Source organism: Fusarium phalaenopsidis, assembly GCF_050370095.1.
Source record: "Fusarium phalaenopsidis strain FUZ10S chromosome Unknown contig_32268, whole genome shotgun sequence".
Taxonomy (NCBI): Eukaryota; Fungi; Ascomycota; class Sordariomycetes; order Hypocreales; family Nectriaceae; genus Fusarium; species Fusarium phalaenopsidis.
This window is the reverse complement of record NW_028145422.1, coordinates 1-53,242: the sequence shown is the minus strand read 5'-3', so window position 1 is coordinate 53,242 and position 53,242 is coordinate 1. Positions and strand designations below refer to the sequence as shown.

General features: G+C 29.1%; 15 non-coding genes across 15 annotated transcripts; all 15 read right to left on the bottom strand.

Annotated features, from left to right (window-relative positions):
• Nucleotides 1-7,336: 7,336 nt before the first annotated feature.
• On the bottom strand, nt 7,337-7,407 carry LRP88_00015. Its single transcript has one exon. It is a non-coding gene; the product is annotated as a tRNA-Arg (tRNA).
• Nucleotides 7,408-19,358: 11,951 nt separating this feature from the next.
• LRP88_00014 lies at nt 19,359-19,430 on the bottom strand. The gene has a single exon. It is a non-coding gene; the product is annotated as a tRNA-His (tRNA).
• Nucleotides 19,431-33,201: 13,771 nt separating this feature from the next.
• LRP88_00013 lies at nt 33,202-33,274 on the bottom strand. The gene has a single exon. It is a non-coding gene; the product is annotated as a tRNA-Lys (tRNA).
• A 1,135-nt stretch (nt 33,275-34,409) lies between these two features.
• LRP88_00012 lies at nt 34,410-34,482 on the bottom strand. The gene has a single exon. It is a non-coding gene; the product is annotated as a tRNA-Met (tRNA).
• A 160-nt stretch (nt 34,483-34,642) lies between these two features.
• On the bottom strand, nt 34,643-34,715 carry LRP88_00011. Its single transcript has one exon. It is a non-coding gene; the product is annotated as a tRNA-Phe (tRNA).
• Nucleotides 34,716-35,647: 932 nt separating this feature from the next.
• Nucleotides 35,648-35,719, bottom strand: LRP88_00010. The gene has a single exon. It is a non-coding gene; the product is annotated as a tRNA-Ala (tRNA).
• Nucleotides 35,720-43,045: 7,326 nt separating this feature from the next.
• Nucleotides 43,046-43,116, bottom strand: LRP88_00009. The gene has a single exon. It is a non-coding gene; the product is annotated as a tRNA-Gly (tRNA).
• Nucleotides 43,117-43,281: 165 nt separating this feature from the next.
• Nucleotides 43,282-43,352, bottom strand: LRP88_00008. Its single transcript has one exon. It is a non-coding gene; the product is annotated as a tRNA-Met (tRNA).
• Nucleotide 43,353: 1 nt separating this feature from the next.
• Nucleotides 43,354-43,425, bottom strand: LRP88_00007. Its single transcript has one exon. It is a non-coding gene; the product is annotated as a tRNA-Glu (tRNA).
• Nucleotides 43,426-43,438: 13 nt separating this feature from the next.
• On the bottom strand, nt 43,439-43,509 carry LRP88_00006. Its single transcript has one exon. It is a non-coding gene; the product is annotated as a tRNA-Thr (tRNA).
• A 5,317-nt stretch (nt 43,510-48,826) lies between these two features.
• LRP88_00005 lies at nt 48,827-48,898 on the bottom strand. The gene has a single exon. It is a non-coding gene; the product is annotated as a tRNA-OTHER (tRNA).
• LRP88_00004 lies at nt 48,899-48,988 on the bottom strand. The gene has a single exon. It is a non-coding gene; the product is annotated as a tRNA-OTHER (tRNA).
• An 86-nt stretch (nt 48,989-49,074) lies between these two features.
• On the bottom strand, nt 49,075-49,146 carry LRP88_00003. The gene has a single exon. It is a non-coding gene; the product is annotated as a tRNA-Val (tRNA).
• A 3,223-nt stretch (nt 49,147-52,369) lies between these two features.
• On the bottom strand, nt 52,370-52,440 carry LRP88_00002. Its single transcript has one exon. It is a non-coding gene; the product is annotated as a tRNA-Asn (tRNA).
• A 144-nt stretch (nt 52,441-52,584) lies between these two features.
• On the bottom strand, nt 52,585-52,658 carry LRP88_00001. The gene has a single exon. It is a non-coding gene; the product is annotated as a tRNA-Asp (tRNA).
• Nucleotides 52,659-53,242: the final 584 nt, after the last annotated feature.

The window sequence follows — 53,242 nt, the reverse complement described above, 5'->3', positions numbered from 1 at the left end:
TTAATTTCATGGAAACCACAGTTTCACAACATTAACTGGAAACAGCCGTGCAACTCCTGTAATATAATTATTCAAATTGTGGTAAGGTTTTTCGTGGATCATCGAATTAAACAACATACTTCACTACTGGTGTCAGAAACGGTCTAGTGATTTCAGTTCCTGCGTTGCCACATTACTCTTGAGGTGGAATGCTTACACTTTCATTTATAGACCAAATAACGTTTAATGTCTAGTCCATCATCTACATTAATCTGACCTATGGCATTCATCATTTACTGCAAAGACTACTTGGGTATCTAATCCTGTTTGTTCTCTGTGCCTTCGTCCTTCAACGTCAGTTTTTACATAGAGGGCTGCCTTCGCCTTTACAGAGTCCCTTTGGTATCACGGAATTTCATCTCTCCTCCTCAAGTACTGCCCTCTTACATAAAACTCTAGTCAAGTACTAACATTTTAGAAGCTATATTGACCGTCTGGGTACCCTTTAAACCTAATTAAGATGAATAACACTAGTCTCTTACGTATTACCGCGACTGCTGGCACGCAATTAGTCAAGACACGATATATATACTGTCATTATCAATATATAAACAAAGCTTCATTCAACCCTAATACAATCTTATAGAAATGGGGGTAGCACCAGCCCATCCTATGAGACTTGCCACTTCTCCAAGTTGCCAGTTCAGCCGTTAGGCCATTGACCAAGATTCCTCACTGCTGTACTAACTTGCATTGGGGTTTTTTCAGACCCAATGTGGTCGATCAACCTTTCAGATTCGACTACGAGAGTTTAAGGCTAGTTAAGTCATCACCTTAACTACTACCTATCTCGAAGATATTTATTATCCTCTTAAAGCAGAAACTATTCGTTTCCTTTATTTATTATGAAGGATTTACCTCCACTTTAAGGCCGGCGAAGAATATCATTATACTCACCTGTACACCACTTTTTAATTTATGCAAAGCACAATTAAAACGTACGATTAGCATGTGTCAAGCACTTGGACAGCATTCAATCAGAGCCATCACCAAACTCAACTTTTATCTTTTTTTTGATATAGAACTATTCTTATATCACTAATGGATCTAAATTGTTTAATCCACGTGTGGACTAAGGAAATACTATAAGCTACTTATTGTTGAGATTACTAAAACAGATACTTTTCTATAAAATGCGCAGAGCTCGCGGTATTTTCACATAAATTATATAAATAATTTTGTACTATTTTCTTGATTTATATCATATAACTTTTATTAATTTCCTAATAAATAATAGGATTAATTGTTATTGTTTTTGTAACTTTCCTCAAATTCATCACTTAGTATTATTAATTTTTATTTGTTAACTAAAGCTATATAATTTACAGCTTTATATTGCATGCTGCCGAAGGATGCATAACAACATCATTTTTTTTTTTTATTTTTTTTATTATTAGCTTATAAAAATCTTAATGTAAGTCTAATCCGTCTTTTATGTAAGAACTAGATAACACTACAAACACTTGAGCTTGAATGAAGGCTATAGCCAATTCAAGACCTGAGAATGCTATAATAAATAATAAAGGTATTAATCCTAAAATAAAGAAGATAAACCCTGAGTTCATAATATTATAAACAAATCCACTTAATATGCTTAATAGCATATGACCTGCTGTTATGTTTGCAGCTAATCTTAAACCTAAAGATACGTTTCTTGCAAGGTATGAGATAAACTCTATAGTAACTAATAAAGGTAAAAGAGCTAAAGGACAACCTGCAGGTACTAATAAAGAAAAGAATTTTAGACCATGTTTTTGGAATCCTAATATAGTTGCACCTAATACTATTGTGAAACTAAGAGCAAATGTTAATGCGAAATGACTTGTAGAAGCAAAGCTATAAGGAACCATTCCTATTAAATTATTTATTAAAATAAATATAAATAAAGTATATATAAACGGGAAATAAATTTGACCGTTTTTAGGGTTTATTTGATTTGTAACTATATTATGTATAGTAACATATAAAGATTCTTGAGCTATTGATCAGTTATTACTAACTAATTTATTATAGTTAGTTGAAATTATACTTAAAACTAATATAATTAAAGCTCCTATTGTTAAGTATAATCCTATGTTAGTTAAAGATAAATGTAAGTTACCACCTAAAACTTCTAAATTTAATATGTCTCTTATTTCAAATTGATCTAAAGGACTTCTTATTTCTGTGAATAAATTTTGTTTTTCTATAGAAAACATCTAGTAGTATTATTACTACTATAATATATAAATCTTTAAAAAGCTAAATATTTGCAAAATAAGATATATTACAAGCTAAGCAGCAAGGATATATTTATTTTACTAATCGATAGATTTATTTTTTTTAGTATTTTTATAAAGATATAGATATGTACCAGCTTGCTCTTGTAAGAAAGCTATAGCACATATTTTATTAATATATATTATATTTTATTAATAAACATACGTGATAAGAATAAACGTACTATTCTTGGTAATATGTATTTAGATAATACGTATAAAATAAACACTATTATTGCAAAAGCAAATATTATTTCATTCATATAATAAAAAGGTACTAATTGTGGCATATTTATTTTTGTCTTGGTTATTATAATACGTGCACACAGCGTCACTCGTAGGTAAGTAAAAAGTATATAAACTATATATTATATACTATATATTAAACTATTCATAGAATAATCTAATACGTTTAAAATTAAAGAAGGGTATATACCTAATATAACTGTAAATAATACTAATATGAATAATAATATAAATTCTCTTTTATTTACATCATATATACTTTCTTCCAAGAATCTACTAAAAGAACCCCCAAAAGATATTCTATTAAACATGTATATAGTGTATGCTGCAGAGAATACTACAGAAGAACAAGCGAAAACACCTAATACAGGTAATCTTTCTACTATACTATAAAGTGACATAAATTCACCTATGAAATTTAAAGTTAGTGGAGCACCACAATTACCTAAAGCTAATATAAAGAATAATATAGCAAATATAGGCATTAGCTGAGTAACTCCTCTATAAAAATATATAAGTCTAGTACCAGTTCTATCATATAATACTCCACCTGCACATATAAATAAACCACTTGACACAAATCCATGGGCTAATCCTAATATTACACTTCCTTCTAATCCTTGTATAGTATTACTAAATATTCCTATTAAATAAACTGATGCGTGACAGACTGAACTATATGCTATTAGTTCTTTTACATCTGTTGTTCTTAGTGTACTAAAACTGGCATAAATTATTGTAATTACAGCTATAGTAAATATAACAAAAGTATAATCTAAAGAAGCTTTTGGTAATATAGGTAATATTAATCTAAAAATACCATATAAACTTAATTTTAATACAATTCCAGCTAATACAATACTTCCCCCTAAAGGAGATTCAACGTGAGCTTTTAATAATCAATTGTTTAAAAATATTGTAGGAGTTTTTACAGCAAAAGCTATAAATATTCCTATAAATAAGAATATCTGAGTTTTATATTCAAAATTTAATTTAAATAGGGTATCAAAATCTGTACTACCCATTATAGAAGATGTACTTAAGATTGACAATAGTAAGAATAAAGAACCTCATAATGTATATAAGAATAAATAGTAACTAGCACTTACTTTATTATCTGATCCAAATAGACCTATTAATATAAATAAAGGGGGTAATATACTTTCAAAAAATATATAGAATAACATTATATCTAATGACATAAAAACTACTAATAATAATGTTTCTAATAATAACATAATTATTAGATAAGATTTTACATTTTCTTTTATAGAATCTCAATTAGATAATAATGCTATAGGCATTATTATTGTAGTTAATAATATAAAATATATTGATATACCATCTACACCCAAGTATATATCAAATAATTGTACGTTATAGTGTTCTTGTACATATTGAAATTGATTAGTACTGTTATTAAATAAAATAAATATAACCAGTGATATAACTAAATTTATTATACTACTAGTTAGCGCAATGGTTTTAGCATATAACTCTGAATTTTTTTTATATGACCCTATACTAGCTACAATTATTGTACCTAATACAGGTATTGTAATTAAAGAGGATAATAACATTTATTATTATAACATCTTGAGAGATCCTTCAAATAATTAACTATGTCCGCCTATGTACATGTGTTTCATGGCCTTTATCTAGCTTGCGCTCATGAACAGCTACAAGATAAAGGAGTGCTATGCAATAAAGCTATCGTATAAGGCTAAAAATTCATAGCTTTAGCTTTATTTCATAGCTTTAGCTTTATTTCATAGCAGCACTTTAAAGCTAAGAATTTCTATTAACTTAATAACATAAGTCTAGTTATTAGTAATAGCTTTAGCTTTATGAATGCGCATGCTAGCATGCACTAATATTTTCTACGTAGTCTATTACATAGCTTTAGCTAAAGCCATGGAAATTCCTAACTCCTAAGTAATGCTTGCACCAGCTAAAGCTATTAAATAGATGCTGTAGCTTCATAGCTTGCTGATCCTGATCCGAAGGATATGGGTATAAAAAAAGCTAAAGAAGAAGCTAAAGAAATATGCACTAATAAATTTGTTTTTTTGTAATAATAACATCATATGTACAAAAAATGGAATCCTTTAAATAATTAACTATATCCGCCTATATACATGTGTTTTATGGCCTTAATTCAGATAAGGCAGATTTATATATTTTTGCTGCTATTTAGCTTTTCATAAACAAGCTAAAGCTAAGCCTTGTTTATCTCTAGCTTTAGCTTTATGAATGCGCAAGCTAGCAAGCACCACTACTGTTATTTCATAAAACTATGTAGGACACGTAGATAATCAAGTAATGAATCATACGTGTCCTATATAGCAGCAATAACCACGGATATATGCGCAAGCTATACATTTTTATTAGCTTTAGCTTTATTTCATAGCAGTAGCTCCGCGACTAAAACATGTTTACATTTACTACAGTCATTCCGAATATGAATAATAGACAAGGAATTAATACTATAAATGCAAATAAAATAGGTAATAATACAGTTCAACAAAAAGACATTAATTGGTCAAAACGTATTCTAGGGAATGAAGCTCTAACTCATATAAATATAAATATCATTATTGAGCTTTTTATACCTAAAGTAATACTATGTAAAAACCCATCTACAGAAGAACTAGTTAAAATTTCTCTTAGTTTAAAATATTCTAAAGATGTAATTCATTTTATATCAAAAATATAAGCATATATATAATTTAATGAATCAAATCAATATATAATATCAAATTCTAATAAATAACCACCTAAAAATAAAATACTAGTAAATATACACATTAATACAATACTAGCATATTCAGCTAAGAAGAAAAAGACAAATATTACTGCAGCGTGCTCTGTCATAAATCCACTTACCAGTTCAGATTCAGCCTCTGCTAAATCGAATGGAGCTCTATTAGTCTCGGCTACAGAACCAATAAAAAATATTATTAATATACATAACAGAGGTAAAGCTAATCATACTATTTTTTGGAATTGAACATTTATATTTAAATTTAAGCTATTTGTTATCATTATTATTATTAATAACACAGAACTTAACACTAATTCATAACTAATTAATTGAGCTGTACTTCTTAAAGATCCTAAGAAAGCGTACTTACTATTAGCACTTCATCCTGCAAGTAAAATACCATAAGTAGCTAAAGATGAAACAGCTAGCATATACAATATACCTAATTCCATATCTCCTAATGATAAACCAGGACCATAAGGAATAACCGCATAACCTAATAAAGCAAATATTAATGTCACTATCGGTCCTAAAAAAAATAGTATTAAATTAGCTTGTGTTGGAGCTACATATTCTTTTAATATTAATTTTAAAGCATCTGCAAATGCCTGCAATAGACCGTAATATCCTACTGCATTAGGACCTAGTCTTCTTTGCATACTTGCCATAGTTTTTCTTTCCGCTACAGTAACATAAGCTACCACTAATAAAGCAGGTAGCATTAATATTATATTTTCAATAATTGAAATAATAGTAGCTGAATATTTCATTTTTTAATTTGTAATTTTATTTCTTTTTTAATAAGAGCTTTAGCTTTATGAATGCGCAAGCTAGCAAGCCTTGTTTTATTAAGTTTAATCTTATAATATTAATAATACTAAATAATAAATAAGATATGTGCATACTCCATAGCACAGACTAATGTTTATAAGAAGCATTTAACCTCTTAAATTCATTAACTTTATCTAGTATTTGCGAAGTATAATTAACATTATCTTTACTTAATTTAGCTTCTATAGCTAATCCTTTCTGTAATAAATCATTTATTTCTTGACATCGTGTTGTTATTAAACGATCAATAATACTTATTCTTCTACTAATTCTTTCAGCATCAGTATCGGGCATAGTACCTGGAACATCTAATGACATGTTACTACCCGCATCTGTTATAACGTTTATATTATTAGTCAATATAATATTATTAAATTGACTTATAAAGTCAGAAAGTTGAGGTAATAATTCATTAACCTTTAACGTTATTTCTGTAAGCTCTACTATTGTACTTTTTAAAGGAAGGCCTACAAAGACATGAGGTTTAGGTATATCTATATCTTTATAAAAAAATAAAAGATTAATGGCAAAATTTTTCATACTTTTTGTTTTGATTATTATAATACGTGCACACAGCGTCACTCGTAGGTAAGTAAAAAGTATATAAACTATATATTATATACTATATATTAAACTATTCATAAAATAATCTAATACGTTTAAAATTAAATAAGATATATCTTTATTAATTAATAATAATTAATAAAATATTTAGTGCATGCTTAGCTAAAACAGTACGAAATACGAAGTACGAAGTACGAAATACGAAGTACGAAGTACGAAGTACACACAGCACTCTTTTTTATAAACATCTATTATATAATAGTAAGCCTATCTTAATAAATAATAGATATCTGCTTACATCTGCTGCTTTAGCTAGCTTCTTGCACTAAGAATAGAAATTTATCGTTAACTAAAGCTAAATATATAGCTTTATTGCATAGCAGTGCTAGGCAAGCTATTTATTATATTTAATAGTGTAAACAAACACTAATAAATAGCTTTATGAAGGCTGCGTAAGCTAAAGCTCGTGCTATTTCATAAAGCTAGAAAATTGTATTAAATATTATGATCTAGAAGCAAAAATAGCCAATAAAAATTTTTCTTTATTGATTTAATAGACTACTTATTATCTTAATAGTAGTAATAGTAGTAATAGGTAGGTATAAAACTAGTAAAAAATACTAATTTTATACCCTATCTCATCTTAGAGTCGAACCAAGATCTTAATATTAGAAGTATTCTGCTCTGCCATTGAGCTAATGAGACTTGTATAAATTTAAATTTTATACTATATAAGCAATACTAGTTGGTAGCTAATGTTAAAACATTAGCTATAGGTTTAGCTTAAGCTTTAGTTATAGCTTTAGCTTGCTTAGCAAGCTAAAGCTATAATTTAATAAAATATTTACTACATAATTATAAATAATAAGTTTATATACTAATTTTACTTTGTAAAGGTAGACTTACAAAAGCGTGAGGTTTAGGTGGGCTTGATAATCCTCATTCTAAGCTAGTGTAACATCTATTTAAATTAGCTTGTAATACGTCAGTGTAGAATCCTGGAGTTAATCAAGGATTTCTAGAAGCCACTTTTCCTTCTACTAATTGTGAATATACAATATATAAGAATAATCAAGCAGCTATTACACTAACTATAGATCCTATACTACTAATTAAATTTCAACCTGCAAAAGCATCAGGATAATCACTAATTCTTCTAGGCATTCCTTGTAATCCTAAGAAATGTTGAGGGAAGAATGTAAGATTAACCCCAATGAATAAAAGTCAGAATTGAACTTTAGCTAAGTTTAAGTTATAATTTAAACCTAATATTTTAGGTATTCAGAAGTATCATCCTGCAAACATTGCAAATACAGCACCCATACTTAACACGTAGTGGAAATGAGCAACTACGTAATAAGTGTCATGGAATGCAATATCAAGTGAAGCATTAGCTAATACAACTCCACTTAACCCTCCTATTGTAAACATAAAGACAAAACCTAGAGAGAATAACATAGAGGGTGTCATTTTAATAGATCCTCCATAGCAAGTAGCTAATCATGAGAATATTTTAATTCCAGTAGGAACAGCAATAATTAAAGTGGCGGCTGTAAAGTAGGCTCTAGTATCTACATCTAATCCTACAGTATACATGTGATGACTTCAAACTATAAATCCTAATATTCCTATAGACATCATAGCATACACCATACCTATATAACCAAATATTGGTTTATTTGAATTAGTAGATATAGTTGTACTTATTATACCAAAAGCTGGTACAATTAATATATAAACCTCAGGGTGTCCGAAGAATCAGAAAAGATGTTGGAATAATATAGGGTCACCACCACCAGCTACTTCAAAGAATGATGTATTAAAATTTCTATCAGTTAATACCATAGTTATACCACCAGCTAATACAGGTAATGATAATAAAAGTAATACTGCTGTTATAACTACTGCTCATCCAAATAAAGCTAATTTATGTAATCTTATTCCAGGAGTTCTCATATTAACAATAGTAGTTATAAAATTAATAGCTCCTAATAAACTACTTACACCTGATAAATGTAAAGCAAAAATAGCAAGATCTACACTTGGCCCACTATGGCTTTGTAATCCAGCCAAAGGAGGATAAAGTGTTCAACCTGTACCCACTCCACCTTCAATACAAGCAGAAAACACTAGTAATAATAGGCTAGGAGGTAATAATCAGAAACTTATATTATTTAATCTAGGGAATGCCATATCTGGACCACCTACCATTAAAGGCATTAAGAAATTACCAAATCCTCCTATTAAAGCAGGCATAACCATAAAGAATATCATCAAGATGGCGTGGGCGGTAATAATACTATTATATAATTGATTGTTTAAGATATATTGAACACCCGGTCCACTAAGTTCTAATCTAATTAATACAGAAAAAGCTGTACCTAATAATCCTGAGAAAAGAGCGAATATTAAATATAATGTACCTATATCTTTAGCATTAGTAGAATTAAATCATCTTTCAATACCCATAGACATTTGAGATTTTAATGCTAAACTGGGTTTATAGGAAGAACTCTCCTTATCTAAAGACAAAATTAGGCAATTATTAAAGTACTTTAATGAACATAATTTTTCACTTAAAAGTTATTAACTAATATTTTTAATTAATAATTTCATACAATATACCAATTATTAATGCTCCCCCCTATGCTTGATATCTATGTAATAAATTCTAGCTATCCTTTTTTTACTTTACAAAATACATTAGCTTTATTGCATAGCACTACGAAGTAATACATAGCTTTAGCTTTATTTCATATCCTACGGATCAGAAGCCACAGGAGCAGCAGAAGTATAAATAAAGATGTCAGCAAGGATATATGGATACATTAATTTAATATTTAGTGAAAGATAGCAAGTATTAGCCGCCTATGTATACTATATAATACCAGTATATATGTATAAATATATATTTATTTCTTTTATCTTATAATAAATCTATAGCTTATGCTCTTATACAGAGCAAATAAATTAATGTAATAACTGTTCTACAATCATATTATATTTTAATTATATAGCTTTATTTCATAGCACATAATTAATAAAATAAGTGGATAGTAATCAATATTCAATTCAATTCAATTCATTGATGATTACTAAAAGTACTACTATATAATATTTAAAATACAAATATTAATGCTCCCTCCTATGCTTGATATCTATGTAATAAATTCTAGCTATCCTTTTTTACTTTACAAAATACATTAGCTTTATTGCATAGATGTCAGCAAGGATATATGGATACATTAATTTAATATTTATTTATTTTATTATTTTAATTCATTTATATATAATAACAGCCAATAGCTATTTAGTGAGATTATTATAGTAAAAATATAAAGCACTATAATAAATATATTCATCTATATTTATAGTAACTTATTTGTATTATAAATATTAGTTTATCTATCATTGATAAGCGACTAAAACAGTAACTATATTTCATAGCACAAAATTACCATTAAAGAATACTATAGATAATAAACAAGATTAAGGAGGAATTGAACCCCATACAAATGATCTGCAATCACCGTGTAAAACCGTTTACAATCTTAATCTTTACCTGTTTACTAAACGCTTAGTAAATAGGTAATATAATTTAATTAAATGCTTTAGCTTTATTACATAGCAAGCTTATCCTACTTATAGCTTTATTACATAGCACTGCGAAGTATGTATTCACATTGCTATTTCATAAAGCTATATAAGTAAGCATGGCTAGTAAAATCGGCATACCTGTACTCGTGGCTTAACCAGCTAAATATCCACAAATTTATATACTTTTTGTGTTATTTTGTAATTCTAAATCTACAAGAGTATTTTCTAATATACTAACTGCAGGTAATATGAATAAGAAATGAGAAAAATATAAAGCAGTACTTAATTGTCCTATTTCTATAAACGGACTTTCCACATGTTTAGCTCCTAATTGCATTAACATCAAGAAATTTATTAAGAATATATAGAACACTATCTTGCTTAAAGGTCTAAATTGTAAACCTTTAGTTAAACCTAAATCTGTTTTAGGTAATATTAAAATAATTAATATAGCAGCTAACATGGCGATAACTCCTAATAATTTGTTAGGTATAGATCTTAAAATAGCATAGAAAGGTAATAAATATCATTCTGGTACTATAGCTGGAGGAGTTTGCATAGGATTAGCCATTATATAGTTATCACTATCACCTAATACATTAGGCATAAAGAATACAAACATACCTAAAACAAATATAAAGATAAATATAGTAATTAAATCTTTAAATAAGAAATAAGGAGCCATAGGCATTCTATCATAATATACTGGAACACCTAAAGGGTTACTTGATCCAGCTGTATCGTGTAATGCTATCATGTGCATTAATACTAATGCAGCTAATATAAAAGGTAACACAAAATGTAAAGCAAAGAATCTGTTTAGAGTTGCATTATTAACAGAGAAACCTCCTCATATGAATTCAACAATATCTTGTCCAATTCATGGTACAGCACTAATTAAATTAGTAATAACTGTAGCACCTCATAATGACATTTGTCCGTAAGGTAAAACATAACCCAGGAATCCTGTAACTATCATAACTATAAGTATGATTGTACCTATAACTCATGTTAATGTTCTTGGTGCTCTATAAGATGCGTAGTATATACCTCTTCCAATATGTAAGTACACTAAAAAAAAGAAAGCTGATGCTGTATTACTATGTAAGTAACGCACTAATCATCCGTTGTTTACATCACGCATAATATGTTCTACAGAGTTAAATGCTTCTAACACTGAAGGGTTATAATGCATAGCTAAAGTAACACCTGTTACAATTTGTATAACTAAACAAACTAATAATAAAGATCCAAAATTTCATAAGTAACTTATATTACTAGGTTGTGAAGCGTCTATTAAATAACCATTGGCTAATTTTAATAAAGGATGATTTTTTAATATTCTCATGGTATTTATTAATTATTTATATATTTTATATAAATATATTTATTCCTTTATAATAATATAAATTATAGATATTAAAAATAAATATATTTATTTATAATGCTTTAGCTTTATTACATATATATCAAACATACAATCTTTAGCTTGCGTATTGATTCTGTAACTGCAAGATATGTGAATTTAGGCAATAACATCACATTATGCTAGCCTTAAACTGTATAATTTACAGGACTATTGTATATTATATTTAGAGTTTTCATTGATTTCTCTCATACTTAGAATCGAACTAAGACTTAAATATTCTCTAGCTCGCTTGCTTTATGAAATAGCAAGCAAAAGCTAAAGCGCTACCTTTAGCTAATGAGATTAGGGAGGATCGAATCTCCCCCTAAAACGTTTACATAGACCTAAACAGATCTGTATCTACTCCCTGTGCAACGTACGGTACACGGTATTGCATTAGTAGATAAAGTAAGATATATGTGCCACATTTCTTTCATTAGCCCCACCATTCATTCATGCTATGAAATAAAGCTATGAATACCCTAACACTGCTCCTCGGTTACCCCCAAGCAAGCTATCCCGTGCTAACTATTCGAAAGTGACATACTAGAAAATTTTCTAGTACTGTAATATTTACTTACCACCATAAATCCTGTGTATGTCAGCTTGCTTTAACTAAAGCTAAAACAAAGCACAGGAAAATAGTATAAATATTAAAATATAAAATATTAAAATATAAAATATGTGAATGCATATATATTTCTTTTCTACATCTGCGCAAACTATATATTACTTCGTAGTGCTATGCAATAAAGCCAGGAGTGCTATGAAATAAAGCTGTAGCTTGCTATTTCATATCCTTATCCATATTCATATTCATATTCGGTGAATTAGAATCAAAGTCCGGATCCTGATTCGCAAGCTATGAAACAGTGCTTTAGTTTTATTATATAAATATCAAGCACAGCTAGCATAAATTTATTATTTTTAAATTGTTGCTGACTTAGCTTGCTTATTTGTTATTTGTATAAAATTTTTTCATGTCCTCTTAGTCTTATAATTAATATTATAATACATGATATTGTAATGGAATTTACAACATCAGAAACTACTGGTACAAAAGTAAACACTGACAAGTAAAAGCAAATACCTATTAAAATATAAAGAGCGTAATTAGTAACAACTCCGTTACTTAAATTAGAAATTATTTTACTAGACTTAGTTAAAATAACACCAAACCCGTAAGGACCTATTGACTCAATACTACCTTTATCTAAGACTTTAGTTGTTTGACCTCCTATTTCTAAAACTGAATTTACAATATACTTATTATAGAAAAATTCGACTAAGAAACGTTGATTGAAGAAACCATAAATATAATAACCTAAGTTAGATAATTTAAAGTTAGATATTATATTTGGCATAAACTCAGAATATACTATAGCTAATGCCGAGAAAGATACAGTAAGTATAAAAGGGATCAGTTTAAATATAGTAGGTACACCAAACTCTGTATCTATCATTATTTCATGAACAGGGTGAATAAATATACTATTATCCACAAAGAACCCTGAACCTAAACCTATGAATATATCTCTAGTAATATACCCAAAATAAATAGAAAATATGGCTAATACCACTAAAGGTAAACTGATGAATATATCACTTTCATGAGCATTTCTATAGTAATTCACAGGTCCATTAGGATTAGTTAAGAAAGTTAAATATATAACTTTCACTGAATATAATGTAGTAAATATAGCACCTATTACTGCTATAACATATACATCTATACTACTAAAATGATATTGACCATAAGCAGATTCTAATATAAAATCTTTACTATAAAATCCTGTCATAAAAGGGAAAGCTACTAAACTAAGGCTAGCTATTAATATTACAGAATAAGTTAAAGGTAGGAATGATATTAATCCACCATATTTTCTTAAATCTTGATTATCTACTACAGCATGTATAACTGCACCAGCACCTAAGAATAACAATCCTTTATAAAAAGCGTGGTTTATTAAATGAAATATCGCCACATTGTATGAAGATAAACCTATAGCTATAACCATCATACCTAATTGACTCATAGTAGAGTATGCTATAATTTTTTTTATATCTTGTTGGAATAAACCAATAAGAGAACTAAATACTGTTGTAACTGCACCTAGTCATAAACATATTAATAATACAGTTGAACTGTATTCAATTAAAGGAGATGAACGTATTAATAAATACACTCCGGCTGTAACCATTGTAGCCGCGTGTATTAGAGCAGATACTGGTGTAGGACCCTCCATGGCCATAGGTAATCAAATATGAAGACCTACTTGAGAACTTTTCGCCATAGCACCTATCAATAGGCATATACCTATAATTGTAATAATATTTTCATTAATATAAGGAGCTAATGAAAACACTGTGCTATAATCTAAATTACCTAAAGATCATAGTATGATAAACATACCTATCATTAAGAAAGCATCCCCTACTCTATTAGTTAAAAAGGCTGAAAGAGAGCTTTGATTAGCAGCTATTCTAGTGAATCAGAAACTAACTAATAAATATGAACAAACTCCCACACCTTCTCATCCTACGAACATTAATAAATAATTATTACCTGTTACTAATATTATCATCATAAAAGTGAATAAACTTAAATAACTAAAGAATCTTTGATTGTGAGGATCATGGCTCATATATCCTATTGAATAAAAATGAACTAAAGAACTAATTATTAATACAGGTATTAACATTGATACTGTTAAACTATCAAATTGGAAGTTTCATACCATATTAAATGATTCATTATCTAATCATTTAAATAAATTTATTGAAACAGGATTATTATTAAATCCTACTTCAAAGAAGCTAGTGATAGCCAATAGTGTAGTTGTCATTATACTTAAACAACCTAAAATACGGCTACCTGTTACACCAACTTTTCTACCAAAAAAACCGGATACTATTGAACTCAATAAAGGTAATATAATTATACTTAAATACATTATTTATATTCTATTGCAATACTTCCTCTTAGTCTATAAAAAGCTACTAAAATAGCTAAACCAATAGCAGATTCTGCTCCAGCAACTACTATAATGTATATAGCGTATGTTTGTCCTATAATATCATCGATATTAACAGAACTTACCAATATTAAGAATGTAATAGATAATAGCATTATTTCTATAGAAATAAGCATTAATATTATATTTTTTCTATTAAATACAAATCCTAAGATTCCTATTAAAAAAAGTACTAAAGTTAAATTCATATTTTATCTAAAACTACTAATTGTTCGGCAACCGTAAACATTATATATAATGTTTATGTATATAATTTAACAAATTATGTGTAGCTTGAGTTGCACATTATAGCCAACCGTTAATAAAACAAATTACCAGTAACTATACTAGAGATATTGTAGATTTGAACTACAATTGTGATGGCCGTAACATCAAGTTTTACCTTTAAACTAATATCCCTTTTATTAAAAATAAGACACTAAAACAATGTATAGCTTGCTTATGAAATAGCAAGCTAAGAATTTTTATATTATACTGCATACAGTCAATGAACAAATTTATCTATATTTACAGATTCTATCACTATAGGCATTGAACTATGTAGAATTCCACATATTTCTGAACATTGTCCATAGAATACTCCTTCTCTATTTATGAAAACTGAAACTTGGTTTAGTCTACCTGGATAAGCATCACATTTTATTCCTAAAGAAGGACAAGCAAAAGAATGAATAACATCACCAGATGTTATTACAAATCTTATATGTGTTAATTCAGGAACTATTACTCTATTATCAACTTCTAACATTCTTAATCCACCATCTTCTAAATCAGAATCTGGAACAATATAAGAATCAAATTCTATAAATTCATCATTTGAATCTATGAAATCAGGATACTGGTAACTTCAATATCATTGATGACCTTCAGCTAAAATAGTCATAGAAGGATCGTTTACTTCATCCATTAAATATAATAATTTAAAAGAAGGAAATGCTATTAATATTAATATAACCGCAGGAGTTATAGTTCATATTAATTCAATTAAAGTACCGTGGTTTAGGTATTTATGTGATATTTGTGTTTTAGTTGATGCAAAATTTTTTATTATAGAAAATAATATTCATCCTACACTAAATAAAATTAATACTAAATAGTACATAATATTATCATGAAGTTCCACTAATCCTTCCATTTGTGGAGTAGCACTATCTTGGAAATATATACCTCAAGGCATAGGTGCATCAAAATTAATAAATATATTAAATAAATTTTTCATAAAATATAAATGTTTAAAATAAAATTTCTAATTATCTAGGTATGCGTTATATCTTTATTATATAACAAGCCTGTATAATAGAATTGCCGCCAGTTAAATTTGTGGCTTTAGCTTTATTTCATATCCTGCGGATTAGCAAGCTCTATTTCATAAAGCACCCAACCAAATTTTTATTAGCTTGCTAGCTTACGCATTCATAAAGCAAGCTATGCTATAAAAATTCAGATCAGTGAACATGAGTAAATTTAATTAAAGGATTAGCTTTATTTCATAGCAGTACTTCTGCGTAGCCAGACACACACCATAAATTAAAAGATAATAATAGCTAAATTTATAGCTAATAAAGGATTTATATAAAAATAACCTTTTAATTGATTTACTAATTAAATTCTAGGAATACGTAAGCTACATTTTTGTCTATTAATAGCTTATGCATATATTTAAGGAATCTGTGTATAAAGATTATACCACATATAATAATAATAGTGCCATCATTAAGGCAAATAAAGCTGTAGCTTCAGAGAAAGCAAAACCTAATATAGAGTATGAGAATAATTGATTTTTTAATGAAGGATTTCTAGCTACTCCTACAATTAAACATCCAAAGACTATACCTATTCCTACTCCAGCTCCGGCTAGACCTATAGTTGCCAATCCTGCTCCGATAAGTTTTGAAGATTCTAACATTTCTTAAATATATATAAACGGTTTATAAATTAACAAAGGATCATTTAACAAAGGGTATTTATTGTTTTGGTACTGTGCTTGTACTACATAGCTTTATTGCATAGCAGTAGTAAAATGACTACGGAGTAGTACTACGAAGTAGTACTACTACGAAGTAGTACAGGTACAAGTATAAAAACTTGGTTAGAAATTAAAATTTCACAAAATAAACATTTATGTGCTATAGCTTTATTTAATGGCAAGCTTATCCTACTTCTAGCTTTATTACATAGCACTACGAAGTAGTGATAACTTGCTATTACTACGAAGTACGAAGTATGTATGCGCAAGCGCTATTTTATAAAGCGCTATTTCATAAAGCTACACGCAGTAAGTATGACTAATAAAATCAGCATACCTACACATACTTACTATTTATGTTCAATAAACATATTGATAAATTTTTTTGATTTATAAAAATAATTATTTGATTGTCTACTATCTATTTTCAATGCATTTTTTCCTAATTCAAATACAAATCCTGCCGTGATTATACCTATAAATATAAGCACCACTATTAATCCATAAATTCCATTTTCATATACGCTAATACCATATGGATATATCACTAATATTTCTAAATCTAATAATAGATAAACTAATGCAAATATGAAGAATTTTACTCCAAATTGAGTTCTATTTTGACCCAGGAAACTATGAAAACCACACTCGAAAATACTATATTTTTCTTGGTACGGATTATGAGGAGCAAGTATGAAATTAAGAAGTAAAAAAACTATTGTTAAAATAGTTACAAAAACAAAAAGAAAAGTTACACTACTCATTTAATTGTTAAATAAAATTTGTACCAATATGGTACCCATGCTTAGTCATTCTTTGTTCATAAATAAAAATAATAAGATAACAAGTGTAATTACCGAAATTACAAGAGAAATAGGACTTGATATAGCTATATTTTTATAATTAAAGTTTAATTTTTTAATGATTTTTTTATTATTATCTAAAACATTTCCTTTCAATTCTAGATTTTCTAATAACGGATTTATTTTATATTCGGGTAAACTAAAGAACATTTCTTTTATTATACCTAAATAATATACTCCCCCTATAACACTGGTTAATATCGCAATTAAAGATAAGAAGATAAGACCTTTATCCAAGGCTGCACTTAACACCATCTGTTTTCCAAAGAATCCAATTAAAGGAGGAACCCCTACGAATGAAAAGATAGTAATAGCTAAACTTATAGCTAATAAAGGATTTATATAAAAATAACCTTTTAATTGAGTTACTAACTGAATAGGAGAATTATTTTTGTCCATTAATTCTTCATGTTCTTTGTTTTCACTTATATAACAATATAATGAAAATCCTATAGCTATTAATATAACAAATGCATTTAAATTACTTATTGAATATTGTGTTAAATAGAATATAAACGCTTGAGTTGATTCAACACTAGATATACCTAATGCTAGAAGTATAAATCCAACGTGAGATATAGTACTGTAAGCAAATAATCTTTTAATTCTAAATTGAGTTAAACCTACTACAGTTCCTATTACTAATGAGAATAATGAACTTATTAATAAAATAAATGTTCAACTCATTTCTGAAAAACTGCTGTTAGTATAATACACTAATTGTAATAATAATATAAATATAGAAATTTTGGCAATTATAGCTACGAATGTAGTTACTATTGTAGGTATAGCGTCATATACGTCAGGTGATCAAAAATGAAATGGTGCTGCACTTACTTTAAATAAGAATCCTATTGTAAATATAACTAAAGAAAGATTAATATAATAAGGTGTATATCATAAATTTGTAGAAACATCACTTATACTAGTTATGATATATAAACCATCTAAATTAGTAGTACCTGAATTAGCATATAATAAACTAGTTCCTAATAGAATAAAACTTGAACTTAATCCTCCTAATAAAAAGTATATTAAACCACCTGTGGTAGATAACTCTGAATTTCTATATATAGTACTTAATATATAAAGCCCATAACTTTGTAATTCAATAGAAAGGAAAATAGATACTAAATCATTAGTAGACATTAACAATATAGCACCTGTAATCACAAATAATATAATTAAAGGATATTCAATAATTTTAAAATGTTCTCCCATTTTATTTATTATTTTTGTATTGTAATAAACAAATTTATATAACAATAAATCTTTTAAAGAAGAATATTCTGGTACTCATACCTTTCTAGGATAAAAACTAGTTAATTGTAATATTAATATACTAACTAAGTAGATAAAAATATGAAATATTTGTGTAATATTTGTCATGACTAGTAAACCACCATGTAAACCTATACCTTTAGTTATAACAGTTAAGGTAGATAGATCATGTAAAATACAATAAATTAATATTAAAATCGCTATTCTATTAAATAGAATTGATAAATCTCGTCTTATATTGACGGCGTTTGATAGTAAAACTAGTATTATGGATAAAATAATCATATGAAATTTTTTAAAAGGTATATAAGCTCGAACATTTGTACGTACGGAACAATGTACGTTCGGCATTATAGGTCTTTATCCATCTAGCTTTAGTGCTATCAAATAAAACTATGAATTCTCTGCTATTTAATAAAGCTACTCTAAAGTTTATTTTCTATCCATATTTTATATATAAAAACTATTTAAATAAATAGCTTTATTAAATAGCTATTTATTTAAAGGGTAAATACTAGGAATCGAACCTAGAGCCTATTAAACCACAATTAATCGTTCTACCATTGAACTACATCTACCTTATACTTTTTTATCCTGCGGTGATTCGAACACCGACTGTAAATACCAAAAATTTATGATCTACCCATTAATCAACAGGATATTAATGCCTACTATTTCATATAGCTAAAGCTATTAAATTTTATTATTCTTGCTTGCTATTTCATATTTCATACAGCTGTATGAAATAGTTATCTATTTTTTTTCATAAAGGACCTCCCTATTAAAATAAGGAGTGCTTGCTAGCTTGCACATTCATAAAGCTAAAGCTACTCAAAATAATATATAGGCTTCTATGAAATAAATCTAAAGCTCGCTATTTATTTGGCATATTTATTATAAAAAACCAATAGTTGTTATAGATTAATATACAGGTAACACGACTTGAACGTGTATGATATTTCTATCCGCCGTACCTATTTGCTGGCGAAGCTACTAAATTTAAGTTATTAATTCTTTAACTATGTGGTACTCCTTACCTTTATAAATTTTATTTTTATTTATAGATTCTGTTATATATGCATGATGCATACCTACAAATTTCGCAGCTTTTCGTATAGAAGAAAAATAATGAATTTCATTATTTTTTAAATTTATAACTTTTACTTTATAAGTTTCTTTATCTACTAGAGGTTTAAGACATTTTTTACTTAATTTATCTTCACGAATTAATTTCATAGGCAAAAGGTCGTCTTCAATACTGGCGAAGCTACAAAAAGTATCAGATATTCTTAATAATTTAACTATTAAATAATTATTTTTATATAGCTTACCGTTTTTTATGTAATAATGTAAATAGCCCCTGTTAGTACCTAAACTTTTAGCTGCGTCTTGTATACAATCATATTTTACTAAAGACTTATTTTTCTTATCCAGTACAATAGTGGTATGTCCTTGACTTTTTACTCGTCCTAGTTGATATTTTTTTAATTGCTCGGGCGTGTATGTACGATTTTTAAATTTTAATATAGTAGTCGGTGAATGCTTAAACCCTAAACCTGATTTGGCTACTTTTAAAATATTATATTCAGGTTTAAGCTCATCTATATAATACTGTTCTCATTTAATTAATTCATTAACATCACAATATCTTAGAATGTTGAAACTAAAATTATTAAGACCGTATTTTAAAATAGCCCTGGAGATATATCTTGATTTGTATAATTCAAGATATGAAAAAGATAAATAATTATACAATCTTCTCGTTAAATTTTGAGCACTACCTACATATATTTTACCGTTAGATAAATTATTTCAACAATATATACCTGACTTATTTCTAAGTTCTTTATAGATTATCATTTTCTCTGAAGAGATATTGAAAAAAGATTTTTTTGGTATTAGATTAATTAAATTTGTATTATTATTTTTTTTCATTTAAAATTATATGTTAAAAAAAAGAGACAATATTTCTCTAAAATTACAGATGGTATGACTTGAACATACATGGTATAATACCGCTTCGTTCTGAGCGAAGTCTGTCTTCCATTCCAGCACATCTGTTTATTAATAAAAATTCGTGCTATTTCATAAAGCTATTAAAATATTATATCCTTGAGGAAGGTAAATATCTATCTTTAGTTAATTCATTAAATGAATTATTGAAGTAAAATTTCTTATAATTCATTTTACAAAGGATTAATAGATAGCAAGATAATCTGAAATCTATCGGGCTAATTATATGTGCCTTCTGACTACTACCTCTGACTAGTTTAACCTCAGTATCTTGAATTAAAGTAAATAATTCTTTTATATCTGAATAGTTACCATCTTTAAGGATATATAAAGTATTCTTATTAATAGTCCAGAAGTCAATCTGACTAGAACTTCCTAGGATATTTTCAATGAAAATTTCGAGTCCTACTTTAATATATTTAATCCGAGACCGGTGCTCTAGTTCGAATATACTGCATTCAACCGTGTTTCTTACATCTATCTCTATTATGTATAATTCATCTAATTCCATAGAATTCATTATGTTAGATATATACAATAAATCATTATCAATCGTAGTTTTCACTACAGCCATTTTTGTGGCTAAATGTGTTATATGTTTATCCTTAGAGTTATTATTCATAGTAATAACAAAAAGTAAATCTGAACTGTTTACTTGGATATTATAATTTCCTCAGGTTTGTTAAATTTTTCATCATAATTTAAGTACTTAAAATAAAAAGGGCCATTTGCCCTAACGTTTTATAAACCCGGCATAGATTCTATACCGAGTGGGAGAGAAAACTAAGGATTTACACCTAGATCCATTAACGCGCGTTAATTGTAATAATTGTTATACTATTTTCCCTTGCGAATGTACGTGGCCAATAATAAAGGTTAAAGATTATAACTAAAAATGAAGGTAGAAGATCTTCAAAACCAAGACAGGTTTATATAGAAGAATACATTAAGTTATTAATCGGAGGTAATCAGCCTCTTGTCCCTTTATAGTTCGTGTAATATGCCGATTGTAGTCAACTCCTGAAGTGACCGTAGTCATTGGATATTCTGCATATCCAAAGTTATCAGGACCCCATAGATCTCACCGCCCGCTGACACCCTTGCTCATATTACATATAGGCCAGAAAAGTAAGTATACTTTTCTTTTTTCTGTTTTGTTTTATACCCCTTTAGTCAAAGGTTGTTCTCTATAAAAGGGGATAAGTATTCCCATCTCTTATCAGATTCCTGTTACGTTGAACAGTATAAAACAGATATATACATAGACTCTAAGTCATACTTGATTTTTCTCCCTCTTTAAATTATCAAATTTCATCTGTAGCTCCGTTTATAATCGACTAGAAAAGAAGTTATGGCTTATAAGTGGTTATTCAAAAAGAAATAGATTCTACCATCTATAGGTTTATTAGCTGATAAAGATAGTAGTATGGGTACCTACTAATTTTTATCAAAAACCCCTAATTGTTTTCGTCACTTTAAGCGTTATAACTTCCCAGTAGTCGATTTAAGCTTCCTTACGGAATCAGTCTGATACTTTAAATCCCTTGAAAATAAAGTATTCCTCTTACTAGTGATACTAAAAATAAAATTAAGCTCTACTGTAAAAATAACCAATTTCTACAAAAAGATTATGACTAGTAATCAATTTTTATAGACCTAAACTTGCCTCCAGATATGGAAAAGAAAAAGTAGTAGCTCCTGCCTGACCCGAAGGGTATGGATGGAGCGCATTACTTAAAGCTTATTCTAATAGAGAAAGGTAAAGGTTGCAATTTTTATAATTTAGTATGGATCACAGGTAAAAAGGCGATAATAAAGTCAATACAAGTAGATAAAACCTACAAGTTTCTCTGTAAAAACTTTTTCCAAGTTTACAACTGACTATTTTTTAGAGAAAAGATATTGAGTATAAATATCGTAAATAGTTTACGTTGAAAACAAGGCTAGAAAAAGGGTTATTTTCTTCTAGCTGAGAAGAAAGTATATCTTATTTGTTTATATGCAAATAGATAGTCTTCACGTCAAAGTTCTTAATAAAATTCTTAATAAAATTCAAAGGCTCTTGATATTACAGGATACACCTGTACATATTTGCACATGAATATAAGAGTTAGCTACCAAAGAATCCTTTTTATCGGTTCTTGTTGGTATACCTTCTAGTACAATACAAATATTTACATGATTTCTTTCTTAAAGAATTGAAAACCTTTAGTTAATGTATATAAGTATTGAAATATATTATATTTACAATATTTCATATTTATATACCTAGAGGAAAATTTGTAGACTACCCCGGCAATCACCTATTGGTAAACCTCTGAATAGTAGCTTTAGCTTGCTAATCCATAGCTTGCGCAACCGAAGGATATGGATATGCACAGCTTAGCTTTGCTTAAAATCTTAGTTGTATAAAAGTTGTGCAAGAGCTAAGCATTAAGTTATGTTGCTTGCTGATCCTATGGATCATAGAGCGATAGGATTAATTATTAAATAATAAGGAACTAATAAGGGTTTACTCAGTATAAAATATTATCTGATATTCTATACTGAGTATTGGTAGCAGGTTAATATTAAAAGATAACAGGAAAACTATACTAGGATTTGTTTCCTGGCGCACTGTATAAAATAATTAATACCCTAGGATTAATTTTACTAGCGAAGCACAGTTAACTATTTAATGCAATAGCTCCGAATAGCCAATAGTTGACTAAGTTTGCATGTTACGTATTTCACTAGTACGCCTAATAAGTGACTAGTACATAAATAAAAAAAATTATTTTTATTTAGTTATTTGATGTGCCACTACGGAGTAGTGTTGTAGTTTTCTCTTCTATAAATTCCTGTAAAGATAGATTATGTTTATTTAGCATATAAATAGAATTGTTGCGAGTATTAATATTAATTAATAAGCCTTGTTTAGTTTCTTGTATTGCGTTCAATTTATTATTTATATCTTTTAATTTATAATTAAGATCTTCATCAGGAGCATTATAGCTTGTGCCTGCTTGCATAAAAGAATTGTAAGCATTTGTGAATATAGAAGTTAATGAAGTATCTTTATCTTTAGTCTTAGCTTGTTGATCTGAAGGATAAGTGTTAGAAGTGTCGATTTCATTTAGTTCATTGATTAATTCAGCTTTCTCGGAAGTTAAAAGTGAGGATTTTTCATTTAAGTTATTAACTCTCTCTTCTAGAGTCTCTAAACCAGACTCGAGATGAAGAATGTGTTTATTATTGATAGCAATTATCTTTTTAGCTTTAATTAAGTCCCCTTCTTCAATGTTGAGTGAAGAGTTACCTACAGCTGTATGAAGTGTATTAAAATCTGTACTCAGTTTAAGTTTATTATCAGTAGAACTAGCGATATGTTCAGGATTATTGTCAGTGTTAATGCTAAAAGGTGAATCTATCTCAGGGTGTGTATATCTAAATGATGATAAATTATAAGGATCATCTGGTGTAGGTGGTGTTATTTTAGTAGGCTTAGCTTCAGGGATTGTAATATCAAAATTAGTGCGCTGATTCGGAGAATAAGCTACAGTATTTTCTGCGCTAGCTGCTATATAATCTTCAAATAATGCAGGAGATGTTATTTTAGTTGGCTTTACTTCAGGAACTATTAAATCATTATCAAAGCTAAGGCTTTCTGTATCGTGAGCTCTGTTAACTATATCACTAGCTTTAATTTGCATATCTACAGGATATATATCTGTATAAACATGTGGTGGTGTAGCCGCTATAACACGGATATTCGGTACTTGTATGTCAGAGCTTGCGCCGTAATCAGATATAATACTAGGGCTATACGGACTTGAAGGTTCATAGCTTACTGATCCTTCGGATAAGTGAAGCTTGCTGTTATTAATGTTAGTATGCAAACTATTAGAAAGATCTGTATTACTAATTTGTTCCGGGGTTACAGGTTCCGGTATTACAGGTTCTGCGCTAGCTATAAATTTGTTAGCTTGCACATTGTTGGCTGTATCATAAGTCTTTTTATTGTTAGTATCTTCTGTATTGTCTATATCTTCGCTTACAAAAAGCTTAACTTGTGTATTAGCTACAGCTTTATCATCGACTTGTGTACGAAGCGTGGTGACTTTATCAGTTGTAGAAATATCTTCATAATAAAAATATTTAGAGTAGGTTGAGCTGATAGAATCACGGTTAAGATTGTAGCTTATAGAGGGAGTGTTAGTTTTTTGTGTAACGGAGCTACTGTTTTGTGTCAGTGTTATGTTTTCTGTGGTGCTCAAGCTATCCGTGACTTCACCAGTGGTGCGGAAGCTATCCGTTACAGCTAAGTCAACCTTAGAGATAACATTATTAGCTTTAGCTGTGGCTTCTACGATTCCAGGGCTAGCTTTAGCTTGTGCAGTAACTATGTTAATAGTATCTCTAGATAGGTTAGCTCCTGGCTGATCCGTAGGATATGCTACAGAAGATACCATTGTATTTTCTACATTAATTGTGTTGTAGTTTGCTGATTCAGAGGATATGTGTTTAAGTATAGCATTTTCTAGGTAACTTACATTTACAGTCTTATTGATATAACGTTTATAGATGCTCACATCTGTATTATTTAATGTTGTATCTGGCGAAGCTACAGTGGACTGAACAATTGTATAAGTTTCTCTAGGTTTAGATAAATCTTCAAATAAAGAAGGGAAATAGTTAAGATTATTAAAGTCTAGCATAGAAAATCATCAAGAAGATTTTCTTTTAGTTTTATAGCACTCCGTAGTGTGCATATCTTTTGTATTTTGATTATCTTCATTAAAAATTACAGAATGAGAGTAGTTATTTGTTATCTTTTTAGCTTGCTGATTCATAGCTTGCGAATCCTGACCTGAAGGATAAGTGTATGTGGTATCCATTATAACTTTAGTTTTAGTTGTATCGGATAGCTTGCGCACCTCTGCTGATCCTGATTCGGATGATATGGATGTGTTAGCAGAGATATTGTTACTAGAAGGTCATCTTGTGCGCAAGCTAGGTATATCTTCAAAATTGCCAGATGATACTCCTTCTATACGTCTATAAAAATCCGTAATGTCAGCATAGCCGTTCTCGGTTTGCGGTGCTACAGTTACAAAATCAGGGTAAGTATCTATATTTAAATATTCATCTATGTCTTTAGTTTGTGTATTGGTGTAGATCTCAGATTTTCATTCTTTTATATATACATCAAATAGCTCAGGATTATCTTTAATAGCTAATATAAGTAGTATGAAGTAAGGTAGTAATATAAAAAAATAAGCAATTTCTTCATAAATTCATAAATATTTATTGGGTAAACTCTGTAACTTTAGCTTGCGCAGCACAGAAACTTTATTTTTAGTTAGCGTAATTGTAGCAGGATAATTGTATTTAAGGGTAGCTTGCGCATTAGTATGGTGTTTATACACAAAAGAAGAGTCATTGAAATCAGGAAAGGTTTTTTTAACGTAGTTTATAAAGTCTAAACTTTCGCTGGTTAAAGGAACTTTCTTGAATTCACCTCTATATCTTAATTTGGATAAATAACCTTTAGTAAATAATTTATCTCCTTTATAGCCTTCTAGGTATTTTATAATATTACTGTAGCTCTTAAGTTTAGTACGGTCTAGATTTAACTTATTATGAAGTAGAGCTATTATAAAGTTAACATAAATATTACCTAATTCTTTGCTGTATGTTTTGTGTCTTTTGGTGCTATAACTTTTATGGGTAGTTATAGCTTGCATATCCTTTGGATATGCATTAAATAAAGATTTAGCATTCCGGCGGCTGATTCTAGGAATCAGCAAGCTATGTAGAAATAGTGTTTTGTATAAATTCATCATAGTTTATTATTTAAATAGTTTGTCCCTACTAGCTGCCAGGGTTAGCTCAGGATCTGAAATTTATGCATCTCAACATAAACCACATTTAGGTAGGGCTATCAACTCTTTCGAGCTTCGTTGGCTACTCTAAGGGGGTAATACCATGAATCGTAGCTTTATTTAATTAGCTATATAGCATAGAACCTAAAAAGCACTAATAATATATAATGTAATGCTCAACGGACTATGAGATTAGCTATATTTAGAAAAAAAAAATAATAGCTTAGTGGTACTATTGTGTCTTATCCTCTAAAGCTAAATTTTTAGGTATTGGATCTATACAGTAAAGTTAACTATATAGCCACTAATGATTAGCATACATATGCTTTAGTGTATTACTTTTTAATAATAGCTTTCTTTTGATTATATTTGGGTTTATAAATGTCAATGTATTTTTGTTCATAATTTAATAGGTTTAATTCTTGGTCCTTCTGTGTAGTGAGATATAGAAGAATAATACCGAGTGAGAAGTTTTCTATTCCATGTTTAAATACAGCTTTGTGTATAGCTCTGTCTGTATTCCCTTTACTGAAGGAATGGTAATACTGTGCCATTCTGTCAGTAAGGTTGTTAGAACTACCTATATAATATTTATTATTAATATTATTAATCAATATATATACCCCTGCGTAAGGTTTTAATCTTTTGTATATATCATTTTTATTGGTAGATAGGCTCTCAAAATATAGTCAAAGAGGGATGGATATTTTGTGGTTAATTCTATAATCACAGGCCTTTCAGCATTTATCTTCACCATTATTAGCTGGGAAAATAAACCGTGAAGGCTTTGGAAATTGGTAGTCTTTAAGATGAGGAAAATACTCTTTATGTAGTAGAGGTTTTATGTGTTCATTTTTAAGGTAACGTTGTTTTCTTTTAGAGTGATCATCTGAAGAAAACCTAGATACACTAAAAGGGAAAGAAGTAAACTTGGAATTTAAATAATAATTTTTCAAAGTCGAATAGTATGGGTAATTTTTCATGTAAATGGGTAAAAGTATATGCAGTTTAGTATACATAATTAAATTAGAAGCTGAAGGTATTGCACCTTCCGTAGATTGTTAGTAAACAGTGTCCCATCTCTGTAAACTCACAATCTCGTTTCTAAAAAGCTTCCTTATATTTATTTGAAAAAGGACTTGAACCTTCATGGCATACAAGTGCCAGCAAAACCTCATTTCACCCTGTCTACCAATTCCAGCATTCAAATTTTTGGGTGGTTAAAGCGCTTATAGCTAGCTGTAGCTTCACACCGAAGGATATGAGCTTTGTTCCACCCCAACTTATCTATTTATTTATCTATAGTATTATAAATTAACTTTCTTATATATTTTTTATATTTGATGTAATATTTTCATTAATCGACTTTAAGTCATTTAATACCTCAGACAAGGTCTCAATATACAATACAACTTTTTTATTATGTATAGCCATCTGATACAAGTATTTATCACTCACGTTTATACTTACCTGCTTAGTAGCTTGCTGATCCATAGCTTGCGTAACCGAAGGATATGGATATTCATTTAAATAAAAATGTGAGTTATTACCTATGTAATTACTATTTTTCAGTTCATTAGGTATAGCTTGCTGTAACTTCGTACCGGTAGGATATTCAAAACTACCCGGGTAACTATGATTAAATAAGTTTAAGAATTTTGAAAAAATAGAATTATTTAATATTTTATCTTCTTTATCTTTATTATGCTCAATTAATTCAAGGGGGGAAATCTAGCTCATCTAAATAATTTACAGTTTCTGAGCTCACACCTACAATATTTAATGAGCTAAGAACTCAAAGTATTAATAAAGTTATGGATAGTAGATAAAAAATAAAAAATATAGCCTTAAATAAATTATCAGTTTTTAAATATTTCATAGGTAAATAAATTAATGTGTACAGTATTTTATAATATAATAGTATAGTTAAATTAGTTTTCATTTTAATTTTATTTTTTTTTTTTTATTTATATTAAAGAGCCAACCTTATGCTCTGCTTCATCAATAAAATCTATTTCTAGAATTAAGAATTTTGTTTTATCCTCGATAGATTTTTTAAATATAACATCGAACCCTATACCTAAATCCGTATAAGGGTATAAATACGTCAATGATTTGTATACACAAGAATTATGCATTTTTAGCATTAATATTGCATAATCAGAGTTACATGCTTCATACTCTTCTTTTACGTAAAAATTTAAAAATTCGTACATTCAGGACGAAAATTGATAATGATCTTTAAAGTCGTCTAAGTTAAAATAGAAAGTGTTACAGTTTACCGGATACGCTTTTTGTTTTGACATTTTATTTTATAATATATTAATATAAAAAGAAGCTAATAACTTTTCATTATTCTTCTGTGTACTTATATAGATAGTTATAGTATAAAAGTATAACTACTCCCCATGTCTACGATTTTTAATTCATATTAGGGTTTCCTTAATTACTATTATTTCATGCTTTATTTCATGTTTTTTTTCGTAGTATTTATCCCTAATTTGATCTATTAACTTTGTATTAGTATCTCATTGTGATTTGAACTCTCTATAAGATATGAATTTAGTATCAAATTGCTCAAAAAAAATTCATTGGGTTCTTCGTCTACATCTATCCTTTATATTATAATCATTATTAATAATTCAATCTCTGGGTCTAGACTTAATTAAATAAACATTACTATCTAATATTTTCGTGTTAAAAGAACCCTCATTAAGCAATAAAAGTTTGTTAAAAGGAAAAATACTAAAAGAAAAGATAAAAAATTCTAATATAAAATTATAATCTGTAAAAAAGTTGTTAATAAAAAATCTAAAGAATAAACCAATAGAAAATAAGATGAATATTTTTAATAGAATGTTATAAGCAAAAAAGCTCTTTGTAAATAATGTTCAATTATTTCTTACCATAATTTGTAGTATTTAAGTTAAAAAAAGAGACAAGTTTTCTCTATGTATAGCTTGCGTATTGTTTTGTTTTATTAGAATAATTTCATTTACTAATACTAGCTCGGAATTTCATAGCTTGCTATTGCATACAAGCCAAGCTATTGAATTACCTTCTCTTAGATGGTGTCGATGCTTTGTATCTATTTGTATGTATATGATTTAAACGACTTTGTGTACTAGTGTTAGGTAATCTTCTAATATCCTTCATGTTTACACGCTTAGTTCTCCCTTTAGTGTTAAAAGGGTCATTTTCGAATAGATTTTTAACTTCCTTTCTTAAATCAGATTTAGTTACATCGGCTATTTCTTTTCATATATTCAATTTAGGATCAAAATTTCTTTTAAATTCTTCATAAGAGGTAAAATTACCTCTATCCTTTTCTCAAATATTTCAAAAGAATTTACGTTTAGCCATATCGCGATATTTAACATAGAGACCTCAAACATTTTTATTGTCATAGTATTTAAATCCTACTTTGGCTCTTCCTCTGGTAGGACTATTAAGAATTTCAATTTCTTTCTGTTTTAAAGTAGGATTAGCTACATCATGTAACTTTGCCGTCATTTTTTCTCTATGCCGCGATATTACATCATTTCTTTTCATTTGGAAATAGGCCCGTTCTACTGATGGGCTAGGGCTATGCGTGTCGTCCATTATCATTGTTACACGAGTAGAATCGTTAGTTCTATCAAAACTCTCTTTAGGGGCTATGGGTTGCCCTGTTGAATTCTGTAGTGTACCCTTAGGATCTGAAGAAGCCATATTTATAACCTTAGGGGCTATAGGTCTAGGTATGATGGGTGGTGGAGTTGTTTTTGAATTAACAGGTGTCACTAGGTTTCTATCTGTTCCGTTATCATATATAGAATCAACCACAAAATATCTAGGACTAGAATAATTATTGTTACGCATTTCATCAACATTATTACTATAATATCCACTAACTCCAGACTGATCCATAGCTTGCGCAACCGTAGGATATGGATATGCTACAGATTGCCCGTATACATAATTTCTCAATTCTCCCCTTGTCATGATATCATAACCCTGGTCCGGAGGAAATACTCTGTCCCCGGAAATCCTTGAATAAGGATTTTCCTCAGCAATTCTATTGTAAAAACTATTAAGATCCTGGTTTACAGATACTCCATACTCCAGGTGTCTAGGTGTTACCTCCGTGGGATACCTAGATACTTGGATATTCGAAGGATCTCAAGACATTTTTGCATCTGAGGGGTTTACAGATACTCGTGTCCCTTCAGGGTAATTAGCAGAATTATTTACATTATAGCCATCGTATACTACTCTCGAATTTCGAGTATCTTTTATATAAGGTATATGTGTATATTTACCAAAGGTTAAAGAATATATATAAATAAGTGGTTTTATCAGCACAGAGTCTAATATGATACCTATAGATTTAAATATTATTATTATAAAATTTGGTATAATATTTACATTAAAAAAAGAAAATAGCTCATGAATAAATACAACAAAAGTTGCGAATAAGGAATAATAAGTTATAGATATTAAACTTAGATATTCCGTAAAAACATTAACGCTAAAGTATTCATTAATAAAATATCTAGATAAAATTCCTACTGAAAATATAACTATTATCTTACTAAGATTAGTTCGCGTAAAAAATTTAGTTAAACAAAGTGTCAGATTACTAAATAAATTTTTCATTTTATAAATTAATTTAAATATAAATAAAGAAGCATATGTCTTCTAATGGAAAAGGAATGATTTGAACATTCCCAAGATAAGGTCCATACACCTTATCTTGTCTACCGTCTACGACTGCTTTTCCTTTTATTATATTATAAAAATAAGCTAATTATTCTTATTTTATGAAGCATATCCATATCCTCCTACGGAGGATCAGAATGGGCATGACATGGAATAAAGTTACCCAAGGGGTAATTAAGTAATAATTTAAATCTATATTTATATAGAATTATTTACTAGCATCTTCATCTGATACTTTTAAGTTACTTGTTGTACTTGTATTTGGACATTCTTTATTTAAATCTAAGACTTTTGGTATTCTTCGAAGTGGAGACTCTTTATAGCCACCTGTTCTCATAAAATTTTGTCCTAAATTCTGGTCTTTATAACCCTCAGCTAAGATTCTACTTATATCTTTATAATCATAACCATTTTTTCTTGTAGTATGCTGGTAAAGTGTATGTCCAAAGAGCTTTTCATCTGCGCAAGCTGAAACCAGGGAATCCTTTTTTGTAGCTTGCGCATCGAGAGTATTCTCGGAATCCTTTACTGTACACTCCTTGACTTTAGGTAGATTACAGTCCTCTGGTGTATTTGGTGGGCAAGCTGGAATTTTACCTGTGGCAGGGTCATTTATATAGCTTACGTATGTAATTATATAATTCTTTCCTCAATAAGATGTGATATTTATAAAAGATTCCAAGAAAAATTCTTGAAGGATTACAAGTATTGGTATAAAAATTATTTCTATTAAATGTAAATATTCATTTGCTACGCTTGTTATGTACCTTATTGACAGTCCGAGTATAAGTATAGTTATAATTTTTCCTAAAATATCCAATCTGAATAACTTGTGTAAAAAAAGTTTAAATTTATTTAATTTCATTCTAATATGTATTATTTAAATAAAGAAGCAAATTATCTTCTATTTAGAAAAGAGGTGAATCGAACACCTGAGTGTATAAAACATAAATGTATACCTAGTTTCGCGTACGACTTTTCTTTTATTCATTATTTATATTAGCATACTTTAATTTTTGTGTTGCATCTATTAAATATTCAATAAATAATAAAACGGCTTTGTTTTCTACAGTGGGTGGTTCTATAACATACTCTGGCAATTTATTGTTTATATAAAAGGTATTTTTTAGTTCTTCCACTTCTATAAAACTATTTACCATATTTCCTCCTTGAGCTATAAATAGATCTAAAAATTTAGTTATTGAAGAGTACAATAATAAATGGCCACTCTTACTTTCAACACCTCTATTTTGATTTTCTGTCGTTGAAGTAAACTTATCTAAATAATCTGTATTAGCGGGATCTTCTATAATTTCCCTAAAGGAAACTAACTCTATGCCGTAAAACTCAGGCAAGATATAGAATATGATTCAACACATATAAAAGTACAAACTTATACTTATTATAATAAAATAATAAGTATGAGTGAAGTTTTTAACTACCTGAAAAAGATAATTTACCTTTAAATAGTATAGTGCTAATAAATTCAATAAAAAGGTTTTCATGATGTTTATATTAAATAATAAAAAAAAAATAAAGAGCCATATGCTCTAAAGTAAAAAGATATATGAAAACATAAAATATAATATCTATCTTATATCGCTATTACGTCTAATTAAGATTTTGTCTAATAAACGACTAGCCTGCTGATTCGGAGGACTTTGTGCGAAGCTGCCATTCCAACATACCTGTTTGTGCGCAAGCTATAAATTATTTCATTTATACTTTATATATACACTAAAGATACAGTATGTTATAAAAAGCTGCAATTTAGGACTTGCAGGATTCGAACCTACATTTTAATGATTAAAAGTCATATGCATTCACCGTTATACTAAAGTCCCTTCCATTAAATAAAGGCTATGCAATAAAGCTCTTTATTTAAGGATTATTTATATTTTTTTCATTTATAGTTTGCGCATTAAATACCTCATCGCTAATGTAAAGATAAGCTAAGAATTTTCTGCGTTAGCTATAGAATGTTCATCCTTATCATCAAATAGATTATAAGTGCTTTTATTAATACAATTCTTGGCAAATGTATAGCTTCGCAAGAATGTTTGTCTGCGCAAGCTACCGGTGCTCATTTAGTTCTATTATTTGGATATATTATACTATATAGTTCGTAATTTGTAATATTAACATGTATATCTCCAGCGCATTAATTAAATACAATATTAAAGAACTCAAAATTAAAGTTAGTAGCTTGCTTATGAAATAGCAAGCTAAGGAAATACCATTAATATTATCTTTTTGGAGTGAAGGATTTAAGGACTTCTTCTTCAATTTTATTATATCATCCATCAATTTAGCCCTAGATTCATATAATGTATTGTAATTAAAGAAATTTAACTTAAAGTAAGAATTAGATCCTATAATTCCATGGTTATCTGAACGAAGAATAGTACTCATTTGGTCATTTAATATTGTCATACGAATAGGATAATCACGAATAGGTAGCTATTTCATATTTCATATTTCATACAGTTGTATGAAATATGAAATAGCAGCCCTAAATAGTAAATCAAATTCATAGCTTTATTTCATAGCATGAACTAGAGATAAATCTGATACAGTTCATATTATTTCCCTATTAATATCAATATATTTATTCTGTATACGCACTTGAATATCTTTAAGTTGAGTAAAAGAAAATTCTTTTAATCTTTTAAAATCTACCTTATTTATGGTAAAGATAATATTTATTATATGCATTATGCTACTTTAATCAGGATAAGAATAATCGATTGAAGGTCTTCAAACTTTTAAAAGAGTACTATTTGGTATAGTCTATGCTTGGGCTAAAACATTTTTTTTTTATTTTATCTATGATAGATATATTATGTTTTTCGGCTAGAGGCTGCTATGAAATAAAGCTAGCCTACTAAAATAATATTTTTTTATAGCATTGCATGCATACTAGCCAGGCAGGAACAATATACGTTCGACCTTGTAGATTGTAAGCCATAATTATGGTCTAGCCTTAGGAGAAAATCGAATTCTCATTACTAACGTATGAAATTAGTGTTTTAACCATTTAAACTACTGAGGCTTGTTTTTATAAATGTCTTAATTATTTAATACATGCTCGAGGTAAGATTCGAACTTACATACATTTTAAAATCTCTTTGTTATGAGCAATAAATTTATTTAGTGTTACATACGAAGTACGAAGTACGGAGGATGCTACTCCTTTATTTAATTATTTTATATGCACATGGCAAGACTTGAACTTACAACAAAAATAGCTTCAATATTTCACTCTACCGATTGAGTTACATGTGCTTTTTATTATACACTAAATATCTTTCTTTTATTAATTTATTTAATTTTTTATATCTCACTAACGTAGACAATCCTACATTTAAAAATTCGGCTGCTTCTTTATTACCTAAAAATACTATCTCCTTATTCACTAATATGTCTTTTACTTTAACTTGAATAGATCTATTTATTGACATTTTTAATAAACTTTCAGAAGAATGCTTTTTACCGTAAAAAGAAGTTTCTACACCTTTACGTAATACAGCTATTTCCTTCATTTTTAATTTAGCCTCTTTTGTGTGTATGCGCCCCATAGACTTTAACCCTATTCGTGATTTTGTTTTTTCAGTATGTTTAGTACCTTCGCGAGAATAAGCTATTTTTAATATATTGTACTCAGGTTCCAATAAATCTATATAATATTGCTCTCTTTCTGTTAAGTTACTTATATCACAATATTCTAGAATATCTATACTAAAATTTTCATAGCCATATTTTAATATTGCACTTAAAATAGCACTAGATCCTTCTGCTAATTTACGCTTAATAGAATTTGTAGAATAATAAACGCTAAATCTACCTCTAATCCATTTAGCTGAACCAACGTAACTTTTATTTGTAATTAAATTATTTCAACGGTATATACCACTTTTTTTATTATTATCCTTATAGAGAATAAACTTGTCTCTTTTTGCGTTAGAATAGGTTTTGATGGGGACTATGTTATTTTTCATTATGGTTTAATTGTGTTTTATTCTAAATACGACGCACGGCTTTTACTTCTCGTGCGATACAGATTCTTTAAGAAGGTAGGGAAAGGGCATCCTTATTCTACATTGTAGCTATTGACAATTTATATTTGTCGAGGTATCCAATTCTCTACTAATAGCAAAGTTTAAATAATGTAACAACTTCAACGTTCTGCTCTACCAATTGAGCTTCACGAGCTTATGTGGAGACACTCGGATTCGAACCGAGCCATCCAACATGCAACGTCGGCATTCTACCAAATAAATTATATCCCCTTACCTTAATTAAATTTAATTAAGTTAAGAAAACTTTACTCTTTAGTTTTCTCTATAAATATTGTTAACATTAACTTGTTTTTAGCTAAAAACCCCTTGCTGCTATTATATGTGGCAGCCTACAACTTATAGATATGATTCCCTAAACCCTGAAGCTACTAATTCTGACATTTCATTACCTTCAGGGTGTTCACTTCTTGCTATTATACAGTCAAATACTATTTCTCCTTCAGAATTAGGACGAGGCATAGGCATCACGATATCTATATCTTCCTCCCCAGAAATATCTTGACTTAGTACACTAGGTGAATTAGGTACATCCTTATCTATATCTTCAGAAATATCCTGATTAACTGTAGTAGGAGAATTAATTACATCCTCTCCAGAAATATCTTGATTATATGCAGCAGGAGAATTAACTACACCCTCTTCAGAAATATCTCGCCTAACTAAAGTAGGAGTATTATTAAAACGCTCCCTATACGCTGCTGCTATGACTTCATCTAAGTCCACTACAGCATCTGTCTCATTTTCAGCTTCATAGCTTGCGGACCCAACTCCTTCAGCCTCACGGCGTTGTTGTCTTACATTTTCATGATATTCATAACCATAAAAATCAACATCAACCCCACACGGATCAAAGTTTAAAAATGAATCAGGGTCTGGTTGCACATATTCCTCATCAATATGCAAAAATAGTGCTTCGCTTTCTCCGCCATGCAAACTAGGATAGACGGGTGAATTAACACTTATTCTTTGGTTTTCTTCTATAGCTGACGCAGAGTTTATATTATCCTCGCCTGAGTTCATATCTGCGCCACTTTCTTCCGGTAGATCTTCCGAAGCAGCAAGATCTCCTTGTATAGTAGTCTGAGATTCAGTTTCTGTAATTTCTACAGTAGCTTGCGTAGAACTGTTAGATTCCTCTATTTCTCTAACTTCAGGGATGGAGTGTGATTTCTCTACTTCTGCTGTTTCTTGCGAAGCTACAGTTGTAGGAGTAGCTTGTGCAACCCCTACTTCGGCGTCTACCGTCGTGTTAAATTCTACAGATTCCTCAGCTTCTACGTTCATGTTTGCTACTACAGGACTGTTGACTTCTGAAGTATCGACAGCCGTATGAGAATCTGGTATCTCATTTCGACCTTCTTCTTGCATCCTAGCAATTGCATCCTGAAGAGTTTGCCTTCAATCTAGACCTTCTCTATATCCAAAATTATCAAGCTCATGTGGATAACTATCGAAATCTCAGCTTGCAATAGGGTACTCTGGTACATCATATGTTGGTATATCCTCCCATTCTGGAACCATATATTGATGGTTACTTGCTGTATTATCAATACTATTAGAATCTTCCATTACACTATCATCATTATCGGGTAAATCTAGATGACCTCTATACAAACTAACATCGTTCTCCTCTATAGGAGTACCCGTATTATAAATACCAGCATTGTCTTCGGATATATCTGTATTATTACCTTCTAGATTTATATGTGTATCTGTAATATTTAGATCTGTATCTTTTGACAATACATCCATATTATTACCAGTAGCTCTAGCTTCGGCTGCGCAAGCTAAAGCAGCCGAAGAAGTTATATATCCTGGATATTTATGACTATCGTCGTCTAAAATACCCTCACTAGAGCTATCATCGGAAGATATATGTATAACCGTAGGTGAATCCTTAGATAAACCTGTATGGGTTGGGTCTATAGAACCTGTGTCAATAGAAGTTTTATGTCTAGGATATTTCTGATTATTATCTTTAGAAATATCCTCACTAAAGCTACCGGGGGAATACCCTCCATTGTTATCTCCCATAGGGAGATATTCATAACTATCATTAGAATTATCACGGGGAGAAATAAACCCTGTAGCTCTATATCCATCTTCATATCTATACTTTGAAGATATATATTCACTAGAAGGACCACCATTTGTAGAACTAGAAGGACCCCCATTTGTATAACTAGAAGGACCTCAATTTATAGAACTAAACTCATCGTCCGGTGAAGCATGAAAATCCTCAGCGCTATACTGATATTCATTAAATTCTTTAGCTGGAATAAAAAACTTTTCTATCTCCGAATTAAAGGCTACTTCTTTACCTTTAGATACCTGTTTACCTTTAGCGAATCTAGAACCTTTTTTACCTTTAGATTTCGCTACTGTTTTATCTTTAGATACTTTTTTACCCTTAGCTACTTTTTTACCTTTAGGTTCGGCTACAGCTTTATCCTTAGATACTTGTTTACCGTTGGATTCGTTTACTGCATCATCCTCACTAAGGGCTCTTTCACCCCCTAAATATATATATTCTCTTGCATACATATTTTCATAATACATATCTAGATATTGTCCTTTAGTTAGACCCTCTTTGGATCTCCAAGGTTTTCCTAATCCCCTGCTTTTGCGTATAGCTTTTCCCGTTTTTGAAGATTCCCCTTGTTCGGTAGGGTAGCTAGATTCGGCCGTAGGGGAATCTTGTACAATTATAGATTCATTTCTTACTAATTCGTTAGATTCCGGTATAGAGAAATCTTCTACAAGACCTTCGTTTCCTACGAATCCGCCAGATTCGGGTGGATATGAGGCTGGATGCGGATTAGCCCCCATATCCAGATATTGCCCTGTATACAGATTAGCTCCCGTATACGGATTAGCCTCCATATCCGGATATTGCCTTGTATACTGATTAGGGTACACATCTAAATATTGTCCTGTATACTGACTAGGGTACACATCCGGATATTGTCCTGTATACTGATTAGGTGCCATATTTAGGTATTGCTCTAAATTTTGACTAGGACCCATATGTGAATATTGCCCTAAATTTTGACTAGGTGCCATAAATCCACCTACTTCTAAAGACTGATATTGCCCTGCAAATTGATTAGGTGAGCCTAGCCCTAAAAACTCAGGTTGTCCTACCTCTTGATTTTGTTCTATAGGCTCATATTGTCCTGTAGACTCATCTTGTTCTATAGATTCACCTTCTATAGATTTACCTTTACCTTTACCTTTATCTATAACTTCCTTACCTTTTTCTAAATCTTCCTTACCTTTTCTCAGAAGTTCCCCGGCATTATCTATATCCTTACCATTTTTTTGAATATGAGCGATTCTTTCTGCCAATCTTTCCTTATTTCTATGATTGGCTTCTGTAGCCTTAGCTTGTTTTCCGGGTCTTTCTAATGCCTCTAGAGTATAATTAATTCCCTTACGCTCTTTATTCTTATAATCTACTGCATCTTGACCAAAACCAACTTCTTTATTTACACTTTTGTTTTTGGATTTAATAGAACGAGCCCAGTTTATAGATTTTATCTGCGCCACTTCTAAATTTTTTTCATCTGATTGATAGGTCAAAGACCCATCTCTATTCTCATGGATAAAATCCATAAATTTTCTAATGCTATATTCATCTTGATAGTTAAATAAATTATAATCATGTTTAGGTATAGTAAGATAATGATTCCCTGAATCTAAAACAACTCGGGATTTTGTATTATTATTTGAAAGGTCTATAATACTATAAACTTCACAATTAGGTATAATATCCTTTCCGTCATCCGTAAAGACCTCATCTAAGAATACTCCCCATATATCACTACTAGGTATAACTTCAAAAAATTCATAAGTAAGTCTGTTAATAGAAACACCATAAAATTTTGGGATTGGCTCATACATAGGGTCACTGAATTTAGTAGACATACATTTTACTAACTCAGCTCTAGAATCTTTTAATGGTAATATAAACTTAGAATTTAATTCGCCTAATGTTTGATCCTTTCCTTTAAAACCTTCTAAAATTCCAGTTTTATATAAATTAAAATAAACTAGATATTTAGTTTTAATTGGAAATAATGTATGTCTCATAGAATAATCACGACGAGTTTGTAAGTAATAGTAACTGTGGTCAATGTATTCATTATTCGATTGAAATCTAGCAAATTCGCTTATTACATTATCTAAAAGATCCTTAAGATTAGTACATGGATTTCTGTATGATTCTTCTAATTTAGTAGCTTCTACATTATCTTTAGCTATTTTTAAAGCATCCTTATAATTATCTGGATAATCCTCATAGAACTCCTCAGATATAAGCTCATAGTGAGAAGAATTATCGCTACCTTTACTTATATAAAATTGCACCAGCTCTTTAAACTTTTTATCAGCTTTAAATTCACTACGAGCAATTCCTTTTACACCTTCCTTTGTAAGCGCTACACAGGGTCTAACAAACTTTGAGTAATCCCTAGTGTGCTCTAGAGCACTTCTTTTTAGATACTTAACAGTATCTACACTAGTAGAAAAGTCTTTAGGTCTATTTATTTTCTCTTCATCAATTAGAAAATAATCTTTTACTGTTTTTTCTTTTGGTTCAGTAAAATTAATTGAAGGTCTTCATACTTTAAATAAACCCTGATCATTTATGGATTCAGCTTGAGTAAAAATTATTAAACCATTATGTCTATTAGGTTCTCTAGGTAAAGCTATATTATACTTATATTCTAATAGATTAACAGTTTCTATTACTTTCATTCTACTATCCGGGCTGCTATCCGGTAAAAAGTATGTAGGTATAAATACACAACCCGCAGAGTCATGTCTAATCATAATAACAACTAAAAATCTTCCGAATTTTTTTTCTTTTATAACAAGAGAAACTGAACCGTAATATCTTTCATTACTAAATAAAGTTACCGGTCTTATTGATCATTTATTAGGTGAATTTAAAGTAGCATCATTATTTTTAAGTCTATACGCCATATTAAGAATAGGAGATTTTTCCACTCTTGCCCTATATTCCTTAAGTAAATCTGCCCGATATGGATTATCTATAAGTAAATTGTCAAGTTTTCTATTTTCTATAAAATTAATAGTTGATCCTCTCAACTGTATACCCGGGTTAGTTCATAATATTTTTTTTCAACCGGTATACTTAGCAGTACCTGTATTAGTATAATATTCCATAAATCCTTTATTACATGCTTCCTGTAAAAGAGGACTTATTGAGATAAAAGATAAGACAGTAGACATTGCTACATCCAACCTAGATTCAAGGACTGCTTCGCATATCTTGTTGTTGCTAGGTTGACTGTATAACTTGTAAATTATTAGTACGCAAGCTATTAGTATAGCAAAAATAAGCACTGTCATTATAATTATACAATAAGTATAATAATAGCATCTAATCATATAATGTATAGAGACTAAATATATTATTCTATATAAATTTACTCTTTCTATTACAAAATCATTATATAAATAATAATCTGACGAATTTATTTTCTCTTTCTTTATAAATTTTATAATAAAATTCAACAAATACAAAAATATTGGAAGAGGAAGGCTAACTATTAGTATAATTGATACAATATTAATATCCCCTTCATTTAATAACATAGCGGCTATAGAATACCTAAGAGTAATAATTATTACAATAGAAATCATCCATAACTTTAGTAGTAATTTTACAATTTTTTCAATATTATTTAGTATATTTTTTATAACTTCCGTATAATTAATATTTTTACGCGAACCACCAAATAATTTAAAATGTTTTGTATAAAAATTCATGATAAAAGCTTTAACAAATATTACACTTAATAAACTCAAAATTATAAAAATATAGTTATCTATCATAAATAAAATAGGGATTAATATAAGTCCTATCACAAATATTAGTATTGAGACTTTAAACCCTAATATAGATCTATAGCTAGATAATAATATATATACATTACAACTGGTAAATTTATATTTAAACAATCCAATTTTTAATCCAACATTCACCAAAATGTCCATATAATACTCCTCTTCGAATTTAATTGGTACTACAATATAAATAAATATAATACCTATAAACTGATATAATTTTAAATCCAAAATTAACCTGTTTACGTGGTTCACTATTTGTACCCTAGTAGTATACAATTTTATTATACCGTTTATTTTTGATAATATTAATACCATTAGTCTTAAATTTTGACCTATTATTTTAGGATTCGAATACCTAGATTAATTACTGCTATGAAATAATGCTAGTAATTAAACTAGTGCCATAAGGGTGTTATTGCCCCGTCAGATTTGCACTGAACGTCTTTCCCTTTAACGTAAGAAAGCATTTACACTAATATTTAATTAGATTTTATAACCAACCTTAAAATTGTCAATATTAATCCAGATTTAACAGTATATATATATATTAGCTTACAGATATATTTTATGTCTATTTACAATACTATTATTATATAATAATATTTATATTAAATAAAAGCTTACCCCTTTATATTTAATATATAAAAGCTTACCCTTTTATTTAGGATATTTAACTAAATTTTCTAAAAATTAATTTATTGCATAACACTATTATTTTTATCTCTAGCGTATCTAATTTATTGTATAACACTTTTCTTTTTATCTCTATCGTGTCTAACAATTAATTTAGCGTTTTAGCGCTATTTCTAGCAAGTCTATAAATTAATTTAGAGCTTTTGCCCTATTTCTAGCAAGTCTAATAATTAATTTAGCCCTCTCTATAGATTTATTTAATAGCACAAATATAAAAAATCTATATCTTTCTTAGTTTACTACTTACCAGACTATATTTGGTAGCCATGAATATTTACAGCTTAGCTTTATTTCTAGCATGATTACTACCACTAGTGGTATGACTACTACACAGTAGTAGTGTTACGCAAGAAATAAATCTAAGTAAAGGTTAATGACTAGTTAGCTATACTTCTGATTGTTCTGAGGTCAGTAATTAGTAGCTTTAACTTGCTATTTAATAAGCACGAAACGTAAATTAATTTATTAATCCTAGTAATAACTGTATATAAAACTAGTTGTTATATATGTAATAAATATTAAATAGTTTTATTCTTAGCTATAAAATGAGCTTTATTTCATAGCCCTAGAAATTGATTATTCTATATCCATATACTTCGGATGCATATCCTGATCCAAAGGATCAGGATCAGCAAGCTAAAGCTATGAATCAGCAAGCTATTTATGTATTAAACCTATTAATAATTAGGGATAATATATCTATATAACTTTTTGTAGCATAGTTTGCTATTTCATAAGCATTAAATATCACAAATAATAATATTATTTGTGATGTTTCATAGCAGCAATAAAGCTAGCGAAGCTAGAGCACAAACATTGTTTTATAATAATATTATCTTTAGTATTTTAAACTATAATGTAATATTTACCTTTATATTTAATAAGGTAGAATTTACTATTAGAATTTACTATTAGAATTATTATGTTTAATGTTTGCTGCACTGTGCTATGCAATAAAGCTATATATACGGTTAGTCAGACTTGAACTGACACAAATCGAGTGGAAATCGACAAGTCTACCATTAACCTATAACCGCTTTTAATATATCTGAGGAGTGATTTGAACACCCACGAGTATAACTCAGAAAAGCTTAAGTTTTCACTGTCTACCGATTCCAGCACTCAGATTTAGGGCTAAAGTGACTTGAACACTTATAATTACTGTTATGAGCAGTACACTTTACCTATTAAGTTATAACCCTACGCGGACAAAGGACTTGCACCTCCAACTTCTGGGCATGAGCCAAATGTGTTTCTATTACACCAATCCGCTTTAGACTAGATAGGATTCGAACCTACGATGGTAGCATTGAAAGAGCTATGTCTTACCACTTGACTACTAATCCTTAAAAAATAGTTAGCCCAATGCAAGTATCGCACTTACTTCTATTGATTACAAAACAATTGCATTACTTTTATGCTAATCAGGCGAATTAATTTGAGATATATGTATAAATAGTTATTTATAAAATTAGTACTTTATTCTTTAAAATCTCCGGATTCGTACGGATAAAGCCTATATTATTTCTTCGTAATAATATTTTACGTATATTTAAGAAATATCTTAAGATAAGCTTCGTGCCTATATGCTTTCAGCACTTATCCTTAACCAACTTAGCTTTCCTGCCGTGCCTATGCTATATATTTATCTTAGTGAAAGAAACATCCCTATGTATAAAAATACAGATATATATAATTTCCTCATCTTTTTAGTTTGTTGAAAACCATATATATTTAATATTTGGGCACATAGACAACAGGTAAACCATAGGTTAGTAACTATTATTTAACCCTTTTACAAATTAAATTCTTCTTGTTCCTTTCGTACAAAAGTTAGTTCTTATTATATTCTAATTCCCCCTAGAAGATAGAAACCATACTGTCTCACGACGTATTTAACCCAGCTCATGTAACTTTTTAATCGACGAACAGTCGCACCCTACATAGTTCCTGCATCCATGAGGATAAGTTAAGCCGACATCGAGGTGCCAAACCGCGCACTCATTTTGTACACTCTTGCGCAAATTAGCCTGTTCTATGTGTTATCATAAAAAACGCTCTATACTGCATTGATCCTGTGCTTGCTATGACCACTGCTATTTCATAAAGCTATGTAGCATACAAGCCAGCAAGGATGCATAGCGCTCATATTTCCATTTTTTTCAAAACGGTTCAGACTATGTCTTCATTATTATTATATATATATTTTAGTAGTCACTTTTCAATATTTATTTACCGCCTATTCAACCTTTTACTGCAAAGGCTCCAATACGACGTTTTGATTTAGCTATTGAATAAGTTACATTTGATTTAGAATTACCTCTAAATAAAACTGAACTTAAACCTCTAAAAGAAGAATCTATATTTTTTAATCCTCCTTTTCATTTTAATGAATAGATAGATCTATCCGCTCTATAACGTTTAGTTAATCTACCTTTAACTTCTAATCTTATACCTCCCATATTTTTATATCCAATAGACTTATAAATTATATCGTGAATAATAGCTTGCGCTCCGCCAGCTACCAAATTATCCGATTGACTAGCTTTGGGTGCTGTGCTAGCTAAAGCTAAGCTCGCATTATTTATATTTATATTTGAAGGATATGCACCATCTAATAATTTAGATAGATTATTATTCATATGTGCTTCGCTGCTTAGCTTGCTAAGCAATCTAAAGCTAGAGATTATTTTTAAATCTTTAAATTTACCCTGAAAATTATCCATTTTTTGATCACCTTTTATTTTAGATCTTTCTTTAATAGTATTAATATTAGGTAAATATGCTCTATTTAATATACTAAACATAGAGTTTATATAATTTATTCTTCTTTTCTTTAATTTTAATGCTAAAGCATTAGTAAAAAGATCTGTATGATATGCAACAGATTTTAAATTAATTATATTATATTCTAATTTTTTTCCTATAATTTTATTCAATATATTGCTTAATATAGGTAAAAATACCAATTTATTAAATTTATATTGATTAAGTGAATACAATAAATCATATTTTCTTAAGAATTTAAGATATTTTCTTGCATATTTATTAAGAATAATACCTCAAACTTTTTTTAAATAAAGATCTTTTAATTTTATAAATTTATTCAAGTATTGTAATTTATATTTTATAAATTTTTTTTTTCTTATTATATCATTAATAAAAATATATTGATCTTTATATTTCCCTAAGATTTTATAAATTTTATGAATATTTTCTTTATACAATAAAAAATAACGTTTGGCTATTAATCCTTTACTTATTTTTTTATTTATTTTTAAATATTTTTTTTTTAATACATTTTTTTCTCTATTTATAGTATATAAAGTAATTATTGCTTTATTATTAGTATGTTTAATTTCTGCATTACTTATATGTATTCTTCTTAATAAATTACGTCTTCTTTTAAGTAATATAAATTTAGATCCTGTATATTTGTGATCTTTAAAATATAAATTAAAATAACCTTTTATTATTTTGTTTATATTTAAATCATTAACCGGTATATTCTTTAATGTATTCTTATTATAAGAATATATAGTATTATTTCATTCTTTAGAATATGATGGTAAATATTTTGTTATTCCTACATCATTTAATTTTTTCTTTAAAAGTATTGTTTTAGAACTTCGTTTTAAATTATTATTATAAATTTTCATCTTCATATTATATTCTTTCTTTAGCAAGCTATTATTGTTTTTTTTTTATTTTTCTTAAATATATATATAATATAAATGTTGGGTGTAAAAAAGGATTATTGTTTATTGCATATAACTCACCTTATAGTCGTTGAACGTCTTTATCTTATAATTTATGCTAAGATAAATTTCGCTTCAAATTTACTTATTAAGTAATTTTTGAAATTAACCCAATATATTATTAATTATCCTATGTAAAATAAAATATTAAAGGACAAACATCCCTAGCGTAGCTTTTCCAATAATCCAAGATCTTTCCTTTTTGCATCTTGTGATCCTATGCCCTGCTTACGCAACTGTAAGATTTGTTGATAATCAAACAGTAAGGCAAGATTTAGCCGTTGAGCTTTTTAGATAATTAAAACATAACTATTATTAATAATAGTTAAAAAACATTAGATTTATGTTCTTTAGCTTACTAATGAAATAACAAGCTAAAGAATTATTCTTAATATTTTTATTATCTCTAATTTCTATATAGTGAAAATCCTACCTTTTTTTAAATATATATACAACGAATGTACATATAAATAATTTTATATGATTAAAAATAGTTAAACTACCTTAAATCGCAAACAAAATAATTATAAATTATTAGACACTCCTGTTTACTCTTTACAGGGTCTGTGCCCCACATAAACTGTCCCCTAGCGATAGTTCCTTACCAAAGGGTACTTATCCATTTCACTAATAAATTAGTGAAATAATAATAAGCTGAATTAGGTTGATTTACTAAAATGAGTTGTTAGTTTGCTATTTAAAGCAAACTAACAACTCATAATCCTAAACCAATTCATTCATATGAAAAAAAAATAAAGGATTCTCATTGTCATATTGTCAATTACCTTATAATCTGAAAATTGTTTATCATACTCTATAATTAGTGACAGTAAAGCTGCATAGGGTCTTCTCGTCTAACTAGAGGTAAACTGTATCTGCACAGCTATTCCAATTTCACTGAGTCAATCATAGAGACAGCTGTTGTATCGTTACATCATTCATGCAAGACCGCATTTAACGGCCAAGGCATTTCGCTACCTTAGGACCCTCACGTTAAGGCCGCCTTTAACCGGGGTTTCCGTCTACATCAAATATTAGTATATCTAATTATATCTGTTAACCAGCCGGCACCGGGCAGACATCACACTCTATACTTAGATTTTTAATCTTTCAGCAAAGTGCTGTGTTTTAATTAAACAGTCGTACAACACTATTTCATGCTTCTTCCTCTTTACTTGATATTAATCAAGAATAATGAGCTCTCCTTATCCCGAAGTTACGGTAGTCAATTTGCCGAGTTCCTTTATGATTGTTAGCTCATTTACGCCTTCGTATTCTCTACTAACTTACTTGTTTCAGTTTCTAGGTACGGTTACTTTTCATTTATTTCTTGCTTTATTAAATAGCAAGCTAAAGCGAGCTTGCTAATGAAATAGCAAGCTAGCGCTAAAAATAAATATATTACTATTTTTCCAGTACATTTTTCACTTTAAATGTCGTCCTTAGTAAAAAAGATTATCTCATCGTTTAAATCTTTAGATAATATAAACTTAGAGGCCGTTACTTAATTAGATCCATAAGCTTTAGGCGGAAAATTTTCTTTTAGTTACTCATGTCACCATTATCACTTGAGTTAAATTATTATAATTTCATTTAAAAAATAAAAATCATAATTTAACTCAACGTTCTGCTACCCCATTTAATTATAACTATTATTTTAATTATAAATATTATGGACAAGGTTTCGGTATATTGTTTAGATCCGATAAATTTTCGATGCTTTTAAAACTTAACAAGCGCTCTGTTACGAGGTCATAAAATTATGGCTGCTTCTAAGCCTATCTCCTTGTCGACTTTAATAAAAACCTTCTTAATTTCACTCAACTAATAATTTAGGAACCTTAACTCTTGTTCTGGGCTGTTTCCCTTTTGACATACAACCTTATCATTCTATGTCTGATGATTTAAGATATATCTTTGCCATTCCGAGTCTACATACTCACTGATAAAATCTTCATGATCCCCCAATTTGTACAAAATAAAACATTTTATATGTCTTGTCTGAGATTAAATTCTGTACCTGCTAAGATATTATACTTAAATTGCCTACTATTATAGGTTTCGCAGAAAACCAGCTATCCTGGTCAGTATTGTCTTTCACTACACCTACCATAATTCTTCGGATATTTATGCTACAATATTCCGTTCGGACTTTTATAATCCTGATTATAGTAAAATCACCAGGCTTCGGGTCTAACTTTAGACACTTTCCGTTATTTTAACGCTCGGTTTAACTACGTATAATCTCGCATCTAATGTTAACTTGGTGACCCATTATGCAAAAGGTACGTTCTAACTTTTTTATTTTTCCGAACTGCTTATAAAATTACTGTTTTTGTTTTAATTCCCTCACGGTACTTTTCACTATCGCTTATATATTATATTTAGCCTTTGAGGAAGGTTCCCCATTTAATTTAAACAGTTTATCTACCATTTTACTTTTTAGGCTAATCTATTTTAGCTCACGCTAATCATAGAATCTCTTTTGATTTCTTTTCCTAAAGTTACTAAGATATTTCAATTCACTTCGTTTATTACTAGATTTCTCTTAGAGTTAATATAATTATAGGTATAGCTTTAGCTTTATTGCTTAGCTTGCAACCTATTTATATAAATAATTCTCTTTAATATATAGCTTAAATTCTACAATAATTTCTTTCCATACTTATATAATTTGTAAATTTAAATTTACAAATTACATTTATAATTTATATATCAAAATTTATACTTATTTTGTAGCTTCGCATTAATAGCAAGCTATTAATGCGAAGCCGTGCTTTATATAAAATATTACGCAGCAAGCTAAAGCTATGCTTGCGTCTTAAATTTATATTTAATCCTGCTTGCTTTAGTTTAAAGCAAGCTAAAGAATAGTTATTCTTTATATCTCTAGCGTATCTAATATTAATCGGATTATCATGATTCGAACATAACTAGTCTTCGTCCCAAACGAAGTGCCTACCCAAGCCGGCCCTAATCCGTAAAACAACAAGAGTACTTGGACTTGAACCAAGAATTTGAAGGTTGAAGCTTCCTATTTTGCCAATTAAACTACACTCTTCAGAGAATATCCGATTTGAACGGATGTGGCTAGATTATATAACCTAATAAGACTCAAGCTTACCGCCTTAAACCACTCGGCCAATTCTCTTTTATAGCATAACTAATTCCTCAGCGAATCGAACGCTGATATCATTCTTATCAAAAATGCACTCTACCGTTTAAGTTAAGGAATCTTGAAAAATGAAGGATTTGAACCTTCAACTTATTGTGTGTAAAACAATCGCTCTACCATTGAACTAATTTTTCTTATTCTTTACCTTTGATGGTAATTACAATAGCGCCAACCATAGCTAATAGTAGTATAAAGCTAGCGATAAATATTCACATATTATGGCTAGTATATAAAATATTACCTATGACAGATATATGTCCTGCTTCTGCCATATTATTATCTCAATTACTACTAGCCGCAAACATTACACTTGTGCTAGCATTATTTAGGGTTTTATTAATATAATTTATAATCTCACTGAATTTATTTCAGGGGAAATAATACAATACTGTATTTAATTTACTACTATAACTATTAAGGATAGCCATGTAATAAGGAAGTATTTGGAATATGGTGAAGTTGGATAAAATTGTTATAAATAGGCCTAAGGATACGCTATTTCTATTATTACTTTGTAATTCACTTGTTCTTATATTTATAAGCATTAATATAAATAAAAATAATATAGACACGGCTCCTATATATACAATTAAGTATGATAGACCTATAAATGTTAAACCTAACAATATTAGGTAGACAGAAATATTTGCAAATAATCCGATTAGAAATATTACTGATACAATTGGGTTCTTATTGATTATTATAAGTATACCACATAATAAAGCTGTTATACTTATAATATCTAAAGATCCTGTTAAATAGCCATTAGAAAAAATTTCCGGTATCGTTAGAAGTTGATAATACATTTTTTGGCCTTTTTGACCTATTATTTTAGGATTCGAATGCCTAGATTAATTACTGCTATGAAATAATGCTAGTAATTAAACTAGTGCCATAAGGGTGTTATTGCCCCGTCAGATTTGCACTGAACGTCTTTCCCTTTAACGTAAGTAAGCATTTTCTTATATTAGTCCTATATACCTTTAGCGAGCTAAAGAAGTACTGCCTATATATGTAGAGTCCTAAGGGGATTAAGAACCTCAATAATACATAGATACGTATAAGAAAAGTCATACTACATCAACGAAATGTCAGTATAGTATTCCAGCTTCATAACCAAGATGATGATGATCTGTTAAATGGTATGAATATATTCTTCATAAGGCCACAGATAAGAATATTGTACCTATAATAACGTGGAACCCGTGGAAACCTGTACCGAAGAAGAAACATGTTCCAAATACACCGTCACTAATAGTAAATGAAGAAACGCTATACTCTACTCCTTGAAAAAAAGTAAAGATTAAAGCTAATAGAACTGTAAAGATAGAACCATATAAAGCTCCTTTTCTATCACCTTTTATTAAAGAATGGTGAGCATATGTAATTGTAGCTCCACTAGATAATAATATCACTGTGTTAAGTAATGGTAATTCAAATGGATTTACAGGTTCTATACCCATAGGTGGTCATTGAGCACCTAATTCTACAGTAGGTGTTAAAGCACTATGGAAGAATGCTCAAAAGATAGCTACAAAAAATAAACCTTCTGATACTATAAATAATATTACACCTAGATTTAATCCTTTTTGTACAGCCAGGGTGTGATTACCTAAATATGTCAAATGATAATCGACAAAAGCCCTATATGAGTTGGCGCTCATAAGAACTGGAACCAATCTAGAAAAAATAATTAAGTATATAAAGGATAAGATTTATTATATTCATTTAATTTATTGTAAGTTATTTACTATAAATATTTAAATTGTTAAGATTAGCTTTAGCTTGCTATTTCATATCCATATTCATATTCGGTGAATCATGGTTAGCAAGCTATGTTATGAAATTTAAATTTTACCTTGAGTAAAACTATTTTAGATGTAGCTTTATTTCATAGCACCCATCTCCTTCAATTAATCCTGCAAGATAATAACTAAGTTGATGGTTATTAGCCTTAGTACAAAAATTGCTAGTACTATTTAGCTTATTTAACTTGCTTATTCTATATAATCTGTTACTATATAAATATGAATATAACTTAACTCCTTTATAATTTAACTTTCAGCAGGGGAGCTACTGCTATGAAACAAAGCTAAAGCTACTAATTTTTTCGCATGGTTACCTAAATATGTCGAAAATAATTAAATATATTTCTATATTTTTAGGACTATATCTTAATTAATACATTATAATAATGTATTAATTTTTAACGTCTAGCCTCTGAAGATTCTAAAAGATATTTAATGCATACTAGCTTGCGCATTCATAAAGCTAATGTTAGTCTTTTAGTTTCCTGCTGATTATCCTATTTTGCCCTGCGCTAGCTAAAGTTATAGGTTTTTCCAGCAATTTGTTAAATTTAAAGAGAGCACATATATACATTATATTATTATTATTAATTTTTATTAATTGTATTTCATGCTATGTAATAAAGCTACATTTTTATAACTTTATTGCATAGCAAGCTACACAAATATTTTATTTTTAGGATAGCTTTATTGCCTAGCACTTATAGCTTTTTTTGCATAGCACCCGTTAATAAGTTTATAAAAAAAATAATACTTTCCTTATCTCCAATAATATAGCGAAGAATATTTTATTGGCTTCTATGAAATACAGCCAGCAAGCTATAAATCTGTCGCGGTATTTCATAGAAGCCGCCAAGAAAACGTCCTTTATTACTAGCAAAACACAGTTCTGATTGTATGAATGTGTACTATTTCATAGCGAAGCTCCCCTATATTATTAATGTGAGAAGTAAATACTATTCTAGGATTTAATGTATGCTAGCTTGCGCATTCATAAAGCTAAAGCTACTGTTTAAACTTGTAACTCCTAAAGAAAGATAAATAGAACCATCTCTAGCTTTATTTCATAGCACTAAAAGACCGGCTAATAATAACCTAAGTTATTGTTATTTGTAAAAACTGTAGTATTATTGTTATTCATATAAATTTGTAAAACTTTTTAAGGCTATAAAGCATAGCTTTATTGCATAGCCTTCATAAGAAGGAATTTTTTGTTAGCTTGCTTTATGAAATAGCAAGCTAAAGATATTTAAATAATAATATAATGTATTGTTTAATTTAAGTTTACCCTCTGATATTATATCTCTAAATCAGAAAGACATAGATGCTATTAATGTGATTAATGATAAATAAAATGTTATATAACTATTATTAAACAAGTGCATTGATAATGCTCCATTCACTGTTAGAGAGAATAAAGAAATACTTGTATATAATGGTCATGGAGAAGGTGATACTAAATGAAAGGGATGATCTTGAAAATTACTTCTTATTAAGTTTGTCATATATATATATATTATAAATTTTACAGTTTTGTATACAAATTAAAAGCCCCTAAGATGAATCGAACATCTATCATAATATTAACAGTATTATGCTCTACCGTTGAGCTATAGAAGCATTTAGGGTGCGGAAAAGAGGTGAATCGAACACCTAAATGTATAAAACATAATACTTAGCAAATATCTTACCCTACCAATGGAAACTTTTCCCTAGCTTTAGCTTGCTTAGCTTACTAAGCTAGAGCTAAAGCAGTAAGCTACACGAATTAGATCAGAATCGAACCGACATCTACTTCCGTGACAGGGAAGTCCTTTACCTATTTAAGTTACTAATTCTAGGAGACAAGAGATTCGAACTCTTAAAAGCAATAGCTATTGAGTTTACAGCTCAACCCTTCTTACCAATAAAGGAACCCTCCTTTATATAATATGTATATATTATATATTTTTATTGTTAATATTAATTAATCCCGTGCAACTTCCACTACACGAACCGTATTTCGACTTAACACTAATTAGAGCCACGCATACGAAGATTCCCAATAAAAGAATATATAAAACCTATTTGTTTTTTTTACTTGTTACTAAGAAAGCAAACTTATTGCGCATGCTCCTTTCAGCATGTGACGAGTGGTTAGTACCAATCCAAGGTCTATTCACCGTGACATGGTGATTCACGATTACTAGTAATTACTTATTCATATAGTCGAATTTCAGACTACAATCCTTAAAATTTATATCCTATTTTTTGAGATTAGCTTAAATTCACATTTTTGCATCTCTTTGTTTAGGAATATGTGGCACGTCTATAGCCCACAATATCAAGGCCATGATGACTTGTCTTTGTCCCCTTTATCTTTCCAAATTTCCAGGACAGAATGCTTTATCGTAGATAAAAAAAAATAAAGCCAGGGATTACG